We start from the raw sequence: 61,742 nt of genomic DNA, 5'->3' as shown, positions 1-61,742 counted from the left end.
AAATTTGTTTGAAGAATTAATACATCCATCTAGGAGGATTATTCACTAAAATTATTTATTCAGAAAATGTTTAACGTTGCAAAATTCTTCAAAAATACTAAACCTCCAAAGCTGACGGTTTCACAGCTATACCATATTGACCATAAAAACTTCGAGAATTTATTTTACTTTTCTTCGCTATTAATGTTCATAACTATTTTACATTTTAACGACATTCAATTAGCTAGAGATTACTGGATAGGGAAAGTTATGAAAATTAGAGCCATGGTACTCAAGTGAGAGCAAGGATGAGAAGTAAACACATCGGAAAACTAGAAGTGACAGAGTCATTAGAACAGGCTTAATATCGTACGGGCTTAATCTTTGACTTCTGCTAATGAGGGTCGAGCTTAGGCAGCATAACTACGAATCACCCGAGTACACTAGCATGTGTCCTGGTATCGATAGACGTGTCCATCTTTACCGTCTTGACCAAAAGCTATAAATTTACAACAACCATTACAAGATAGCTTGGAGAACTTATCAATTTGGGCTTTAAACAGGGATACCAGGTATATTTTTCAAATGTCTTCATATTTCATAAAAAATGTCTTCATTTGTCTTCAACAGCCAGGGGTGGTATTGCGCATCTCGAAACGAAAGGTTTATTGTATGCAAGGTTGTATGAAAAAGTCGATTCGAAATGGTTCCATAATGTCGCCCCAGGATTCTGAATCGATTATTGATTTTGAGCCAGAATACTGCCAGAACTCAGTCAGACATCCGAAAAAAATTGTCTTCAAAGTGAAAAACACATCTTCACAACATTTCAAATGTCTTCAAAATGAAGGCAAATCTTCAAATCTGGCATCTCTGGTTTTAAAGCTGGGCTTCGATTTCTCTATGGAGAAAACAGAGTTGGTCGTTTTTTTTTCAAGGAAGCGGGATCCAGCTCAGCTTCAGCTTCAGTTTATTGGTAAAACGATAGCCCAAGTCCTGACTTTCAGATACCTTGGAATTTGGTTCGATTTTAAGGGAACATGGGGAGGCCAGATACCTAATAACGTAATGCCAACGAAGGATAAATTTTCTTCGAACAATAACTGGATCATGGTGGGGTTCTCATCCAAGTGACCTGATAAGATTGTATCAAACAACAATACTTTCAGTAATGGAATATGGATGCTTCTGCTTCCGTTCAGCTGCGCACACTCACATTATTAAACTGGAACGGATACAGTATCGTTTTTTACGAATCGCCTTAGGTTGCATGCAGTCGACCCATACGATAAGTCTTGAAGTACTAGCGGGAGCTCTTCCTTTAAAAGACCGGTTCTGGGACTGGGATCTGTCCTCTCGTTTACTTATTAGATGTGAGATTATGAATTCACTGGTAATTGAAAATTTTGAAAGACTTGTCGAGCTTCAAGCCCAAACCAGATTCATGACAGTGTACTTCAATCACATGTCACAAGAAATAACTCCTTCTAATTATGTTCCGACATGTGCCAATATACTAGATACTCCCGATACCACTTTATTTTTCGACACGTCCATGCAAGAGGAGACTCGTGGAATCCTGGATCACCTGCGCTTACTGGAGATCCCTAAAATATTTATAAGTAAATACCGACGCATTGACTGCCATAAAATGATCTACACTGATGGGTCACGAATCAATGAGGCCACTGAATTCGGTATTTTCAGCAATATTTTTTCAATTTCTTTCAAACTTGCTGAACCCGCCTCTGTTTATATAGCGGACTTAGCAGCAGTACTTTGCAAGTAATTAATACATTACCCCCGAGCCATTACTTTATCCTCACTGATATTGTATCTCTACGTTCAAAGAGGGTTGATAATCACGATTCATTCTTTTTGGGCAAGATACGAGAATTTTTGAGTAACCTAACAAGAAAATGTTATCAATTTACCCTAGTGTGGGTCCCCGCCTATTGCTTTATTGCGGGCAATGAGAAAGCCGATAATTTAGCCAAGATTGGTGCACTAGATGGTTAAATATATGAAATATTCATTGTTTTCAATGAATTTTATAGCGCTTCTCGTCAGAGGACGCTTGCTAGTTGGCAAACATCTTGGGACAATGGAGATCTGGGACGATGGCTACACTCAATTATCCGTAAAGTATCAACGAAGGCATAGTTCAAAGGATTGAATGTAAGTCGGGACTTCATCCGTGTTATGTCTAGGCTCATGTCCAATCATTATACTTTAGATGCGCATCTCCGCCGTATTGGGCTCCCAGAGGGTAATCATTGTGCTTGTGGAGAGGGTTACCACGACATTGAGCATGTTGTTTGGTCGTGCACTGAATATCGTGAAGCCAGATCCCAATTAGTAGATTCTTTACAAGTCCAAGGAAAACTAATCCATGTTACTGTTAGAGACATCCTGGCTTACCGCGATCCTCATGGAACTTATCTATCATTTTCTAAAAACCACGTCTGTCAAAATTTAATTAGATTCATCTCCTCATCTCTCATTCATGACTTCACCAATTAAAGTGTCCTAGAATATTCAGTTTTGTTTTAACTTCAGACAATGCCAGAAAAATGTAAATAAATACATGCGAAAATACAAGATCATTATGAAATACAAGAAAAAGCAAACATTAAAGTGATTACAGTGTTAGTTTTAGACAAATTACTAGTATAGTTAAAATTTATCTTAAGGATTTTTGTAACATGCTATGTAAAAAAAGAAACTTTGACGAAAAAAGCTTTCGCAAAAGTTTAGTATGGAAAAACCTGTTTTAATCCACCTAGTGGTGCAATGGTGCCTTTCTCATTTATTCAATTATGATTTAATGCCTGGTCACGTTCAATATAACATTGTGGAAATGTTTATTACATTCTTATTACACTTGTTAAGCATATATAAATGCATGACTATCACGAATCTGACGAACATGTTGACGCTGACACACTTGAAACAAGCAAACATACAATATTTTATTAGCTTATTCAGCGTGAGTTCAATGTTGCGTTCCTGTTAATATATTTTGGTGGTGGAGAAGGGAAGGGGCATGATTAGTTGGAGGAAGAGGATGCGCTGGGAAACACTTAATACTTATTGCGGTATACGGGGTGGATGAAAGGAATGCAGGTGGAGGTTGGTCTGAGAGGGGGGGGGGGTGAAAGAGGGGGTGGGGTTGAGTGGAAGAAGGGGGAGAGGTAGGTAGGGAGATCTAACACCCAACTGCATATTATACCTTCCATTTGAGACTAGGATAGTCAAAATTGTTTCAGTTATCATCGAAGTGGCTTTAGTTCTGGAATATGTCCGGAAGGCGGGACTTCCGGAATTCGGACATCATAGGGTTACCGGTTTATATGAGGAATTGCTGTGATACCGCACTCTTCAACCCGTAACACCGGAACCGAAAGTCCGATCAACTAAAAATTCAATAGCGTTATACCTTTCAGATGAAACTAAGTTTGTACAAATCGGTTCAGCCATCTCTGAGAAAATGGAGTGAATTTATTTGACACACACATACATACACACATGCATACACACATACATGCACACATACATACACACACAGACATTTTGCGATCTCGACGAACTGAATCGAATGGTATATGTCACTCGGCCCTCCAGGCCTCGGTTAAGAAATCGCTTTTTGGAGTGATTGCATAGCCTTTCTTTTTATGAGAAAGGCAAAAGGCTAGCCCTATGTAGTTGACTAAAGAATTTTCAGTGGTAAAAGAGGACATAATCTTAATTGGCTGCAACAAACCAAACAGAATTTCCAGCAGTTATTCCAACGGAAACCGACTGAAGCGACATATGCGGACAGCCAAACAACTCGTTTTCAATTACTACGATTCCGGTAATTTGCAACACATAAGGCAAACAGGGGCAATCACAGAGGATAACCTGAGGTCGCAGTGAAAAAGTTTCACCTATCAGAGAAAAAATGAGAAAGACTGTCGGCACTAGTTCACCGGGAACGACTATTCTCCTTTCGTGGAGCATACATTGTCATTTCAACAACAATCAACCTTTCAACGGTTTCTCTCCTTATTCACTGGCCCAAGGGCAAGGACTTATCATGCCCTTAATGAACCATAAAGAAAAGCGCAGATAGGCAAAACAGAAATGTACATTTTAATAACACACCGCTTGTGCGTGCAGTCGCCCAGCGGAAGAGTTTTCAGCCCATTACAGGATTAAATAGATTTTTATTCCCTAGAAGGAATGTACATTAACAATCACATTTATCTTCAGGTTCCCCTCCTTCCCGTTCGATCCTAGTCTGGAGCACAAAAACGCATTCGAATGAAGCACATTTCGCGATAATAAACAATTCAATTTCCAGTCAAGTTCGGACTGCTTTCGGCAAAATTCGAGCAAGCCATATTAACTGAGAGAGAAACGGGAATTTGAATCCCGCCAACGGTGAGTCAAGATAAAGCATTATTCCAAAAATATGCTTCATTTCTGATATTCGCAGATAAATGTAAACTACTTTGGGATCCTTTTAACATCGAGTTCTGCACAGATAGTTGCTGCATGTTACCTAATCGAACAAATTCCAGCATCCATCTCAGTTTAAAGCCGACCACTTTGGACATCTCTCCATAGTTTTACCGCTCGCTTATTGTCCCGTGGCGAATGATGTTACTCCGGCACAACGAGTAATGACTGTTGGTAGGCAAATGCAATAGTGCGTGCGATGCACCGAATCCCGACCAATCCTCAATGACCAAACTGGGCCGAGCGGTTTGAATGATTCCCGAAGACCGATTCGCAACCATAACCCAAACCCAACCGGCGGTAAGCAAACTACAGTGCGAAACCGTTTCCCGAATGCAACGCGCGTGCATGCAAATGTAATGTAAATAAAACATGAGTTTAATCGTTTACCACTGCTGTGGCCCCGGAGCGCCAAGAGAGCCCCATAGTGCGGAATTGGTGCTGTCCGTTGCCCAGCTCAGGTCACCCACCGGAGACGGAGAGGAAACCTTTCGCCGGAATGGTATACGAATCGGCGGAACCGGTTTCGGTTGCTCTACTTGAGTCAAACTTAGCCACAGGATGATAACATTCAATCTGACGCACACACGAACCGCGTCGAGACTGCACCGATATCGAAGATCTGCTTGAAAACGGGGCACACTCCGACTTGAGTTAGATTATTGTTAAGCATATTTCATGTACATTATCACAGTTAGCCATGCAATTACTTTAAACGTTAGGCTCATGCGCACTGCCCGGGTGATTGCGGCAACTTACCGGGCCTTTTCGGGATATAAACATTCGCCGCCAAACCGGCCGGCCGGTCGGCCAGCCTCGTCGCGTTCAAGCGGTGCGATGCACATGCAGAGAGCACGTTCTTTATAGGAAAGCAGTGCGTTCCTAACCTATAAAGTAAAATATGCGCTCCGAAGGGCAAAACGGTGTACTTTTGTTTGCGTTTTTCTTTCACAGCGTGCCGATATCGGTTATATTTAATAATTTTAATGTGTTCTTATCATGCTGACCTTGCTGGTCTCCGGGTGGAAGATCAGGTTTTGAAACAGGAAGTTTTTACGTTGGCAAATGTTGAGTTGCTTGCAGCAGTTGGTAGTTTGAGCAGATTGCATCTAAATATTGGTACATTCTTTGATAATTAGGATTACTGAAAAAAAATATGATAAACCTCCTATTTTTTATTCCAGGCCCGCGTGCAGAAAATTCTCAAGGGGGGGTTTTGATTTTTTAACGTTTATTTTAAAAGAAACGTACAGAAACCCTCAAACCTTGAAGATTTTTTCAGAGGCCTGGACTTAGTCTTTTGTGAACCAAACGACTCAGTTCAACAAATTGGGCCAATGTTTGTTATCGAGAAGGAGTCAACAAAAGACACCGCTGCATAGTGATCGGAAACCCCAAAAACGCGAACTTAATTCACAATTCGAATATATTCACAGGGTATCTTTGCATGAATTGTTTATAAGAATATTCCCCACAACCTGATTAACTTTTTATTCTGACGAGGTAGAAAGTTAGTGTCTTCGACAAAGTTTTAGAAATGCTCGTAATAAAGAATTTAGTTGAACAACTTGAACTTAGAGGACTTAAAGTTATCGATTTATAAAGCGTTTTATCCACTGTGATTTTCATGCAAACCATGTTCCAAATAAATGTGGATGCATTAAACCCACATAATATTGTTGAAGATTGTAAGTAAAACCTGTTTCAATCCACCTAATGGTGTAATTGTGCCAATAGCAAGTTAAATTGAATATAATTTTGAGAATGTCTATTACATTCATATTACACTTTGCACATATTTGCAAGGGCACGACTGCCACGAACCTAATGAGCAACATGTTGACGATGGCGTCCTTGGAATAAAAAATATAATATTTAAATGGATAAATCAGCATGAGGTTAATGTTGTCTTCGCGTGAACATATGTTGGAATGCACTGGGAGGGGAAAGGGATTATAATTGTAAAAGAGGATATGAGAGAGGCCTAGTTGGTGAAAATGGGTTCAGTCATCACCGAATCCGATGTGACTTTAGTTCTGGAATATACCCGGTACATTGTTCCGGTTTAAATTCCTATGTAACCGTAGTAACTCCGGAATCAAAATGTAGATCCGAATGAAATTCAATTCAGTCAATGGGTGTATTGTATTTACCATTTGAAACCAAGTTTGTAAAAATCAGTCAAGAATTTGTTGAGAAATAGGTGTGACGTTATCTTACGAACTTTGCTAGTTCCCCGGGAGTATCAAGAACCGTCATATGATCAAAGCTACTTTGATTGGTCTGTAGTTAGGTCCGCTAATCTAAGTAATGTTAAATACGTTTCAATATGTATTGCATCATTTGGACATCTTCATGGTGCAAGTTTACATGGGAATTTGTTATGTAGCCGCAGTCTTCAACCCGTAATTCCGGAACCGGAAGCAGGATCAACAAAAATACAATAGCAGCTTGCGCCCGGTCAAACCATTCGGAATTTTATTTGGAATCCTGAATGGAGTCATTATGGATTCCAAATCAAATGCAACAACCGATTCTGAGTCGGAATCGGTTGTTGCATTTGATTTGGAATCCATAATGACTCCATTCAGAAATCCGAACCGGTTCCGGAATTAGTTTAACTGGGCGGGAGTGTTAGAACCGTTCATTTAAAACTAAGTTTATGCAAATCGGTTCAGCCATCTCTAAAATAATTGAGCGGCTTTTTTTGGCACACACATGCACCGACAGACATTTTGCGGACTCGACGAATTGAATCGAAAAGTATGTGACACTTGGCCCTCTAGGACTCGATAGGCAGATCAATTTTTGAAGTGATCTCCTAATATGAGAATAAGAGAGCCATAAATCAATTATATATTAAAGCGAAACTAATTTCCTATCGGTATTGCAGAGTAGATTTGCTTCGTAATGACGTATTTGATTAGTCGATATGAGATATCAACTAATGAAAGTAGTACTGTTTGTGAAATCCTTTGTAAATATTTTTTTCGTAATAGATGTTCAAGAACATGGTAAGCAAGGTGCTTTGAGTTATAAGGTGATTCGTCTTTGGTAGTAACTAGGTGAGGAGCGAGGTAAGCGTGCAGCATACTGCGGGGAAGAAAAATGGCAGCGAACAACTTTGTTTACCGCCTGAAATCTAAGCAAACCAGAGCTTGGAAAACGAATCAGCTGAAAAAGAACGAACACTCTTCATTCGTTCTTCGCTTCACGAACATACACCCTATTGAACCATTCACCACTGAGCTGCGGAGTTGACGGCTTTGGTTCACCACCACCGAGGCTGGTGAATCATTGCTGTTCTACAGTGTAGGTATATGAGCATAGCGTAATAGTACCCGTTACTCATTCTCTCTCCCATTCGAAGAGATATCAACCGCTGTGCATCATTCGTTCTTCATAGCAAGCTGTACATAGGCACCCAGATTCTCTTTGCTTGCTGGGTGCGAATGTAGGTACGAAAAATGATGCCACCCAGCTGCCCCGGAGAACAGCGCTCATAACGAGAATGTGTTTGTTGTCTTTTATTATTTTTATTCGAGACAGGTACCTACATGTTCTGTGCGCTTTTCATATGCAATATTTTTTAGTTTTGTCTTCAACCTATTGAATCTGTCGAATTGTGAAAATACAAATAGGGTTAAGGGGAACATGGGGAGACTTTACCAAGCACGAAATTCAACAATTATTAATAACGTGTTCCATTTGGTACTTAATTTTTTTATATTTGTTTCCATCCCATCAGCTAATTTTTCATCTTCTTCATTTCGTTTTTCATCTTGCTTCCTTACGCTTATATTTGAAACTTTAAACGCGATTATCACGATATTTGCCGAGTACCGAAAGAGTTTGCAACGGATTTCAAAACTTTATTGTTCGTAATTTAACTGCCGTTTCCTTGAACGATTCCATTTTTTCGTCAAAATTTTCATATTAATCTTATGGATTTGTTAATAATTTTTTTCAGGTGAAAATGGTGTTTTTTTTTTGGAAAAATCATTCCCGTTTCCAAAAAGAAGAGAAATTTTTTTCAATCAATCGTTCAAGGACACCACAGATAGATACACTAATGATTTTTATGGCTGATTTTGTGACACGTGAACCTGCAATGTAATCAGGACAGTTAATCCAAAAAAGCAATGCATTAAAAAAAATCAAAGCTCATGAAATACAATCGTTTTATATTTTTAACTAGTACTAAGAACCTCAACAATATGAGAAGAAAAGTTAACAGCATGTTATATGCCATTGGTTTTTGTTCTGATATTTTAAAATTCTTCTGGTCAAGCTCCCCAAGCCTTGGTCAAGGCTCCCGCGGTGGGTAGACTTGACCAGAAAAAACGATCACAGAAAAACTTTTGTAACTTTTGAAAAAGTAAATTATCAATTCTGAAAAAAATCATTAATACGCAGAATACTTTTTCATATTACATTTCAACGAGTTTTGGAAGACATCTAATTATTAAACCAAAAACAATTTGTCTTATGGAATACAATATATTTTTAAATATTCATAAGCCAGTCGTTGTTCAAGTTCAACTCAGGGGTTTTTAGTATTACACAGAACTAGAAAAATCGTAAAAAATTACGTGTTCTGCTCCTGACATATACGAGCATCAAAAATGTTTTAGATTTAATTTTAATTTCACATGACTATGAATTTCGTAAATCATGTTTGATTTAAATGTCAATGAATGGAATTTGTTAAATTGTATCAAGTTTTTATTAACCAGTTGACAAATTTTGAATGATAGGATAAAAATGTTGATGGAATAGGAAAAAAATATGGTGTGATTTTTTTCCATTTAAACAATATTTGAAAACATTTTTGGTTGCCTGGTTACAATAAAAATCTCGGGTAACTTAGAATAAAGGCATTAAAGTCAACTGTCAAGATTCCTTTGGAGGATATTCCGAATAAAACTTTATTCGCCAAGCTCGGAATAATTGCAGCGAACTAATCTGTTCAGATCACTAAAGCATTAAAGCGGGATACTAATTTCTTCCCAAAGATTAAAAGGCATGTGTAATTTTGCTATTCCTGCTCAACTTTAGACGAAGCTCGAAGTATTTTTTTGATTATTAAATATTCCACAATATGCCGTACATTTTAAACACTCCGTTAGTAGGTATCCAATTTAATCATGAGTCATAAATCTTGCTCATCGAATTTGTGGTTAATATTATATTTGTTAACATTTAACCTGTCTGTACAACATTTAGGAATAGAATGTAGTACATCATAGTTTGAAACATATATTGTCCTTGTTAAATGCGAATAACTTATAACCAAGCTTATAACCACTTCGTTTTAGTTCACGATTATAAAATTCCAAATATTCGTAAGCTAGAGATACAATGTTAGAAAAAAATGAACCTATATGTGTTGGGCTGAATCGTCTGAGGAACCAACATCCAAAAAACTGATAAATGCATATCGATGTTTGAATATCCACGATTTCCCTAAATTTATAATGCATCGTGAACACAAGTTCAATTTTTTTCCCCTCAAACCTCAGCAGAATCCAATAAGCGGTACCTGTTGCCTAATGTCCGCTCCACAAACCATATGTTCTTAACTGACGTAGCGAAAGACGCTGAAAACCGCTAATATGGCCAGAAGAATTTTATATTCAGATTCAGCATTACACAATGAATCTGAATGGTTCAACAGCTTGTATGTTCCTGAACCAATTTCACTAAATAATCAACCAAGCAAAGAGGAACCACTATTCAAGAGAGAAGAGAATACTGATATCCTCTCTCTCAATGATACTCACAACTGTTCATCATTATAATGATACGTGCTTATGCAAGCGTGTGTGGATATATTCGTTCCTGTTTCTGTTTCCTCGTGTTGTTGCTTCGGTATCCATAACGGCAATTCATTCGGTTGGGGTGAAGACAAGCGTTTTACTGAACTGTATTGTGGTTCGTTCGGATTGAATTTGAATGAATGGTGAAAGCTCTGAAGCAAACATATGGAGAGAAATAGTAAACAATGTTGTTAGCTGTCGTTTCTAAAACCAACATGGCTGATCGACGTTTTTGAGGATTATATCACCTGAGAATAAAAACTTCTTGATGGTAAGCATGTTTGGTTATATTCAAGATGATGCTGTTTCGAATCATACTTCTAACATTAATAGTATTATTTCAACAATAATTATTAGCTGATAATTAGCTAAAAAATATATTTTCGATATCTTGACGGATCTGATTTTTTCAGATTTGGACGAATCTGAAGGTGACAATTCCATACAAAAAAAAACAAATAGTGTTATCACTAGTGTATTAGATCAGAAAAGAATCGAAGATTTAAAATAACTCATTTGCTTCTTTTATAAACTGGCTGTCCAGAAATGGAAGCAAACAGAATAAAATCGAATGATTTTTAATTATTCGAGTTGTTTGAAATACACAAAGAACATCAATTTGAAGAAATAATGTGATCAAACGGTGGGACTAGTTCGCTATGGACGTGTGTGACAAAGATAGATCTGTTTTGCGGAGACTAATATCTGTTGACGACTTGAACAGTAAAGTGATATTTTTACGGAGCTGTCAGCAAATTGTTTAAAAAACTGCGGTAAAGTTTTCATTTTTTAGCAATTTTCAGTTCATTTTTTCGAATAATTTGTTGAAACCCGCAATATTTTGCACTGAATTTATCAGCACTTCTGTAATTTTCGGTACATAAACATTATCCAGTAATATACTGACTAATTGCTCAACAAAATTGTACCAACATTACCGAACCTCGTCAAAAATTTAAAAACAGGTAGAGCAAATCATCTGTCAAGTCACCATTTTCAGAGGAAGCTGCTGACTGACCAGTATTTTGTGACGTTTGGAGAGAACGGATTGCGGAGAGTTCGGTAACCGAAATGTTTTACTGAATTGATTACCGAACGGTTTGCTGTTCAAAGCCCCAGCAAAATTTTACTGTATTCAGTAATTCAAATTAAGTGTGTAGCGAATAAGTTGTGGAAAGGTGTCTTTTAATATTTGGCTAGATTATAAAAGATGCACTTTTTCTAAAGATAAGTGTTATATCCAAATCGAAAACACAGTTACGAAATCAACCGACTTGAGGCTAGCCTAAATACAATCGTTGATTAAAATCAACAAACGATACCGAGTTGATAGCTGAAAGTCATAGTAAGAATGTCGTTAGATTCTATCATTTGATATAAAATTTGTAGTAAAAATATGTTACAGTCGACTAAAGTACGTTGAAATCTAATCCGCAAGAACCCAATTGACGATAATGAAATAGGATAGTTCTCATTCGTATTTATCACCAACTATTGGCAAAACTTATATAATAAAATGCGTGACAAAATCAATTTATCACTATAAGATGAATTGATCCAATCTTTTCGATATCAAATTTGAACTCAGCTACTCCAAATTCACTTTTAATATATGGCTATAGGACAAAAGTCTCTAAAAATGTATATGGCGAATGAAGAGAATGTAGGTCAAAGGGAAGGGAAAGAGGGGGGGGGGGGGGTATGTAGGAAGAGATGGTGTGAGGGGTTATTGGAGTATGGAACACCCCAACCGCATATTAACCGCCCCTTTGAGATTTGGTTTATGAAATTCAGTTCAGCCATTACCGAGTAATTGATGAGACTAATTCTGGAAAATGTACAGACCCGAGAATTCCGGAACTGTCAATAGTGGACAATATATTCAAAGAATCTTTGATTGGCCATCAGTGATATATACTTGCAAATAGAAATGATGTGACCTAGACTTGCAAATAGAAATGGATTTTTAATCTTTGAAGTATTACGATTGTACCGGTTTATACGGGAAATTCCCACGTGGCCGCAATAACCATCCTGTAACTCAGGAACCAAATGTCAGATATGAATGAAATTCAATGACAGTCTATGGGAATATTGTATCTTTCATTTGAAACCAAGTTTATAAAAATCGGTCAAGACATTAACTAACGAACATGGAAAGTACCTGGGGGCATCAAGAACCGTCATAGGTGGCCAATGTGGTCAAAGCTGCTTAGAATGATCATTAGTGACCTATATCCACAAATCCGAGTTATGCTGCACCCTTTTTAATATGTATTACACCATTTGGACATAATGGTGATACCATTTTATATGGGAATTTGCTGGGTGACCGCACTCTTCAACCCGTAACTCCGGAACCAGAAGTCCGATCGACAAAAAATTCAATAGCAGCTTATGGGATACCTTTCATTTGAAATCAAGTTTGAGCGATTCGGTTCAGCCATCTCTGAGAAAAGTGAGTGAGTTTTGAAAACACACACATACAGACATTTGAGTTTTGAAAACACACACATACAGACATTTGTCAATTTCCACGAACTGAGTCGAATGGTATATGAGGCTCGGCCCTCCGGGCCTCGGTTAAAAAGTCGGTTTTCAGAGTGATTGCATATCCTTTCTATATGAGAAAGGCAAAAATACTGATTCGTTTCTATATGAGAAAAGCAAAAATACTCATTCGTTTCAAAGTTATTGATTTTGATTACAACATTTTTTACCAGCAATTACAAAATTTTACGAAAAAGAACCGAAAATTTTTTTTTCGTTTATTTTTATATGGAAAAAGTAAAAAACATTACAAAGTGAGTTACCCTATTCATAGGTTTCTAGTGTGCCACGCATCAACCCTTCTTACCTTTATTATACGTAGTCTGGACATTGAAAATAGTGCCTGCTTGTCCGCGGTACCAGCTGGGGTACGAGCAACCATAGGAAAGATCGGGTAACCAAGACCATGGTCGTATGCTGACAGGGAAGGGAGGCTCCTCTTTTCGTAGGATGAGTCCATCCGAGCGCCTGTTCCCCATGTTAGGGGCGGCTCAAAACAGCGTCTGTTCCCCATGTTAGGGGCGGCTGATGTATCGTCCACGTGGCAGCGTGGGACTCTAAACAGAGCTGACACGATGGTCCTCCGGCGAGACAGGGGGTTGGGGAAGGCCCAACAAGCCGCACTGGAAAACTAACCATTAAGAACAATGCAGAAGAAAATATAAGATTGGAAACTCGGAACATGGAACTGCAGGTCACTCTGCTTTCCAGCTTTCGACAGGATAATCTACGACGAACTCCAGCCACGCAACTTTGATGTCGTAGCACTGCAGGAACTTTGCTTGACAGGATAAAAGGTATGGAAAAGCGGGCATCGGTCGACTACTTTCTACCAGAGCTGTGGCACCACCAACGAACTGGGAACCGGGTTTGTAGTGCTGGGTAGGATGCGTAAACGCGTGATTGGATGGACTCCGATCAACGCAAGGATGTGTAAGTTGAGGATCAAAGGCCGTTTCTTCAACTAAAGCATCATCAACGTACACTGCCCACACGATGGGAGACCCGACGACGAAAAGGAAGCGTTCTACGCGAAGCTGGAGGAGGTGTACGACGGCTGTTCGCAACGGGACGTGAAAATCGTCATCGGTGATATGAACGCTCAGGTAGGACGGGAGGTAATGTTTAGACCAGTAATTGGGCCAAAAAGCTTGCACACCGTATCGAATGATAACGGCCAACGATGCGTGAACTTTGCAGTCTCGCGTGGCATGGTAGTTCGAAGTACCTTCTTCCCCCGCAAAGATATCATCAAAGCCACCTGGAGATCACCTGACCAACGCACCGAAAACCAAAACGATCACGTTCTAATCGGCGGGCGATTCTTCTCTGATATCATAAACGTTCGTACCTACAGCAGTGCGAATATAGATTCGGACCATTACCTAGTTGCAGTATGTATGCGCTCAAACCTCTCGACGGTGTACAACACTCGTCGTAGTCGGACGCCAAGGCCCAACATCGAGCAACTTCGCGACGCCGGGTTTGCCCAAGACTACGTACAGTGGCTGGAAGAACAGCTGGGCGCAGCTACTCTTGGAGAGGGCTGGAGGGAGATCCGTTACGCCATAGGAAGTACTGCTATAGCGGCACTAGGTAAAGCGATTCCGAATCGAGGAAACGACTGGTTCGATGAGGAATGTGAGCAGTTAATAGAGGAGAAGAATGCAACACAGGCGAGGATGCTGCAGCACGGAACGAGATAGAATGTGGAGCGATACAAACAAGTACGGAACAGGCAAACTTCGGTCCTCCGGAGAAAGAAGCGCCAACAGGAGGAACGAGATTGCGAAGCGATGAAACAACTGTACCGCGCAAACGACACACGGAAATTCTACGAGAAGCTGAACACTTCGCGCAAAGGCTACGTTCTGCAAGCCGATATGTGCGGTAACCTTCTTACGAACGAGTGTGAGGTGATTAAGAGGCGGAAGCAGTACTATGACGAGCATCTCAACGGTGAAGCAGCAGAGGACGAAGGCGGTATGGCAACGGATCATGGAGCAGAAAACAATAGGCTGCCGGCCCCTGATCTCCCAGATGTCAAAGAGGAGGTCGGTCGGCTGAAAAACAACAAAACTGCCGGTGTAGATCAACTACCCAGCGAGCTATTAAAATATGGTGATGAAACACTGGCTAGAGCGCTGCACTGGGTAATCACTAAAATTTGGGAGAAGAAGATTCTTCCTGAGGAGTGGATGGAGGGTGTCTTTTGACCAATCTATAAAAAGGGTGACAAGTTGGATTGCTACAACAACCGCACGTTCACACTACTTAGCACCGCCTACAAGGTCCTTTCCCGAATTCTTTAGCGCCGATTGTCACCATTTGCAAGTGAGTTCGTGGGGCACTACCAAGTGGGATTCATGGGTTCTCGCGCCATCACGGACCAAATATTCGCGATTCGGCAGGTTCTGCAGAAGTGTCGCGAATACAAGGTGCCCACACATCATTTGTTCATCGATTTCAAATCGGTGTATGACACAATCGATCGAGATCAGCTAGAGCAGATAATGCACGAGTACGGTTTTCCGGATAAGCTAACACGATTAGTCAAAGCGACGATGGATCGGGTGATGTGCGTTGTTTGAGTATCAGGGACACTCTCGAATCCCTTTGAATCTGGAAGAGAGTTACGGCAAGGTGATCGTCTATCGTACCTGCTGTTCAACGTTGCGTTAGAAGGTGTAATAAAGAGAGCGGGGATAGATACGAGTGGCACGATCTTCAGAAAATTCGTCCAGCTTCTTGGCTTCGCCGACGACATTGACATAATGGCACGGAACTTTGAGGCGATGTCGGAAACGTACATCAGACTGAAAGCTGAAGCCAGCAGGATTGGACTTGCCATCAACGTTTCGAAGACAAAATACATGAGAGGAAGAAGTTCTAGAGACGGCAATATGAACCTCCCATGCCGAGTTCGGATTGACGGTGACGAAATCGAGATGGTCGACGAGTTCGTGTATTTGTGCTCACTGGTAACCGCTGACAATGATACCAGAAGAGAAATTCAGATACGGATCTTGGCGGGAAATCGTGCCTACTTTGGACTCCGGAGGACGCTCCGATCGAACAAAATTCGCCGCCGCACGAAGTTGATTAGCTTCAAGACGCTGATGACACCGGTGGTCCTCTACGGCCACGAGACCTGGACTATGCTCGTGGAAGACCAACGAACGAACGAAAGGTGTTGCGTACCATCTATGGTGGCGTACAGATGGAAGACAGAACGTGGCGCAAGCGAATGAACCATGAGTTGCATCAGCTGCTGGAAGAACCATCCATCGCGCATGCCGCAAAAATAGGACGTTTGAGGTGGGCTGGACATGTCATAAGAAGGTCGGACGATGATCCGGTGAAGATGGTTCTTGAGAGTTACCCTACCGGAACAAGTAGCACGGTGGATCGACCAGATAGAGAACGACCTACGGACTCTTCGAAGACTGCGAGGCTGGCGACAAGCACCAATGGACCGAGTGGAGTGGAGACGGCTTCTGCATACGGCACGAGACAACAAGGCCCTAGCCTGAACGGATAGGATAGGATAGAAAGCCTGCTCGTCCATTTTGGTTTGCACTCTTATACGCAGTTGAAGTTAGTGTAAAAAATTTAAAATTCTTCAATAACTCTAAAACAAATGAGCATGTTTCAAGAGGTATGCGCCGCGCGGCCGATTTCAGGTAAAAATTTTACATGTCATCTCCAACAATATTTTTACACACAGTCTTCAACAATAATTTAGATTTTACATGCAGTCTTCAACAATATTATGTGATTTTAATACCTCAACGTTTGTCTGGGACATCGTTTGCATGAAAAATCACAGTGAAAAAAGTTATATTAAATCACTAAATTTAAGGCCCTTAGAAGACGCTTTATAAATCGATAACCTTAAGCCCTACAAGTTCAAGTTGTTCAACAAAATTCTTCACTATGAGCATTTCTAAAACTTTGTCGAAGACACCAATTTTCTACCTTGTCAGTATAAAAAGCTAATTTTTCTAGTTCAATCAGAGTAAGCCATGCCTCAATTTAATTTTTATCAGATTGTGGGGTATATTCATATGAACAATTCCTCCAAAGACGTCCTGTGAATATATTCGACGCTTTGGCCTCTAGTGAATTAAGTTCATGTTTTTGGCATTTCCGACCACTGTGCTCTGCCTGCTGGCTCGTGGTGGATTCGGATTGGTTTGTAGTAGTTGTTAAGCCAACCGATCAACCTAAACCTCTTGTATCTCGCAATCCGCATCCATCCGGGGCAACCGTTAAGTACTGCTTTAGTAGGTATTGTGTTCTTGCTTATTTTGTTTTGCGTTAATCGGCATGTTTTTATCCATAGCTACTTTTCCTTACTTGCTGTCCAACCTTCGCGATATATCTGACCTGCTCTGGTCTGCTGCAAATATCGTCACCTGTAGCGACATGAACCGATCCGGAGGTATCGACCATAAGGATTTACATCTCTGTACAACCACCTTCGCCGGGCTTCTTATCCTTCTTGGTGCTAGACGAGCCTATTTATCTGCTAGCTGGTGCTGAGAACTTCTCGGCAGCGGTATTTCACTCTATACCAATGCCCATTTTCGCGATCCATTTCGCTGCCACTCCAACGGAATAATCATGAGCGGTAAAATTTCTCTATACAACGATATCCCGATTTTCTCCAATTTCGCGTTTGTCCTCCTTAGCTGCCGTTGCTAGCCCGCTGGCCGACATTTGCTGTCTACTCACTACTGTTGCTAATATCGAAGCTTGTCGAAACGTGAACTGATCCTTCATAGAAATCGTCCAACTTGACAGCCACCCTCGCAAAGTTTTGTTCTTGTTTTTTTTTTCATTGTCTTGTTTCTAGAGTGACCAAACTCAAATGACATTTCATGTGTCAAAAAGGTTTGCAGTATTTTTTTTTTCCTGAACAGGAAGTTAATAAACTTTTAGAAGTAATTCAAAACCCCCTTGCGCACGGGCCTGTTTTATTCAGTTCATTTATTTTAGAAATTTAATTTCTTATGGTTGTTAATGCCAATTTTAGACGCTTAAAATTATTGCATATACAAGCCGCGATCAATTTCTTATTAAACCGCATATTTGAAATTGTTGACCATATGGATTACCGGAAATCCACATCCACGCAAAATCCAAAACCACTCCCACCAGCCCGATCCACGAAGCAACCAAGATCGATCTCATTGACATTAGGACAGATTTCAAGCTTCCGAGCATCCAACATATGTCACTTCAAAGAAAAATGCAGTTATGATGGTAGGCAGCGAGCATGTCATCCATTGCCGGAGAAGGCGCGTGCCTTTGGTAAATGATCATCATTCCTATGCAATTAGGGATGGGATATATGAATAAATTCCCAATCGATGCTAGAAACCGATGGGGAAGTCACTACTGCACCCGATCACCGATTACGACAGCAACGGGCACGGTGGCCAACCGGCATATTTTACCAGTTAGATCACTACGTGTTCGCGAAGTAACTCTTCCTACTGCAACATCAGATCAGAGTCTGGAGATATTTAGGAGCGTGTTATCATACAAATCGCTGCCTAATAGAGGATATTATCATTAAATAAAAACAAAATGTTTGATCCAATGGCCAATCATTCATAAATGTAATATGATCCCCTGGCTTGTTTTCGCACCTCTTTCTGTGGTTCGGTGTGACTGGAAGAACTTTCTCATTTTTGAACATAGGCTTGATTCACCCCTTCGGTACACACGTGAATGGCTCTTCAAAATGTGCAGCCGATGGTGCTCAAAAAAGATTTCGTTAGAGTTTCTGAATTTGTAGAAAGTACATTTGTAATGACACCGCTCATTCTTGGATTCAGACTGTCGCCGATTCTGACTAACAAATGGACCGCCATCGGGGGTAATATTACGCACAATTTTGGTTTAGCTTCCATTATCGAGATTCAACGATATTTAATTTCAATCGATAATTATATCCACAAAATCAGTGGCGTAGTAGCGGGGGGGGGAGGGTTAAGGTTAATTTTAATCGATAATTATATCCACAAAATCAGTGGCGTGGTAGGGGGGGGGGGGTTAAGGATAAGGACTAAGCCCCCCTCTCGAAATATTTTGAAGAAATTTGAGAATATTTCCTTGTATTGATAATTGGCAGCAGAACTCGACACCTACCTGTCGGCTCGATGTGGAGGCAGGTCAACCGCCGCGGACCGAGTAGATCGCGGCGAAGGGAGGAGCTAAATGGTTCCTGGTATCGTGACAAAACTGGGAGCTTATTGGTTCACGAAACGGATGTCGGTACCGACCGAAATTGCACCGCATTCTGTAGTCCTTGACTGACGGCGAACATGGACTGGAGAGTGTGCGATAAGTATCCCCATAGCGACCACCAGGCGATTCGCTACCGTATCGGCCAATGGAACCCTGCTGCAGCACGGAGAAGGACGACTGGCAAGCTAAAGTGGAAGACGAAAGTCTTTAACAAAAGTCTCTTTGTTGAGTCACTTCGGCGAACAGTTGATGCGGCTGATCTAACAAGAAGGATTGTGACGTTACAATGCCACGAAAACTAGAGCCAGTACACGATGTGCAGCTTACTGATTAAATGAGTAGCTAAGTACGCTACACTCTGCTTGTCTTAGGATCCTTACAGAGTGGCGGAGAAGAAGCTGAGCTGGGGTTGGTGCTGACAGTAGGATGCGAGAAACCTGCTTGCAGCATATCAAATGGAACCAGTCAGAGTAAAAGCAGGCAGTCAGCGCAGATCCGCTCGGATTTCACTCTGACATTACCAGCCCCAGCTCAGCTTCTGGCCGCCACTCTGACAGCGGCCTTAGAGCCAGAAGGTGGGCTCAGAGAGCAAAATCGAAGAGTGAGAAAGGAGCGCAAACGACTTTCCGAGAAGGTAGGGACGCTTTAAAACGGAAGATCAAACTCAGCAAGCCAGTTTGTCATAAGTAGCTGTGCTGAGAAGTAGACGCCAATCCCTGGGGGGCACGACTGAATCGTCATGACGAAGATGAGGGCCCATCGACATCAGTTGAAATATGCCCGGATAAGCTAAAGATAACCGTTGAGAGTCTCTTCCCGAAGCACGATTCAACTACCTGGTCACCGACACCGTACACCGAAGAAAAAGGAGCTAACACAGCCGAGTGGCAAGCGACTAACGACGAGCTCAAAGAAGCGTCGATGTGACTAAAATCAAAGAAAACCCCCGGTCCGAATGGAATACCAACCGTGGCGCTGAAAGCTGCGATCTTGGCACATCCGGGCATGTTCAGGATGCTACTGGTGAAGTCTTTAGATGATGGCAATTTCCCCGAAATGAGCAAGGTACAGAAGCTGATGTTGCTGCCAAAGTCAGGGGAGTCACCGGGCCATCCAACCTCGTATAGGCAAATGCCACAGCGCTGCACAGAAGAATGAGCCACATCCTGAAGAGCTACTTCCAGAGTAGATTACTGCTGTACGAGACGAACAAAGGGCTGAAGGCGATACGTTCCTCAGGGCTCCATTCTCTGTCCAACTCTTTGGTTTCGTGGACGACGTGTCACTAACGGTGATGAGTGACACTTGAAGAAATGGAGGTGTCGGTGACGAAGAGAATAGATACGATCAAGAGCTGGATGAATGGGGTAAAGCTGCAAATAGCTCACCAACAGACGGATGTGTTGTTGGTCAGCAACTACAAAGCGGTTCAGCGGATACAGATCACCGTCGAAGGGTTTGTGATTGCATCAAAGCGTACACTGAAACAATTGGGAGTGACAATCGACGGCTGGTTGAGCTTTAACAACCACGTTGATTACACCTGCGAACGATCGGTCTAATATCTAGTGTTTCGTCTACGATGCGGAACCGCGAAAAGCTGAACAAGACGTTCCGGTTGGTCTACGAGTTGCGATTGCGTACCGGAGGCAGTATGCGTTATCGCTGAGATGATCCCCATCTGCATCACCCTGGCGGAGGATATCAAGTGCTACAATCAATGAAAAGCCAGACACGTGAGGAAGATGATGAGAATCGATTCGATGGTGACGTGGCAGCAGGAATGGGACACATGAAACAGCTCCTACCGAGCCACGGATGCTTCAAGAAGTATCTTCATCGGTTCGGGTACGCAACGTCACCATTGTGCCCGGAGTGTGAGAACGTCGAGGAGACACTGGAGCATGTAGTCTTTGAATGTCCGAGGTTTGAAACGACGTGCAGGGAGCTACTTAAAACAGCAGGACCGTACACCAACCCGGATCATGTAAACGTGGAACGCAGTAAACAGAGTTATGATATAATGATATAGATCATGACCATCTTACAACGGAATCGGTGTGATGAACATCGAGCAACGGTTTCGGGAGAGCAATCACCGCCAGGGAACTCTCCGCAGGAATAAACTAGATCCGCACCGAGGACTAGTCGAGTAGACTGCAACAGAGCATCGAGTATGAGTCGTCGAAACGCCAGCGAACCGGACACCACGCTTCACCCGGAATCGCCAGACCGACCACGGCACCCCACCGGTTGTTCCGATAGAAATATAGCGAAAACCAAGAAGAATCGATATTGGGAGAACTTTTTACGCCAGGGAATTCTCCGTCAGCGTAAGCTAGATTTACCGCAGGTGACTGGACTGAGTAGACCGCGACGAGACACCACCAGTCGCAACGGGGCTCCAGCAAACCGGACGCATTACTCTACCGGAATCACCGAACTGACCTCAGCACCTGGTTGGTTGACTCGCTTTCGAACCAGGTTAGATCCATCGTCGGGTATGTAAACTAATGGCGTTTTCGTTTTTTCTTGTTGCTACACCGGTGTAGTGCAAAGAAAGAGATAGACTGATTACACCCAAGTTTGAATGGGTGTAACACCGACTACACCGGTGTAGTGCACTGTCAAAAACGAATATGCCATAAGTAGACTGAGGGACAGTTCTCTTCAATCAATAACACGCGTATGTTTTGATGGTGTACACTAAACTGAGAACGATCGCCCAGCAACCGTCTGTAATATATTTATTTACTTCATCGTATCCTCACGCATACTTGCGTACACTGTGGTACTCGCTTATTACTGGGTCATTCGACAATACATAACAATCCTTACCCCTTTTATGTTTATAAATTCATTTTAATTTTCAATGGTTATTTCATTTTTTTTTTTACAATTATTTACAAAATATAATAAAAATCAATAGCAATAGAATTTAATACAATAAAATAGTTCACCGCTTAGCATAGATAAAATTCTTTTCCGTATTCGCTCTTCTCAATCTGTTCGACCTCCTTAGAGTAGGAGTTTGAATTTTTCTTCGTTTATCACTCGATGACTCGAAAAGTCTTCTACGTTTGATGATCCTCTCCGGAAATCCTCGGAAAACATCCCATCCTCGTCGCCACTGTAAACTAAGTAGACTGAGGGACAGTTCTCTTCAATCAATAACACGCGTATGTTTTGATGGTGTACACTAAACTGAGAACGATCGCCCAGCAACCGTCTGTAATATATTTATTTACTTCATCGTATCCTCACGCATACTTGCGTACACTGTGGTACTCGCTTATTACTGGGTCATTCGACAATACATAACAGGGTACTAGACCGAATAGTTCGTGAGCAAGTCGGAAGCTCAACGAGGAAGTGGTACTAAATGGCACACGGGAACCGAAAGGCTCAGTAAATTTGACAGTCTGAAGTTTGCCGCCTAGATTGTCCTTGTAGAGGAATAGCACTGATTCAAGACCCACAGCTAGCTTTCCTACTACCATACAGAAATCGCCACGTTGTGTGGATGGTCGAAAAATGGTAGAGGTTTTGTACATTTTTTTCCTGTTCAGATTGTTTTTGAACATTTTCCTGTTCAGATTGTTTTTGCACATTTTGTCATATATATACAAAACATATTCATATAGCCACCCCCCTCCCCTCAAAATTTTCTTTCTACGCACTGCACAAAATTAATACGATTTTTTATAACTAAAATACATTTTTGGAATGACTTAATGGATGAAGTAAATAGTAAATAGGAGCCATGTGATAACTGAGTTGCCTATATTCAGTCAGTGCCCTTACTAGAATCCTTTTATCGTGCTTGGAAAAATGTAACAAATTCTTTGTCATTTTCTGATTCTTATCCGTAAGAAAAGTTTTTGTTTGGACGCAAGCTTGTCAGGTACACTATTGGTTGACATGTTCGAATGCTGCTCAAGAGCGAACCTTGTGTTTCATTCAACTTATCGACAGTGGAAAAACTTCAGCGAATTCGTGAGGATGAATCGTAGTAGCCATACGCGTCGGTGTGGATTTTTTTACGCTCCCGTCAATTTTTCTAAAATTACTAGTTTTATATTTCTATACTTATTTCATCTAATTGCTGTGTAGTTTATTGAGTGACACTCACTCTAAAGGATTATTAAGTCGAGCGAAACCAGTTCCAAATGTTGCGAGAAGACTATACAGTAATGGCAAATTATAGTTTTCGAGGTATTTCCTGCGGGGTACTAGATAATGATTAGTATCACTATTGGCATCATGAGTCATCTGCCAACACATGTGATATTCGGGACAGGGGTTAACAGAATCGATTTTTTGGCTGGAGCTTTACAGTTGTTGCCAAATGGATGGATGAGTAAACAGAAAACAATGTGACAAAGCAACACGGAAATTCCGGTGAGACTGTTCCTTTTGTACAAAATTATTCAATTGTGACAACGGATTATATGTATAACAATATTTTATTATTAATATTTCTAAATGTTGCCTAACTGCAGTCATCATTTGTGGGTAGGATCATCTTACATACAGCAAGTATTGTCTCAAGCGACCGGAGCTCATGAAGATTCGCCTATGTTCATCCTTAAGCAGCAAAAGTTTTCAAGACACAATTTCACATTTTGGATACCGGCTAGATCGTTTCTAATATTTTCTTTGCGTTTTTTGACGTAGGACTACGTCTTTGTTTTCGATATGGGGGTGCACTTTGCAAATTCAACAAAAATGGTATGTAACGAAAAGTGGTCCAATTTTAAACGCTTATAATTCAGCCATCTTTCGGTAAATTTTCAATTTTTTTGCGCATATCGCTCAGAAATACTTCTAAGAATAGATTCCAATAGATAATCCCAAAGATTTTTGATATCATGGCATTAAAATTTCAAATAATGTTCAACATAGTTAAAATACCACGCATTTGCACACAAAAGGCTGCGCTTCCCTAGTCTGGCACGACAGATTTATGTACCTAACGCGCAACGCTTCTATTAATGACGTCATCATCGACTATTTAAAGAGCACATTTGGTTGGGCAAACTCAGTTGCCTCTTGGACAGCAGGCAGAGCAGAGCACTGCGCTGCATGCTCCCACAGCCAGTGTAGCAGATCAGAGGCTAGCGTCGTGGTACTAGTTGTCTTTTTCGCACCACCCATCATCATCAGCGTTGACTCATTTTGCTTGGTGCGTATCTCCAATTCGTGTGCGGACACGATGTACTGGCACAGCTTTTTGATTCAAGCACGGTACACCGTTTGCTTGGGTTTATTGTTTGAGGCGAATGTGTAGGTACATCCAAGTGTTGCGTGTATGATAGAAATGTGAGCTTTCGTTGCGCGAAGCGAAAGCTTTCGGTTTTTCTTTGCGTTGTCGTCTCCATGTCAGGCTAAGGAGACGAAAACTTTCTTAGCAACAAATTCACGCGAATGGATAGAAGAAAGTGCAACGAAGGTTTATTATTTACGTTTCATCAATTTATTGATTCCACGAGATTCATTTTCACTCAACCTATCTCACTTTGATTCTACCAATACATAGGTACTACAAAGCCTATTTATGAAAGGATGCACTGTTATTCAAAAAATCGCTGCAAAAAATGCATCTAAGTCCATCCATAAAACTATTTTCGATTCTTGTATATGTTTTGCTTCGAAATATGATTAAGACCACTACATTCGCTACATTTATGTGTACTTTAGGAAAATTACAATAGCGGCAAAATAAAACTATAAAGCTTGTCCTATACAAGAACTGTGACTGTATTGTCTAAAACATGATTTTTAAGCATCGGTCTGGTTGTTTACCGCACTCAATAGAAAACTTTTTAAAAATTTAAAGCAGTTCCAGATATTAGTTCGGTTTTCCATCGCAGTTTTCTGTCTGCTTTCTTTAATCGGATTCGATCGCTCATTGTAAATAAAATGACCTGAAGAGCAAGACGGTTTGATTCATGAAGTGAACTGTAGAAAGAAATGTTTGATTATTAATCCAAATGTAATAAGAAATTATATATTTCACGTGTTGCAGTCCTACGTCTGCAATTCGTACAACCCCATAGGGCTGTCCCTTGTAGTATTTTTTTTGAAAAACGCTACTAAATATATGCAGAAATATATATACCCCAGTTCATATTTGTTTCGCCTTTTGATATCTTCGTCATCTATGCAAACTGTTTCGGTTCCGAGCGTTTTCCGTAAGTAGATGATAGGACTATTAGGAAATAAAAACGCTTGTAAGGACGTGGTCAGGTGTGTGAAGTTGAGCGGGTCTACGTCATTGTAGATCGGAGCGAAATCTGGTATGACAATAGACATGCTCAATTCTGCAACTCCATCTACGATTTGTGCAGGTATTCGTTCTATGCTATGGAAAAACTTTAACAGTAATACCAGAATGACTGCGTACCCATAGAAAGCAGATAGCATTTGAAATGCTAAGTTCTTCGATTTGAGTTCGACATGCGATTACTAATTTCGATCTCAAGCCTGCCGAACTAATTGCTTTAAGGGAAGCATGACTGTCAGAGCAAAATAAATTCGTTTACTGTCAATTCCCTGCTGAAGCAATGATTGCATACAAAACTGCGAATATTTCGGCTTGTAATATGGTATAGTATCTGTCAAATGAATGGGACTGGTCTTATCTCATTTCACAATATCATGAACATAAATCACATTACTCGTGATTGAAATATCAAAAATCGTGACCAAGATCCCGCAATCATAAAGATAAATCGCATTACTCATGACTAAAATATCACAATAGCGTGAATAGAAATTACGAAATTGCGACTAAGATCCTAAAATCATGAACTTATTTTCGAATTTGTTGAATCATGTTCATGATATCAGCAGTTTTATCATGGTATTCGTAATTTCTCTTCGCCTAATTTTTTGATTACTATCGATTTTTTACTCGGAGTAGCGTGGCAATATGAACTGCGTTGCGTTTCGGCTTCGCCTCATCAGAAACCGACACTAACTTATTGTCGGAATAGATTAGCGCCGGCTTGACGCAAATCCTGATGAGGCGAAGCCGAAACGCAACATAGTATGAAATAAGGATTTGTGCCCTCCTGTACAAAGACTGGTTTTTACCAACAAATTGTCACCCTAGTGAGAAATTTTGGTTTTTACCAAATTTTCCTCCTTAGGGTGAAATATAGCATAAATATGAACTGGATCATAAAAGTGTGATTGAATCGCGGTATCTTGTTCTGTGAACTATTTAACTAACACGATTTGTGTGGGTCAGCACAGTTTTCGTTTCCAGACATCACGCTGAACCTTATCAAATGAATAACGATGCTCGAGGTCCTAATAGTTTTCTTATATCTACTGCTCGTACCTATTACTGGTCTTTAGCAGCTGGACATCTCATAAAAAGTGCATGGAATGGATGATTCCGCGAATAATACTTCAAATTTTGTGAAGTTCATGTGTATATTTCAGTTTACGATTTATTTTAAGGGCCCGCATAGTCAGTCGAAAACTAGAAACCATAAAACAGTTCACGAATACATGAATAATACTTTATGATTTCGTGAACTATTTCAGGAGCACAAATGGTAAGTCGTGACTTATACTAGGAATCATGAAACAGTTCACGAATACATGAATAAAATTCTATGATTTCGTGAACTATTCATGATCAAAATTCCGTTTGGAGTTTCGTGAAATAGTTCACGAAAAAATATCCACAATGTGTTTCTTTTGTGAACTAAGATTCCTAAGACTATGGATAACATCACCTTTGGTTTTATGTATAATGGTCGTAAAGTTGTGAATGTACAGAAAATCTATTTGGTAATGACATCACGGACAGCGTGATTGAAGTTCGCAAGCCAAAAACAAATATGTCCACTAATAAAAGCGTTTTGCGATCGAAATCTCTATCCAGCTTTTTACGTGCCAGAATGGCAGTCTAAATCGTTCAGTTCGTAATACGTTTAATGGCCCTTTTTGACAATAATCGTTTACGTCAACCGCCCAGTGAGATTAAGTCATCCTACGTCAGTCTAATGTGTTGGATGTTTATTCAATGAACGCCAGACATCTTTAGCTGGGCATTGCTGTCAAGCTGGCGTAAAAGATTATTGTCAAAAAGAAGCAGTTAAACGTATTACGAACTAAACAATTTAGACCACCATTATGGCACATAAAAAGCTGTATATATAAAAATGATATGGTTTCCGTGTGACATCTCATATCTCAAGAACGACATGACGGATTTATTTGATTTTTGCGTTATTTTCTGCGAAAGGTTGCAGGAACACAAAACATTAACATTTTATTAATCCTCCTATTTGTGCAATTGGGACATTTTTAGTTGAGTTTAGCTTAGTTTAGTTCCAATTTTTCCGCGACGGTATTTTTTTTTGTAAAAATTCCTATTTTGTGACATACCTTACTTTCATGTATTTAAAAGGAAGAGCGGTGAAGGAATCAGGAGCGGATCCAGAAAAAAATTTCGGAGGGGGTCCAAAATTTCAACTTTGAAATGTTCATTGTGCAATACGTAATATGAAATACCCTCATTTAATTAAAATCAGGTTTGGTAATCGAATCTAGTTTGGAATGATTTTGAACTTGGAATGAATTTAAAATAGAAACTATTTTAAAATTTCTCAAGAACTTAAAAATTTTCGGGGGGGGGGGGGGTCCGGACCCCCAAGACCCTCCCCCTGGATCCGCCACTGGAAGGAATATAACTTATGTGTGTGCATACACAGTTTATACAGTTGACACATAGAAGGTATATGTGCGCATGATAACAATAGCATTTCTTCTTCATATGAATTTGAAGCGATTTGAAGCAAATAGAATTAACGTTTGGATTTTTTTCTGTGTTCGCGATCACCCTGCAACATTTGGGAAATTAGGCAATCCATTAGACGTTTGTTTGACAATCCAGCGGTGGGTTCTGTCAACAAGTCTACTCCTGCGAACAGAAAAACTCGTCCAACAATCATCTTTCGTTAATCCGATTCGTTTGATGTTGGATCGAATCAACGATATTGTCGGACGTCGCACCCCTCGGAGTAACGTCAGAAGAAGTAAAAAAGAAATAATCAGCTGATCAGAAACGTCTCATGGATTGCCTAATTCGTTAGCAGCAGAAAACGATCTGGTAGTACTCCCACTGACGTTTTCCTTGGAAATGCAAGCGCGCAATCTCCAGCTGATACCGTAAATATGTTTGCTGATTTCTTTCGCGGAGTGTTTAGAAGCCACTATACCGTCCCTTCGGAAGAGTATTTGGAAACATTACCATCGTACAACATAAATCTCCCCCGTCCCATTGTAAGTCGAGCTGACGTCTTGAAGGCTCTTACTGCTGTTGATTCGTCGAAAGGGCCTGGCCCCGATCATCTCTCGCCCCAATTTATAAAAAGCTGCGCCCACGTGCTGTCTCTTCCAGTGTGCATCATTTTCAATCGCTCTCTCGCTGAAGGCATTTTTCCTATCGCCTGGAAAGAAGCTGCTATCGTTCCCATCCATAAGGCTGGAAATATCCACATACGGCGAAGGAATTGATGAGCAACGTGTATGAAGGCACTACTCATGAAGGATAGTGTGAATGCAGCGATACTTTGTTTCCACGAATTCCCATGATTCAAACGGATTTAAATTCCGATTCGACCTTGAAAATGAAAATAAATCATTGAAAAGCTTCGGAATAAATTCGAAGTACCGTCGATTCTTCCATGGCCCTGTTCAGATATTGGTAAAGCATCAGCATAGTTACTGTTTACAAAGAGAGGTACAAATAAAAACATTGTTAATTATAACGTATATTATAGGACTTTTCATAAAATCTTTTACAATTTGAATTACCTCACTGGAATTAAAATTAATAGAAATTTGATCCACAAGCATTGCTATTGTTGCTTTCGTTGAAAATAAAACACATGATTTTTGTTTATGGTCCTGTTTGCGTAACGTAAAAACATGGTTCGCGTTATTCACGTTTTTTTCCGTGCAGATGAGCGTAGAGAACGTTACGAGGGCGAAAATCAAGAAGGGACGGGATCTTCGGGGGTCAATTTCAGGCTTGGGGATGGGCATAGCGTAGTTGGTAAATCGATTACCTTGTACGCAACCCATCTGGGTTCGAGTATCAGCCCCGTACATAGGGTTAGAGATTTTTGCAAAAGAGATTTCTCTAACCCGAAAAGAAGCGACTGACCCTTAGGTTTGAAAAACCAGGCTTGAGTAGCTTTGCTACAAATACTACTTACTGAAGCTTTCTGCGTTGTTCCAGTGTGTCGAGATCGATCAGGCGACATCGAGCACTATACAATGGAAGGTCAAGAGGATTCCGCCAGGGAAGGTCTCTAAGTACAAGCCGGACAAATCTGCACCCGTTCAATCCGTAAGTTCCATCCCAAGTAACATTTCTAGTTTTATAGCCCACTACAAGTGCATTCTGGGTTTTAAAAAGAACTCCAAGAGCTGATGGGGACTCCAAATTAAAGAAGTAGGCAAACCAGTAAATAATATATCTCCTTCATGCAATGCGGATCCTTGAAGTCCCGGCCGCCAACCCGCCAGCTTTGAAAATTATCATATTATCACACAAATCGACTATCGGCCTTATTCTACGCGGCGTGTGACGTGAGGTGACTAAACTCACATCACTTTACGTGGCTTTTTTCACTCGATTCTTAGAGTCGACTCGAGTGAGGTGCGATTCTCCATTGCGGTTAAATGGGCGTCTCACGTCACCCGAAGTGACTCTTCAAAATTGGGTGAGAAAAGTCACGTAGAGTGAGGTGAGATTAGTCGTCTCACGTCACATGCCGCGCAGAATAGGGCCGTATTTCTCAATTGATTTACCATAAGAGATTGAACGATGAGAAGGTGGCACCTTAAAAACACTATTTGGCGTTTGTTATTTTTTACGTTGATACATCGTAAATACTTTGTTCGCGACAATTTTAGAACTTCAAATGGCGCATATTTTCGCGGAAGCAACAAAGTTATTATCTCGTCTATTTGAAAAGTTATGAACGACATTTGTTAAAAAATATACCAATTCAAAAATTAATTTTTTTTAAATGACGCTGTAAACTAAACTAATAAAGCTTCGATCTTTCAAATGAAATTGACTGATTGAAAATTTATTTGCAATCTTCAAAGATGTATATCGATTAAAAATATTACATCGTACAGACTAAATAACTATAATCTAACTATACACTATTTTTAATTTGAATGATTCTTTGCTTATACTAAATTCAAAGAGATGATAAACGTTGTTGAAGAGCTGGCAGCAAACATCCTGGGTGCATCCTCTCTAGCGACCGTCTTATTATACCCTCGTAGTTTCGAAAACAACCCCAGCTACGTATACTGGTCGACACTAGATGCAGAGATTATTGAATGCGTGCGAGTGTGTTTACATTGTGCTGCAGTTGCCAAGTCACCAGTGCTTGTCCTTCGGTACCCTGGCTGAAATCATCATGGCCGTAGCAGCGTGTGCATGTCGACTATGCCGGATCACAGCACAGCAATGATCAGCATTCTTCGTACTTTGTTCGCAGACCTTGAAATGCCGGAGAAGCCGATATCCAACAATGGTATCCAATTCAACAGTGTGAATTTGAAGCAATTTTGTGCCTAAAGCGGTATCGACCCGTCACCATGGCACCGTTCCACCCATAAACAAATGGTCAAGCGGAACACTTTGTCAATACTTTCAAACGTGCATTCAATGAAATTCGAGAGGACAGTGGATTGATGAACATTGCACTGGATACTTTTCTTCTGCCATTGGAAGTAAACTAGTCAGCAGCAACAAGAATTTCTGGAGTTGGCTTTCGGGTATCATCATTGCGAAAGTTGGTCGAGTGATGTACAGGTGAAGGTCAACGTCTTATTCGGTTGTACCTCAATCAGCTCAGAAGCTGACTACCATTCAACTCACACCTAACATCTACAGTGAGCCAACCGGCTAAGTAGGGACAGCTCCCGTTGGGTGTTCTGCTCGACGCCTGGGAACTACCCACCACAGCAAGCCCATCACGAACCACGTTAACACCGAATGCAGTGGCTTTGAGCGACTTTCGAAGTCCGTTTTTTGTCACCGCCGCATCCTGTGCTTTTCGCCAATCCGGTCTAGATCCCGGATATATTATCTTCGTCCTCGACCTCAATCACATCTTCCAATTTCGAATGTGTAGCAAACCTTACAACCCACAAAAGAACACAAATTTACACTTATACACCTTGTACAAATTATAACAAAGTATTACTTTAAGAACACGACGCGCATTGCTAGTTCCTTTGATGGTTGTAGATGGAAAGAACTCGATCAATCTATTGGTCAAGCTATATTTGCTTCAATATACTAAACGATTGGATCGGATATCGGTTTCGACCGAACTTTGACAGGTCGCTTTATTTTATTGGCAACCCTACTACTAGCCGCAACACCAATGAACTGAATGTTGCGCGACATTGTTCGCTCAAACCATTGCGACCGGTATCCCTAGCGTGTACCTGTGGGCATTAATGCGTGGGTAGGATTTAGGATGGGTGAACCTCACTGAGCAAATCGCGTGTAATATTTCATTGTGGCGAAGCCGACAATAAACGGTGTAACCAGCGGTTACAGCAGGGCCCTCGTGTTGCTTCAACAGAGGAAGCAGACACTCCTCGATGTAGATCTCCCCGTTTACAGTCCCGGTAATCACGAACTGCGTACGCCGTTTGCCACATGAGCAGATCGCTTGCCAGATCATGTATTTTTTGGTAAACTTTGAATGTTTCTGCTTACTTACTTCCTCCGGAACATTAATCTTGTGCTGCGCGGTGAAGAACAGTAACCCCGGAAGTCCGCCTTGACATCAGTCTCATCGTCCATGATGAGACAATGAGGATTCGTCAGCAGCTGGATGTACAGTATCCGGGCCCGTGGCTTTCCTATCGTATTTTGTCGTTTTGGAAACTTCCGATCCTTGGCTCTCTGAACGAAAGACTTGGTCAGATTCAACTCTTTAGCCACATCCCTGAACGAAGCATCGGGATTCCGCCGAAACGATTTCACTTGTGATCTTTACACAAAATCAATTCGCGACGTTAATTTTCGGGTGACGCCATTTTTTACATTTTCAAAAAACTGACGGCGATAAAACTACAGTGTAAACAATACACTCTAAACTACTTCTACCCAAATTTTCAAGAGAAAATACCCAAATAGGTTATTTTTTACAACGTTTTTTCCGTTATGCAACCATGGCGCTCTTCTGGCATTCGAAGACCACCTTTGCGGTTCAACCCGTTCCAACGCTACTCGGAGGGAGATATTGGGACATCTGAAACAGCGCTCCGGCAACACAGCTGTACTCAACCTAGAGCTTTACCCCAGGGCTCGTGACAAACATCCACGTGATATCCAGGCGCCAACATATTTCCCCACGAGAAGCGACATGACAGTTTACATTCAGTGTCTAATAGACCCCGAGTTGATTACAGACGAGATAAGCTCGAAACTCCAAATCCAACTTTCTATGTTAGCTTTTGGCTCAATTCAATTGATTCACCAATCGATGGAAGAATATTGAACGCGTTTCATTGCTAAAATTTCCAGAAAAATCAAAATTACTCGAATCTATAAATATACAATTCGTTCCAAGGTCGTGAATGATAGACGGAACAGACTTGACTTAGCATTTGACTTAGCGATCATTTGTCGTTTTGAGTGGTGGTGTTCGGCATATCAAATTTCTCATAAACCCATTTAAGTAGGAAATTCCTAAAGTTCAATATTAGGGGTGTCGTTTCAAAATTTTAAACAGAGAGTGGTCGATTTCTTATATATATATATATATATATATATATATATATATATATATATATATATATATATATATATATATATATATATATATATATATATATATATATATATATATATATATATATATATATATATATATATATATATATATATATATATATATATATATATATATATATATATATATATATATATATATATATATATATATATATATATATATATATATATATATATATATATATACTTTTGTGTACTGAATGGAATTACTAAATTTTTACACTGTCTGTCTAGCCGCAAATATGTACACAAATTTTGTAATAAATTTTGAATCAGCCGTTTTGCATTATTAACGATAAAAATTTATTCTATATTTTTTTCGAAAGCGGTTCCCATTTGTAATACATTCGTTACAATCTGTTTGAATGTGGAAAAAATCTGCTGCTCAAAGACCGATATTCTGAGCAAACAATATTTGGAGGTCAGACCAAACTGGATTGTTTGCTAATAAAGAAATTTATTCCGATTCGTGTCTATACCATATTTTAGCTGTAGTGTTAGAACAGTGCAATGCACATGTACTGTAAATTAAAGATTGTTCGCAATTTCAAATCTATCTGATTACCACAGTATACAAGAACGAAATTGGATAATGGAATGGTGACCTTGGAACATGATTTGGTCTGTACATCGAAATTCAAGTAATCCAACACTTAGTTAAACCCGTCATTTCCATGTGCTTAAATACGTGGAAACCTTTTTTTTTGCTGTCAGTTGATAAAAACACACGGACGAAAAATAACCAAACCATCTATAAAAACCAATTTGAATATTCATAATTTATTATGTACAAATACAAGGTAGCAAAAACAAATTCGAAACTTTAGCCTAATCACAAGTATAACAACTGCTTCCGTCAGTACAGAACCAAAACAGCACGAATTTATTTAAGTGGGTATCATGTCATAGAAAACTGTGCGAAATCACTCTGTACTTTAGTATTTTCATCCAATTGTTCCATCATTTGGTACGGCTCTATCACTTCCTCTGTACAAAACTGATCCTCGAACCAAATCAATTTCCCGTCCGTTCGGAGTCTAGTTGTATCGACGGTTCCGATTCCGACCGCTTGTGCGTTCGATGGTGCATTCCCTGGTATGACGAGAAACTATCTCCTTCGACGAGGGACGAATCAACAACTCCTGTTGACGACTCTTGCTGTAAATCCGGAACACTCCGTGCCATTTCTTCCTCTTTGCGGCCCTGATCTTCCCCATCGACGGTTTTATTGAGAACTTTATCGTTGAGTTTGACGTCGTCCAAGTCGACATCACTGTTGGAGAACAATGCAGTTGCTCCCAATGTCGATGTTTCGCGTATAATGCTATCCTTCATCTGATCGGAGACTTTAACCGTAGGGATGGTATGAGGTACGGAATCCACGGTTTGTGAACGATGAAGTGAGTTGTTTGGGTGATGAATTGGCGATGTTGCAATATCGGTGGTAAGCTTGGAAACATTACGAGAATGTTGTATGGGTGTGGAGGTTGCTAGGCCGCCGCTCTGTTGGTTGTATTGATTCTTTTCGTCCTGATGCTTCTTCATGAGATCACAAGCTTTACCTAGAGTGCAAACAGTATTCAAAACTCGACAAGATAACAGCACGATGTAAGCAATTATGAATAGCACAATAGAAGCGGCGTTTTCGAACGAAACAGCATGATAAAGAGCTTTCACTAGCACTACACCCAAAGGAAATGGGATGAAGCCCATTCGTCTAGCCACGAGATCAGAATGGTCAGAAAACGCATGCTTCTGGCGGGTTTGTGTCATGTCATATGCTAAACTAGTAGTATATTCCCGATAAACGTCAACTGGAATTTCGTTAAACCTCGTAATAAAAGCATGTTTGATCCAATCGACTAGCAGCTCAGTCAGCATCACGTACATACAATCCGGTATCATTACGAAAAACTGTTCTGATTTCCAACTAAACTCTTTCATGGTCTGTATCAACACAATAAGCATCAGGATCGTAAGATGAAACCGCTCTCTGACATCACTGCAGCTCAACTGGAACAGATTGTTCTTGTCAAATTTTTTGAACACACTGCCTTTCAGTTCGACGAAGTTGTTGGACATCATTATAGTCAAAAGTCCCTTGTTATTTGAATTAATTGCCACATTTAGCGATGTAGCTTGGAACATCACCAAGGCACTGTGGATCGTCACATAAATAATCGCAAACAAAAAGTGCGGGATCGTTCCAAGGTGTTGCTTCTTGCTGTCCTTTGGTTCGGTAGCAGTCCAAAACAGTGCATCGATCGTATCCTGCCCAAACGCTGAAAGCAATCGATCTCCAACCTCCAGCATGTTGTAGAATATGTACAGTTTTATGATCGACTGACTTTTTATTAGATGGTACAGCATATTCGTATCAACGTAAAACATCGCCCAACTGCAAATAATCCAGATGGTAGCCTTCAACAAATCACATATCTCTGCAGGAGCCAACAACCGTTGACCAGGACGACGCAATCCCAAACATCGTGCCACAGGACGGGTTATCAACGCCCACAGTGCTAGCAAGAACCGTATTGGAAGAAAGGTATAGATGTAGAGAAATGAATCTGCACACTGTAGTACTCCATAGGCCATGAAGCTCTCCAATTCTCGTGGAATTTTCATGAACGAATAAATTTTCTCTCGCCGTGCCGAATAACGCTCTTCGTCATGCTCCAATACGTATCCCCGAGTTAGTTCGATTCGAATAAAATCATACAAGCTGCTTTTGCTGCGGCGGTCTGAAATGAAGCGCGAGAAATTCTAATTCACCTATCTGATATAATTTTTAACAGAAAATATTTCTTTCGGCACACCGAGTCAGAAACCAAAACAAACGCAGAATCCACCTTCACCGTTCATGCATAAAACAACATTGCACCAAAGTTGGCCAATGAAAAAAAACTCACCTTTTGCGTCACCGGCCACGAAACCGCTAATTTCTCCATTTCGCGAACTTCCTAGGCTGCTACGGCGAAAATCCTCATCAGAAAATATATCCTCCACCCGGTTGGCTGATCCAGTGGAAGAAGAATTGGTTGCACCCCCAGCAGTCGTGGCTATTCCTTCCATTCCAGAAAATCCGTACTGCTGTGCCAAATCACCACGGAAGCGCAGCTTTTTCTGCTGATAAGAAGCTGACAAACTGTCCTCTCGAGATCCGTGAGCCATTTTTCGCTAATACCGTCGGTTGCATATTAGGTTTCGGACAGAAAGATCCCGTTTACGATGCACTTTTCTTAATACCGAATTTTTCTTCACTTTGGTGATCAGCAATGAAAATTTTCAAACAAGTATTATGACAGCTCCAGCAAACGTGTTTCACTTACTTCGAAAACATCAGCTGGAAATTTTTTGTCGATTGCAGCACCTCCTTTATGTCAGTTTTAAAAGCACCAATGTTTTCCAGTCGATCATACGCCTCAATCACTGAGAACTGACATACGATTATCAACAAACATATAATTACGGCTTAAAAGCCAACTATCAAAATTCTCTTTGAAAGAAAATTCCAGACAAACTTTACTCACCAATCACAGATGTTGGTAGTAAACAAAAGAGAAATGTTTTCTCTTTCATTAACTACTGTGCACTGTTCGGCCGGTAACGGTTTGTCCGGAATGTGCTTTCAAAGCCTTTAAGCCGTAATTATATGTTTGTCGAGAAGTAAAGTTAGACATTGAAAACTTTACTTCTCGTAAGAAATAAAACTGTCCTTTTGAAATGTCACCAGCAAGTAGCAACTTGGATATAATGGTGATTCAAGCATGCGAACCTATATGCGATGGTGATTTTTAGCGTATTACTTGTGGCACTAAAACTGGATTCTAAAAGCACTGCACACTTACCATTCTGCTATTAAATTCTTCTCATAGACTGGTTAGTTCGACTGGTCTTTCTATGAAAGTACCATCTCTATCACTTGAAATACACGTGTTTTGACAGCTCGCAGTTTTCAGTAGCAGTTTGGTCACTCGCACTATGAAAGTACGAAGTCCAGGCAATATTTTCATTTGAATGTTTACACAGGTTTAAGAGGAACTGAAACAGTCAATATTAACCCTACCATCAATAACAAATTGCTCCGTGCTTTGCGTTAAGGACATGCTGAATAGATTCACAAGGTGGCAGCTAAAATGGCTGCCGTCGTTTCTGCTTCTTCTTTTTATTTCATCGTCAAAATCAAAACATTGCATTGGCGCGCAAGACAAAATCGTTTGTAACTTAAATGTCTTATCTCAGATTGCTTAGAAATTGTATCACTGTATGTAGGCATGTAAGCACATGCAGATAAATAGATTCTCTTCGCGGAATTTTGATTCGTTTGGGAAATTTGTACCTTTTAATTTTTCAAAACAAAGGAAACACGTGGTGCAAAAATAAGTCAGCTGATTGCTGAACGATACGCTTGTGTGCGTGCCATCGGTATAGTACGTTCTAGCCGCACACAGATGCTGAACGTAACCCGAACATAGCCGAACATAATCGAACCTTTGTTGTGATTTTGGCATAGCTTCACCTTAACAGGGACAGATTAAGATCAAAGACATAAGAAGCCCCCATCACACAAGTCAAAAATGGTCCAGAACGACTTAGAGACAATCAACTGGAAGGTGCCACCTCATCCCGCTGGTCCCTTCCGATTATCATCTGTTTTCATCGATGAGTCAGGCGCCCGGAGAACAGCACATCGATTCGTAAGCCCGAAAATGCCAAAGGTAAGAAGATTGGCAGGTAAAAAAAAACAAAAAAAATGCCGAGAGATGGGAAAATGTATAGCTAACGAGGGCAAATACTTTGAATAAATTATTTTTTTGCGTTCTATATAAAAAATCCGTTTTTTGACAGACAAAAAAACAGCGGATTCAAGCTTATACACCTGGTAATGCATGTGAAAACCGAAATGAATTATCCAGTTTTTTACGTGCCATTATGGCGGTCAAAACTATTCAGTTCGTAATGCGTTTAATTGTCATTTTTGGCATTAATCGTTTACGCCAGTTTGACAGCATCGCCCAGTTGAAAATATCGGACGTTCATTAAATAAACATACAACTCATTGGACTAACGTAAGGTGAGTTTCCCACTGGGCAGTTGACGTAAACGATTATTGTCAAAAAAGGGCCATTAAACGTATTACGAACTGAACAATTTTGACCGCCATTATGGCACGTAAAAAGCTGGATAGTTTTAATGCATACATAATTCAAAATCGCTGGCAGAGACATCTACACGCAAATTCGACTAGTAATTCCTTAGTAAAGCAATTCGCGATCTAACGCGAGATGTCAACCGACAGACCAGAGTAGGATGAGCCTAAACTTGAATGAATTGATATGAAGGTCACGCGATATGTTCTTCAATACTTTTTTTGGTAGCTTATGTGACGGAGATAATTTGGCAAGATTTTGTGCTATTTGGATGAAAAATGATTTCACAGCTTTTAGAAGAGCATAACTCCAGTGTTTTTCACATAATTTGCTCTCAGAAACATTATCCGGTTATTTTAGTCTTTCGTAGAAATAGTTTTTTGTATGGCATTATTCGTTTGATTAAATTACATCGTAAAATTACCACAAATGAGTTACTAGTTTGTTTATTCATTGTGTAAATGGCTGTTTGTCGTGATAATTCACAAAGCACGAAATTCTAAAGCCGTAACAACTACGACGGCCGCGTTTACCCGATATCGCACTATACTCATTCGAAAGCTTTTAACTTTCTCTTTCGCATGTGCCCAGGGTAATTTTGCGAAAACTTGCGATAAGCAATAAAAATTTAAAAAAAAATAACAGCGACTGGAGACGCGTGGTAACTATTGAAATTGAATTTCAATAATTATTTTAAAGCTAGAATAATATTAAGAAATTATCCACGAGGTTTATACAAGTGCATAAATGAGGGGAGCTGAGTGGAAAAAGTAGTTATTTAGATGTTAATAGTATCCATTTTATGAAGTAGAAAATATCGGACGAGTCATCATTAGAATCGGACGGATATTAAAAGAAATTATGCTTAATTTTTTTAAATATGCGAACAAATATAAGAATTTTTATCAACATTAAATCAAACTGTATTTGTTTAAATTATCATTTCCTCAACCTATTATAGAAAAATCGATTCAGTATCCTAAGTAAAATAAAATCTGTTTGAATATGTGATGTGATGTGATATTAAGCCATAATCATTTCATTACTTTTCCAGTACATGCAGTTACACTTACGGTACCCGAATAGAAATTTACAGTAACAAAATCATGAGTTCCACTGTGACAGTACAGTAATTTTACAATAATTTACAGTAAGTCTTACTGTTATGCTACAATACAAAAACAATAAAATTATACGTTTCTACAGTACAATACAATGTAAAATCGACGTTTACAGTAAAAAAGGGGGTGGTCATAAGGGGCGTGATACAAGAAAAATGCACCTGACATCGTAATAGTTTACTCCATCCCGGGTGGTCATGTATCTTAACATTAAAAAAGCGATTTTTCTCCATAATTTTTTTTTCTCGAGAGCAATAATATTGAATGTGAATTTACTGTATCAGTTTTTTGCTGAACAGTAAAATTGATTGTTACATGAAATTTTATTGTAAATCTACTGCGAGAACTCTGCGTCGAACAATGCTGAAACAGTAATAACTATAATATGTACTGTTTTATGATTGTTTGTAGGGTAAATGCTATTGTAAAATTCTATTCGGGTTGCCCCAAAAAACTTTATCATAAAACATTTGCTCAATTCCTGTAGCTAAAAAAATCTGTTTGAAGTGGTCACATCGGCAAAAAATTCGACCCGTGACGAAAACAAAATTATGCGTGAACCAACTACTGATTAGTGAAGTTATTTTTGCTTGTTACGTCGAAAATAAATTCAATGTTCCAAAGTTAATCAAAATCATCCTATTTGAATCGTTAAGACATAATCATTTTAAACAATCCTTATGAGATGGAAATTAACTCTTTTGAATATCAAAATTAAAATAAAAAATTAAGAATCTTACCGACAAAATAATTATTTTTAGCCTCCCTAACGAGTGATTCAAACATTAATACTAAATAATATTAAATGCTACAACAAAATAATTATTTTGGAGCCACCCTAATGAGAGGATAATATGTTTTAATATCAAAAACAAATTATGCGCACGATCATTACAATTCAACAATTTTATGAATAAAAGCATCAAAATAATTATTTTTGAGCCACCCTAATGATTGGAAAATCCTTTTTTATGTTTTAGGGCTGATTTCTCGCTTAACTTTTAAACCGGTTCACCGGTACGTTTCAATCTGGCTTAAGCGTTAAGCGAGGGTGAAGAAATCGGCCCTTAATATCAAAATCGAATCTAGTGCACAACAGTGACTTTTAAAATAATTTATGAACCGCTTCGACAAAAAACTCCTTTTGAGCCACCCTAATTAACAGTAAATGGCTTGGTAAATGTTCATTTTTAATGTATTTTGATATCAAAAACGAACTAATACCAAAATTACATAAACCCGTCCTACTTGAACTGATAGGACAAAGTTTTGATTTTGCCCTAAGTCGAGCCACTGCATAAAATGCAAGAAAATATTTTCATCACTTGACCGGTACCAATAATGAAATCTAGCTGGCGCGTCGGCGGATAAGTTTCACGTTTGAGAACCATAAGGAAATGCAGCACGTGAAACGTTCCATTTGCTGCGTCAAACAGAAACGTCAAAACATATTTTCATTCCTGGCGTATTCAGATTTTGGTGTTTTCTTGATATGTGAAACGGAAAAAATCGAAAATCCAACATATTTCAGGTGCGAACCGCGTTGTCCCTGTATTTCTCTGGTGGGAAATTCTCCGGAACACGATTGCGTTCACTTTTTCCGTACGGTGCCTGCAAAAACGGGCCGAACTTTTGCACTATGGGCGATGAAAACGTGAAATCTTCAGTGCTAAATGAGAACTCACCCAGTCAACAGCAGCGGAAACAAAAATACAAAGTGCTTATCATCGGTGCGGGGATGGCCGGGCTTGCGTCCGCCAATCACCTAGTCAAAAATGGGTGCAAGGATTTTGTGATATTAGAAGCACGCAATCGGGTCGGTGGAAGAATCATCGGGATTGAGTTAGGATCTCAAAAGGTAATATGGGAGTACAGGAGGGGTTGCTTATTATGACGAGACAACATTATGGGTTTTCGAGGCCTTATGTAAGGAAAACTGCGCCTAGTAGAAGGTATCGATTATCGCGTAAATTTCATTGGTGACTGGTCCGAAATTTGTTCAAGCGATAAGATTAGGGGGTATAATTGATGCACTTTTACTGATTGATAAGAGTAGTAGTGAAGAAAAAGAAATAAAACATTCCAAAATCAGTCAAAATATGAAGTTCAAACAACAGGTGCAATCATGTTTGAGATAAATTGTCGATCATAAAAAATATATATGCATTGCACCTAATGCAGAATAAATATAGTGCCTGATATTAAAAGATTATTTCATTGTAGGTCGAGCTCGGCGCAAACTGGATCCATGGTGTGCTAGGTAATCCAATGTTCGAGCTAGCTATGCAACATGGACTCATAAGCATTATAAACATACCCAAGCCGCACAAAGTGGTCGCCGCGACCGAGGATGGGAAACAGGTGCCCTTTCAGACTCTGCAAGAGATATACGAAGCGTACGTTTGCTTCCTGCGGCGGTGCGAGGAATATTTTCTCTGTCAGTACCTTCCGCCACCGGATATCCATAGCGTCGGGGAACACATTAATCTGGAAGCAGAGCTGTATTTAAATAATATTCACGATCACAAAGAGAAGCATCTAAGAAAGCTAATCTTTGAATGTCTACTTAAACGTGAAACCTGCATCACCGGTTGCGACAACATGGATGAGATCGATTTATTAGAGTTGGGGAGCTACACTGAACTGCAAGGAGGGAACATTGTGTTACCTTCGGGTTACAGCTCCATCCTGAAGCCATTATGTGATACGCTACCAAATGACAGCATTGTCCTCTCATGTCCGGTAAAGACAATCCACTGGAAGCGGAAAGGCCGGGCACCAATAGGCAATAACCATACAGATACAATCCTCGAAGAGGATGAAGATGAGATTGACTCGGATGATTCCGATAAGACGGTTACGGAAGTGCCGACCGGTGACAACGCCAGTACTAGTGATACATGTGGAATTAGCTTAAAGCACTGCACGTCAAACGTTCAAATCGTGTGTGAAAATGGTACTATTTATGAAGCAGATCACGTTATCTGCACTATTCCATTGGGCGTGTTGAAAGAGCACAGTCAGACGATGTTCTCGCCTAGTCTACCACAGTACAAGCTAGAATCAATTGATTCTCTACTGTATGGAACCGTAGATAAAATTTTTCTAGAGTACGATAGGCCCTTTCTGAATGCTAAAATTAGCGAAATTATGTTCCTCTGGGAGCAAACCGATCCCGACCCGGACACAGACCAGGATGAGTACATTAAGACGAACTGGTACAAAAAGATATACTCCTTCTCCAAAGTTTCCGACACGTTGCTGCTGGGTTGGATCTCTGGCAAAGAAGCAGCCTACATGGAGAGTATTTCGCATGAAATTGTAGCAGAAAAGTGCACCGAAATTCTGCGAAGATTCCTCAAAGACCCATTCATTCCTAAACCAAAACGATGCGTGTGTACCAGCTGGAACAAGCAGCCATACAGTCGCGGTTCCTACACGGCTATTGCAGTCGGTGCGTCACAGGATGACATCGAAAACATCGCACAGCCGCTGTATACTAGTCCTCATCAGGCCAAGGTGAGTATTGTAATTCTGCCCTTCTCACGAATTTCGTCGGTTCTGCAAAATATTAAAATTTTAAAGGGAAGCGGGCCATATGGCACAATAGACATTTAAATAATACATTGAATTTTGGTACAATTTCATGTTGAAGGTTATTCGGCATTAATAGTTATATCTTCAAGGAAATGCCTTTTTGGCATAACGGATCTGTGACATAATTTTTAACGGTAGTATAAACGCCATTTTTTATAATATCTTGATTTTATCACAGTCACAACCCAGTTTTAAAAATCACGCTTCAAATCAAACTAAAACAGAACTGTTAGTGTGATTTGAAGCGTGATATTCAAACAAGTGTGGTGGTTGTGACAGAATTTCCAGACCGAAGCTGACTGTTTGGATCAGTATAAACTAGCGTTTTAGGGTAGAACTGTTTCTGGAGCAGCTCTGGTGTTATATGGACCAAGAGTCAAACCAATAGCAAATGTAGCCGAATGGGACCCAGCGGTTGCCAAGTCCTCGGCAACGGTTGGTTTTCTGTTTGAATATTATCAACACGTCCTTATGTGTGCCTCGAGAAAGGCACAGGAAGCGTGGTAAGGGTATCAAAAACACCACCAGAAAGCTAGCCTTAACCCTCTAGTTCCCAACACCGCCTGTAGGCGGTCTCTATAAAAATCTAAATAAAACTACTAAAACATGATTGTTGTCATCCGCACTAGCATTTCATCCCAACGCTCACACCTTTCATAAACACACAGGGTGTCGATTCCTGGAAAAACCTGGAATTTTCAGGGAATTCGCATTCAAATCAGGAAAAAAACCAACTTTTACAAATAAATTGGCAACAATCGATCACACATGTGTCCCCTACCGAAAAAACACTCCTTCAAAGTGTTCACACTCCGATTTGAAAATAGCGAAACAAATTAGTTGAATTTCAAAGGGAAACCAATCTCGTTGAAACCAATCTTTGGCATCAAAAAATTTCAAGTAATAACTCGGAAGTAACGTTTGCAAAACCTTCGGCGCCACTGAGACGAATCGTATTGTTGCTTAATTTCTGTTACCGACCTGCTAAAACAATATCAAATTCAACAGCTCACCAGTTTTAATCATAGGAATATCCCTCGAATGCTTTACCCAATTTTTTTATTCGTTGATTCTCAAAGCAGTTATTTGGCTTGGGTTTCTAAAATTTTCAAGCAACTCAGGTTTTTTAACAAAGCATTATTTAAAAATCCAAAACAGTCAACTGAGCACATTTGTTTATGAATTTATTTTTCATTTTAATGCCAGATGTACTGTTTTTCTCATAGACGTGATAAAATCGCTCAGAATTTATATTTGGCTAATCGAAGCCCGGAGAACCGAGCCTTTTTTAAAGCTATTGCTGCCAATTGCCTCTTCTATGCCAAGAAAACGCTTATATTCGAAAACTGCAGACTAGCGCACTTCTATATACAGACAATTTGTTTGCTAAAGGAAATATTGGAGCGAGTTATCATTATACCCAAGCAGAGAAAATGGTAAATAGCACACTACTACTATTTTGACAGTAAACGGCAAGTTACGGTGGGTAGGCTCCCAGTAACGTTCAACCGGAAATGAGCTGGAATTCTGGCTAGTAGTATTCCGGCTCCAGTGACCCAACCGATTCTAACTATAACCAGTAAGCATTCCGGCTCATTTTCCGATTAAACTTAACAGGACTAGAACAAAGTTTCAATAGCCCTTATATGTTTAATATTTTTGTCAACAATAGAGAGTATTGACAAAAGTATTGAACGTATAATGGAAAAAGGTTGGATTGACAATGTGCATTCAAATGTAATTGATGTAATGATGGGAATTTCGTCAATATGTCAATATATTGAACATGTATGGCAGCGATGCCAGATATGAAGACATTTGAAATGCTATGAAGACATTTTTTATATTTTGAAGACATTTTTTTTGTAAATCTCACGTATATGGCATCCCTATCCCGTTTATATTGAACTGACATGAGCCAACATCTCTGCGGGCACACAAATTATGGGCCCCACTGACAGTTCTGATTGCTCTGCTCGTTTTGCTGCAAGCTCGATCCACTCTAGATAAAAACGATACGGCATGACTCGATCTTTAGAGGTTTGTCATCGAGCTAAAATATTGGACAATAAATGGAAGAAAAGTGATGTTTTCGTTATGTTGATGTAAAACAAACACTTTACACCATGATACATCGATAATAAGATGAATTCGAGCATCAATAAGCCGTGTCGTATGGAATCGATTCCGTTGATTGTGGATCGACCTTAAAACGACGTTTTAGATCTTGGCTTGCAAAACATGGCGGCGTGGCAGATACCTGGTAAATCTTCTTGATTAGTTTCAAATATTTTTCATTAGTATGTGTGACGATTGACAGCAGAAAAAACAATATGTCAAATAAGTGACAACAATAACAAAATCAAAGATACAATATTTAGAACAGATGGCCAAATCATCGCATTGGGAACACCGTGTTCTAGAAGTATTTTTGACAGATCCAAATTATTCGACGGCTTGTCATTTTGAAACTGATTTACAACACCACAGCATTGCTAGTTATCCTCTAGGGAGAGATATGCGAAGACGCCATCTTGAGCCAGCTTACTGTCAACATTTTGAGCCAGTCGATCATTATTTGATTGCATTGGTGCAATATTTTTGGATAGTAATGTTATTTTTTTATTTTTGTTGATAAACATTAGACAACAAATTATAAATAGGCGCTATTGTAAGTTGAACTTTTCTGACAAGAATAATGCTGTTCAATTAGGGTAACCAACCTATATCCAAAGGTAGGATTCCCGGCGGAATCGTCGGTAATACCTTCTATCTGATTTTTTCCAGATGGTTGCGTTGCTGGCAGTGTTGCTTTTGATTGATCTGAAGAGATGATTTTTTGTCCGAAAGCTACCGCATGGTATATTTTATGCATCTAATCTATCTTCTTGCTTACGTTGTTCGATAGGGTCAAGAATGGTTTTCTGCGGGAAATAGATCCATCATCAAAAGTTTGCTTTTTTGTTTTTCTTAAGCTCCTATAACTGCGTAACGTGCGAATACACAGGAACGGAGTTTTTCTTTGCAGTATTCTCTTCTTATTATATACATATTTACTGATTTTTGTTTGAATAATACTTGCGCTACATAGCCGCAAAGAATCCAGCAACGGGAACGCCGGAACTCGAAAAATTCAACCCATTTATCGCGTAATGCAGCATCCTTCGGGTACCGAAAAAAAACTTATTTCAGCTATTAGAGCGTAATTACAAGGCCGATTCGCACAAAATTTTCCAATGCACTTCATTTCTTATTTTTAAAATAAACGTTATGATAATAAAGTCACGCAAAACTTGGTTCGCAATAAGTGATGCTAGTTTTTTATCGCGATATTTACCGTTGCTAGTTTGTCTTTTTTTTCCTCCGCATATCTCTCCCTAGAGGATAACTAAGCATTGCGAACAGTTTAAGAACGGTTGGTTTCAAAATCATCCAATGAAGGACGTTCATTGGATCAACGTTCAACGATGTCCAAATAACCGTTCAACAGAAGTCCATCGTTGGACTCGTGTTGAACGATTTTGAAATAATTTTTTGAGTTTCTCAGTGTGTAGCAGGGATACCAGGTATATTTTTCAAATGTCTTCACATTTAACAAAAAACTGTCTTCATTTGTCTTAGCCGGCCAGGATTTCGAATCGATTGATAATTTTGAGCCAGAAATCTACCAGATTCCCGTAAAAATTTGTCTTTAATATGTAAAATCACATTTGGCATAGCTGGGTGGTAGACTTCCACTTATACAGAGTCGAGAAAAGAGATTCACTATTGTCTTCTCTTCTCTTAGGCCTTACCGATGTTAAATTGCCAATAATCATGCAGGTGGACGAAAAATCAATTGGTTCTCAAACGTGAAACTCATCCACTTGATGCGCCAAGTAAATTTCATTATTGGTATTATTTATTGTTTTGAAAGTTGGATTTTTGATGCACTTCGCTATCACACTTTTTCACGGTTGCCAAATGAAATTATATCGGGTGAATGACCAATAAACAAAACAAACAAAAGAAAACAAACATGATTTCAAACTTTCTCGATTTTCAATGTCAAAAATCTGCCAGGTCGAAGGAGTTGCACTTTTGATCACTCTTTTGATCCATCACACTTCCGTACTATGCAGTTCGATTTGGTGTGAACTGTGCAATACCAGCCGAATGATGACGAAAGTATTTTCTTGCGTTGATTATGTAGGATGGTTGTCCTATTTCAATTATTTTAGTATAAACGTAACAGTTTTACAAAAACTTGAAGTACAGGCGATAAGAAAACATTCGTTTTTTCGTTTGATACCAAAAGACGCAATAGAAATCGATATTTTGTTGCGAATAATCGAAATCCGGAGTTATTTTTGTATTTTTAAAGTTGAGTAGGTTATTTTAGATTCGGAAAAGGTTCAGTGATTTTCGCCCACTATCGTGTTTTCCATCCTGATTTCAATCTCCGAATTTCATTTTAGTATAAACTGAAACTGGAAGAACGAATTCTCAGTGATGTACAAGAAATTTACATTATATATATTTTTCAGCGGTAAAAAATATATTTTTTTCATCAAAATTACTTTTCATTAGAAGAAATAACATTTAATTTGAATATTGATTGAGCACCAAAAAAATAAAATTTTACGTTTTGACGACGCGTTTTGACAGATGAAAATAAATACAGCATCATTGCACTCTCGTGCCATCTGACAGTCAACCTCCAGCGTTAGATCGCGAATATTTGCTTCATTCTCGACGTGACTTGATTTTATAGACTTTCTTACAGAATATAGTTTTTCAGTCGCGATCGCGGTACGTCCTCCATTTTTATCTTTCAAATTGAATATTTTCAAAATGTTTCGTAAATTTGTTTCATTTCCGCCCGGTACTAAACGCTGAGGATTTAAACTGATTCTGATATGCTGCACGACGTGTGGATTTATAAATAAGTTTGATGTAAGGCAATTTAAATAGGATTCGACAGTCTCTGTTAAATGTAAAAATGCCTCGCAAAATGGTTTGTTATCCTTTTTTGATCTGCAGAATTGTTTCTCCTGCATCACTGGTGATTCGAACAGTACCGAGAAGCTGGTTGTACGACGTGTCACTAACATAGGAACCGTTTTGAGAATCAAGTAGTGCTAAAGGTAATTCTGCTGGTTCTGTTTCTGTTATGGCCAAACAATTGGAAAATAACATTTAAATTTGTTTGTATACTCTTTGTCGACCTAGATTGTGTGATGACGACTTTTCAGGATGTGTGGCTCACTGAATCGGATTTCTAGTCATGGTTAAAGCGCATCGACAAAAAGCCAGGCTACGCTCATTGCACGATTTGCAGTTGTGATTTTGCCTTGAGCAACATGGGGAAGCAGTCGCTTAGAAGCCATATGAAAGCTAAAAAACATACTCAGCGAGCTGCATCGATTTTTAACTCTATGGCTCGATATATGACTGCTGAACCCAAAAAAAGTTTGGCATTTGCAGAGCAACATACTGTGGCTCAGTCAGCTTCTATAGTCGAAACGAACCCACAAGCAAAAATTGTAGAACCTTCCATCAGTTCAACGTCATCTTCTCGTGCTATTTATAAATATACGATTAAAAGCGATATTACCAGAGCCGAAATTCTGTGGTGCATAGAGACAATAATGAGTCATAAGTCATTACGTGCAGCGGAAAAAGATGTTACGGTGATGAAAAGTATGTTTCCTGATAGTACTATTGCAAGCAAAATGCAACTCGGGCGGGACAAAATGAGCTACGTGCTGATGTTTGCTATTGCCCCATATTTCAGCATGCTTCTGGAAGAATCGATTAACAAAGCCGAATTTGTTTTGGTTGGTTTTGACGAATCGCTGAATAAAATTACAAAAAAACAGCAGATGGACATAAATATTCGTTATTGGGACACTGAGAGTAACGAGATAACAACCAGATATATGGCATCAAAGTTTCTAGAGTGGTCGAAAGCCTCGGATCTGCTCCGCTCCTTTAAGGACGGTCTCGGAACTATTCCACTCAAAAAAGTACTTCAGGTATCAATGGATGGCCCCAATGTTAATTGGGCTTTTCTCAGAGAGCTCGAAATGGACTTTAAAGAAGGAGAGGAAATGTTATTAGATACTGGGAGCTGCGGAATCCACATTTTGCACGGCGCCTTTAAGGATGGGGTTCGAGCCAGCGGTTGGGAGGTAGTTACTTATCTTCGTGGTATCTACAACATGTTTAAAGATGTCCCGACCCGTAGAGCATTATATACTCAGTACTCAGGATGTTCACTCTTTTCTCTTAAGTATTGCGGTCACAGATGGCTGGAAAACTTGCATGTAGCCCAGAGAGCGATTGAAATAACCCCTCACATACGAAAATTTGTAGAAGGTGTTCAGTCGGACAAGAAGGAACCTAAGTGCAAATCATACCTGTATATTGTCAACTGCCTCAAAGATCCGCTACTGGTTTCGAAATTGGCATTTTTTAAATCGGTTGCCTCAGAAGTTGAACCGTTTTTGCGTGAATATCAGAGCGACGATCCTTTGGTGTCTTTCATTTATACATCGTTGTGTCAAATGATTCGAAACCTTGTCGAAAGGCTTATGAAAGCTGAGTCCTACAAAAACGTTTCCCAAATTAAACTGAATGATGTAAAGGAGGAGAAAAATCATTTAACGCTGAAAGATGTTGTATTAGGCTTTGATACCAAAAAAGTTCTGAAAATGACTCATAATGTCAAAGAAAAAGATTTGCTTCAGTTCCGATCAGGATGTAAGGAGATGCTTAAAGCGTTGGTGTGCAAAATGATGAGTCGTTCTCCACTAACATACCCTTTAACAAAAGCGACATCTAGTTTGGATCCAGCTGTCATAACTGCCGATTCCAGCATAGCTAAGAGTAGGTTTGACAAGCTATTAACTATTTTAACGGATGCTGGGCGAATTAGTGGCGCATCTGCAGATTACTACGATCGAAAAGAAACCCGTCTTGATCACTTCTGGAGAGAGTTACTGCCACAACATGACAGTAGAGAGTTGCTTGCTGTGATTAAAATGACATGTTGTCTATCACATGGCAATGCCAATGTCGAGCGTGGGTTTTCCGTTAACTCCGAATGTTTACAAGAAAACATGCGGAAAAAGTCAGTAGTGGCACGTCGACAGGTGTACGATGCGGTTCTACATATGGGAAGCGTGGACCGAATGGAAATACCCAATGCGCTTCTCCATTGAGCCAGAAGCGCACATGCTCTGTTCATAGAAGATCGGGATCGCCGTAAGAAAGCTGCTGAAGAGGCAAGTATCATGACATCGATGAAACGACAACGTGAAGCTGATGCAAGGGAGCTGGAAGCTAAAAAAAGAAAAGTGTTGGAGGATGCTAATAGAGAAGCAAATATGTTAGAAGAGAAGATAATTTTATTGAAACAGGTCTAATTGAACCTCTTTGTCATCTGTTTCAATTGTCGCTAACAACCGGAGTATTTCCCGAACTCTGGAAATCCTCCTTCATGTTTCCAGTTCACAAAAAAAGTGATAAAAAGGTAGTTGACAATTACCGTGGTATTACAACGCTAAGCGCAGTTCCTAAGCTGTTTGAAATGGCTGTGTTGGAACCCATCTCCAGCCACTGTAAACAGTATATCTCCGAGACTCAGCATGGATTTATGCCGAAACGTTCAACATCTACGAATCTTCTGTCGTTCACAACATATGTTACAGATGCCATGTCGGACGTCCTTCAAACTGACGTTATCTACACGGACCTTTCAGCTGCCTTTGATAAGATTAATCACGCTATTGCAGTGGCAAAGTTGGATAGACTTGGCTTTGGTACTAACAATCTCCGTTGGATGCAATCGTATCTCAGTGATCGTCGTCTAGCAGTCAAAATAGGTGATTGTGTATCCGAAGAGTTCTTTGCTTCAGCTGATATTCCACAAGGCAGCCATCTCGGTCCATTGATTTTTCTTCTGTATTTCAACGACGTCAACTTTTGTTTAGAAGGACCACGGTTGTCTTTCGCCGACGACCTCAAGTTATACCATAGAATCCGGAATACTGATGATGCAGATTTCCTTCAACGCCAACTGGTAACCTTTGCGGAATGGTGCGAGTTCAACCGAATGATCCTAAACCCCAAGAAATGTACGGTCATTACGTTCTCGAGGAAAAAAACGCCAATTCGATTCGATTACTGTCTAGCTGAATCAACAATTGACAGAGCGAATTGCGTCAAAGATCTCGGAGTTTTTCTCGATGAGCAACTGACGTTTAAACAGCATATCAGCTATATTGTCGCAAAGGCATCACGCTGTTTGGGGTTCATAATGAGAATATCTAAGCACTTTTCAGATATTTACTGCTTGAAATCTCTCTACTGCTCATTCGTTCGATCAACTCTGGAATATTGTTCAGTTGTGTGGAACCCTCATTATCTCAACGGTGTCCATCGAATTGAGACAGTACAGCGCAGATTTGTTCGGTTTGCCCTTCGTCGATTGCCTTGGAGCAACCCTCACCAGCTGCCAAGTTATGAAAGCCGGGGTTTGCTTATTGGACTCGATACATTGCAAGTGCGACGGGATCTATTCCGTGCTATGACGATTTCGGATATTTTGCAAGATCGAATTGACTGCCCCGAGCTTCTCAGTGCGATAAACATGAACGTTCGCCCTCGCGCCCTTCGCAATAATTTATTTTTCCGATTATCTCTTCGCCGGACTAACTATGGAGTAAACGGTGCCATCATTGGTTTGCAGCGGACCTTCAACAGAGTGTCATCCCAGTTTGATCTTCACATTCCACGTAGCAGATTACAATTTGACTTTTTAAATAGATTAAGAAATTATCATTAGGACCACACTGTGTCTGTTGATATTAATTAATTATAAATTAATAAACCGTTATTAATAACCGAACAAAGAAGGAGATGTACTTTGCAATAGAAGTTGAATTAAAATATGTTAAAAATAAAAATTTGCCCGCAAATGTTTTCTGGAAAAATTATTAAAAAACCTGGAAAAACCTGGAAAATCAGGGAATTTTATTTTCAGATATGAGTCGACACCCTGGACACACATTATTTGAATATTCGTAGCTTTCTGTCAAAGGCAATTTAAGCTCAAAGTTGAAAATTCGAAGAAAACGTGGAAAAAAAACTATTTTGTGTGTAGTGGTAATCTTCATTAAACAAATTTTAACTATTTTTGGAAATTTCAATAACTAAAAAAAAATATTTTTGAGTAGCCTGTTACTAGCATTTCAATGTAGATGTGAATTGGTTTAGTGGAATAATTTGGAAGTTTAGGTTTTTTGGTAAAATACTTTGCCCGCCTAAAGGCGGTGTTGGGCACCGAAACTAACATTATGTGCAATTTCAGCTGAAAAGAAGTATGTTTTTAAAACTTTAGGTGAATGTTGTTGTTAGAATATGGATATTCTTATCATTTAATAATAATTAGGGGAGTCTGGGGTTAGTTTTTTTCTCCTTTTGTATTAGACATATAGCACTGTCTCTAGTTCTGCACTTCAAGTACTGTTTTATCCATTCTCCAATGTGTTTATGTTGCATTAAATTCTGTTTCGTACACGTTGTAAGTGATTGTAAGCGATATTCGAGCGTATTAGAGTGAAGAGCCTACTTTTGTCGAATTAGGAAGGGTGCCTCACCATTTCATTAATTACTCGGAATACAATTGATGCAATGCGTATGAATTGGCACCAATATCTTTGCTTTCTTCTTATGAACCATTATGATATCAAAAATTGCAATTTGAACCAATCCCTCCTCCCCAAGGTTTAGGGGTTTGACGGTATTGCAAACATCATGAAGCATATTGCGTGCTTCAGTCCTACAGAACCTATGACAGACAATTGCTTTAGTATGGTTATTGCATTACGCCTCGATAGTGGTGCATCGAGGAGACCGAGAGGGCTTATGCGCCTTTTTTATGTTATATGTTTCTTCATACTCTGCACCTGCGCATACCAATGCTAAACCACTGGTCTATGCGCGGTGGCGTGGCCGACTGGTGGATCGACGTGGATTGACTTTTGCTGTGTGCCGTGTTTGCAAATCTTGTTCTATTGGTGGTATTCGTGGACGGAGTTCACGGAGGGAGTCATCGTGTGTCCATTTATCGGTTGACTTCGTCATCGTGCATATACTAATTAAATCAATTTAATAATTAAATTATTTTTTTTTATTTTTATTTTTCATATCTTCTCGGTGTTTCACTCCCGGAGGCCAAGTAGAATTTTTCATTGCTACCGATTTCCATTTCTCGCTTACGACGACTTTGAATGATGCAAAGTCAAGAGTTTCGCAGTTCTTCCATTTAGGTACTAACTTTTTAACTTGCACCTCATCGACCTCAGTAAGGCTTAGCGACTCAGATACCATACAGCTAACATCACTTTCAGTTGCACCCATCAATGTTCGTAAGGAATAGAGCGAACTTATTTCCTTCCTGCAGCGAGTCGGTCAGATCTGGAACAACAGATCGGCGAAGATTGCTTACTTTCGATTCCATTGCTTTCCGCGTAGTCGAAATTGGCGTAGAACTACGTTCTGCCTGGGAGTGTGGCTGTTCATTCAGCGAGAGTGCGTTGTATATTAGCGTAATTTTATCGTTCATGCATTTTATTTGCTCCTCCATCTGCTTTGGTGGACCGGAGGGCTCATCAACATACCGCGTCTTGTGGAAAGAACACAGACATTAGTCACAAAGCCATATTAAATTCTTGTTGAGGCTGTAAATATTCATCTCACCAAGTCCAACACACTTTGCGTGAAAACCTTGCTTACATCGGCCCTCGCACATCGCGTACAGCTCACCACCAACAATAGGTAAAGAACACTTGTGGCAGTTCATCGCAATACGTATTCGTTGGTATACAACAACACAAAGCTGGACAGCAATTAGTAATAGATGCAGTCTATTTTCAGTTCACTTTTTGAATTATAATTGCGGACGTTTTCGCTAGGATCATTCCAAACTAACTGGTGCCTCGTATGATCTGGATGTCAGCAACGAAATATTTCGCGGGTTCGAAAACAACAAAGTAGTTTATCACCTCAGAAAAGGCAAAAAATCAGAGCGTCGATGTGCTTCCCGAAACAACAACAGAACGACAGAATTAATTTAATAAAGTAGAATAAGTAGAAACCTATTAGTTGTAGCTTTGTGATAATCGTAGTTTTTCGTACTAGTGTACAACTGTTATGTGCTAGTCGTATGTCTATCTATGTATGTATTCGTCTGAGTATTTGCGACAGTTGGGTCAGGGAATGGATGCAGAACTGACGTATATGATAGAATAGTGTCTGATACTTCTACCTCAATCTGAGCATTTGGTTCTATTCATTCGGGAAAGTCGGGTTGGATAAATTAGGGTACAATGAATTTACCGACGCACGTGAGTCATCCATTCCCAGCCAGCATAGCATGATGAAAGTCTAACAGCATGCAATTGTCGTTAATGATAAATCTGGATGAATTTGAACGGCTGTCTCAGTCAACAAAAAAGCAAAACGAATGTTTTTTTTTACTGCCCGACGTTTCGGCCTTTGGTGTTGGCCTTTTTCAAGGGAAATAGCTAGTGACGGTTAACATTGTGAACAAAAACTTACTACGGTCTCTCGTTTTTTGTTAAGTTGTCGCTGTCCGACTTTGCGGTGTCTGATTGATTTTCTTCATGCGTATCTACTTGTATGGAAATTAAAAATAATTAAAATCGAGGTTGCATGGGGAAAATTTTTCGATGTCACTACTGCACTATAAAAATAACGATTGATTTGAAAAGCTAAACCTAGACATTGGGAAAGCTCATGTGGTCTATCGTGGCCCAAAAAAATGACATTACGGAGCTTTTGATGGAACAGTATCAGTGTTAGTAGAGAAACTTTTTCGTCTGTTTCTGCTACTACAACTGATGGATTTGGTAGCGTGCAAAATACCAGCGTAGGTTGTGTTGAGGCCCTGTACATCGGTGCGGTGGTTGACTGTGTTAGATGTGTTTGCAATGTGACATATCTCTAGCAGTGGTCATGCCGAAGTCCGAAGTGTACGATCGATGATCTTCGTGTTCGCCAGATCAAAGCTGTGCCCCTGACATGATGTGTTGCATGAGTGCTGTTTTTTCGCTTAGCTGGGCTATTTCTTCTTTTTGGTTTTGGGGTGGGTGGTCAATTAGATTGGTATATTTGTTTATATTCGATCGGTGTCCGCTGAGTCTCGTTTTTAGCTGGTTTCTGGTCATACCAATATATGTCATTGGGCATTCATAGCAGGGGATACTGTAAATAACGTTGGATTGCAGTTGTGGGGGTACTGGATCTTTGATCTGTTTGAGTAGGCACTTGGTTGTTTTGATTGGTCTGTACGCGAATTTCAATGTTGGAAAATCTGGCCGGAGAGTTGATGTGATAATTTTGCTTAGGACTGGGATGAAAGGAATCGATCTGTATGTTATTGAAGATGGAATGCTGGTGGTGCATGGTGATGTTGTATTTTTCGATGTTGGTTCTTCGACTGGAACAGGTGTGGAAGGCTGGTTGCTGAATTTTTGAGCTGAGTTATGCCTAAAGCTGTTTGGTGGTGAACTGTGATGTTGGGATATAGAATCATGGTGCTGAATGGAGAATTTGCTAATATTTCTGTTGATGAGTCGGTTGATCAGTGAAGATGGATAATCATTTTGCCGCAGATGTTGGAAGATGATGTGTTTTAGTTGATTGATTGGTTTGTTGGTAGATAGCATCACCACTCGTTTAATAAAGTTGGTTGCTACGTTGACTTTGATAGATGTTGGGTGTAGCGAGTCAAAATTTAGAAGTCTGCCTGAGGCAATTGGCTTGGCATACCATTGCGTGGATATAGTTTGATCGTTGCTGCGTATGATTAATGTGTCGAGAAATGGCAAGGTGTTGTTTAATTCCTCTTCTATTGTGAATTGTAGGTGCTCATTGTAGTCGTTGAAAGTGTCCAATGTATACTGTATTTGACTTTTAGGCAGTGCCAAGAGTAGATCGTCAACATACTTCCGTAAAACTGGAATTTCAAAGGGAAGACGCCCTGTCGCGGTGTTTAGGAGGTTTTCCATTACCAAATCGGCTAATATTGGCGACAAAGGGCTACATATTGCCGTTCCAAATGTTTGCAGATAGAATTTGTCTCGGAACTGAAAGTAGCTGTTGTTTAAGCAGAATTCTACGATCTCTATAAACAGATCTAAATTGATATTGGTTGTTGTTTTGATATCAGGCCAGTTCATTATGATATCGTGGATGACAAGATCTTTCGGTATATTGGTAAACAGAGATACTACGTCAAACGACACTAGTACATAGTCTTTAGGGAGCTTTATCGTGTTGATGTATGCGGCGAATTTGAAGGTGTCCACTATGTTGTATTTGCTATGGAAACTCTGTTTTAGAGCGGTTGCGATGAATTTTGACATGTTAATGATAAATATACAACATGTGCTGCATTTAGACGAGTTTGATTGCATGTTACATGTGTTTTTCTATTCTTCTTCATTAGTTTATTTCTTTTGTACATCTATTAGTTTGATTTCCATTATTTATGTATACCAAAATAATATTGTTCAATTCATACACTTCTAGTCAAGCTCTTTGTATCTTTTTTTCTTTATTCGGCATGTTATGATTTTTTTTATTACTATATCTCCACTGTAAGCTACCTATACTCATATAGGTACAAACGCTCGTGACCTTCGCGATAACACAAAATTGGCCACAAACGCGACCATGCAATTGCAATAATCCACACATACTTACGCCCGCGATTTCGCCCACATGAAAAAAACCCCGGTAGTTAAGTAAACGTAGCATCTTTAAACTTCCAAACGCGGTCTCAAACATTAACCCACCACTCGTGGGATCATGAAACGGTCACGTCCGGAAGTCTTGCCTCGGTTCTAGCAGTCTGAATTAATGTCTACAGTTGAAGCAATCAAAAAAGTGACGCTCATATTCACTAAACAACACGTTCCATGGTGACTTGACCTGGAACTCAAGTTTCCCCATAGGGAAACGGACTACCATCTGTACCATACACTAACAGTTAAGCATCAGATTCGCGGTCCGCGCGCGATTACATCATTATAAAATCAAAATTATACACGCGAAGTCACATACACGTGACAAACATGTTAATATACAAATGCTTGAGCCCTTCGCGACCATCCCCGACACCCTACATCCGCGATCTTGTAAACATGATAACATCCCGGTGATAAAGTAAATGCATCAGCTCCTATAAATTTTCAAACGCGGTCTCAAGCGTGAACCTAAAAACTCCCACACTCGCACGATCATGAATCGGTCACTTCCGGATGTTTCTATCCTTGATATCAGCAGACTAGGTCCATGCCTTCAATTGGATCAATTAAAAAAAGAAAGCTCTCATATCTTCTGGACACCACGTTACATGGCGACATGACCGAGGACTCTAGTGATATGGGTTAACTTACTCCCTGTCAGAATGTGAATTGTACACCAAAAACTAACTATCAGAATGAAGGTCCGCGTGACCATCCAAGAACGCACGCGTATATAGGAAATGCCACACGGTTACAAAATCCAGTCTTGTACACGCGAAGTCACATGAACGCGAGCACACGTGACAAACACGTTAACATACGAACGCTTAAGCCCTTTGCGATCAAAAATGCACACCTACGTTCGCGATCGCGCAAACTTAATAACACCCCGGTAATAAGGAGAACGTTTTAGCACTCACGAAGTTTCAAACGCTGTCTCAAACACGAGCCTACAAACGTCCACGCGCTCATGAATCGGTCAGGTTCGGAAACCATTACTCTCTGTCCTAGTAACTTAGGTCCATACATTCAGTAGGACCAATTAAAAAAAAAAGCACATATCCACTAGACAACAAGTTCCATGGCGACATCACCGGGCACTCTAGTGATGTGGAAGATCTCATCTTTTAGCATCTTAGCAGTACACCAAAAAATAAAGTATCAGATTCACGGTCCGCGCGCGATTATCCAAGAACACACGCGAATATGCGAAAGGCACACGGTTATAAAATAGAATTCATACACGCGAAGTTACATACACGTTAGCACACGCGACATACAAACGCACACGAGATCTAACACGTTAACGTACAAATGCTCGAGCTCTTCGCGATGATACACGCGATCGCGAGTCCTTACGCCCGCACATACCTGAACCGTACAACGAATATCACATTCAAAATCACGGCCCGCTTCAATTGGCCTAATGTAGTGTTTTAGTGGGCGACATTGCCTGTCTCGTCTGCACATTGTAGTATGTGATTCTGACGGGGAGCCCTTCCGAGAACCTAGCTCTACAGCTCCAGTAGGACAACTCTCGAAAAAAAAAATATCTTCCGCAGAACTCGTATGCAAGAAAGTTGGTAGTTTCCTGGAAAAATCGATTACATTGATAAATTTGTTAGAAATCTCTGATCTGGCAAGTGATTTGCAGAAGCGGATAAAATCCCAAATCCCATGTAGTTATTACAAGCAGGCTATGAGTGGGAATATGTACACCAGAGTGTTTTGTGAAGCTTTGAATAGCTGCTGCGATAACAGGTTATCATGTTCTATATAGCACATATGGGAATATAAATAATTTTTTTTTCTTAGAGATTACAATAAATATAGCTGGGGCACGCTTAACAATAATTTTAAATATCGCAGCATTTTTTCCATTAGGGACGAAACATGCGTCACTTCCTACTAAGAACTACAGAAAAAAAACATATTTTTACATTTTTGTCTTCTTTTCCGACAGCCATCGGTGCTATTTGCCGGCGAGCATACGCACTCCAACTTCTACTCGACAGTGCACGGCGCATACCTGAGCGGTCGAACGGCAGCCCAGATCTTGCTAACGCCGGACTCACCCCAGGAGATTGTGATGGAGTCGGACAGCAGTGACCTTAGTTCGTGGATCCAGGGTATCGCCTTAGAGTAGTAAGACCAGAACGCTTTTATTTCCTTGTTTTCTAATTTATTACAATTTTAGCACTTGTGTTGTGTTCAGGTTCCTATTCTTTGTTCCTCTCTGTTTTCTGTTTCTTTGCATTTGACATGTATTTTTTGTTACATTCTTATACATCACGGGACATGTTTTTTTTCTATTCGCACTCCGAAGTACGTCTTATAAGCTGCAGCGTTATTTTGCGTTTCCTTTTTTTAAAGGCATTGAAAATTGAGCTAGACTGAATTTATTATAACTAATATAAGAACCCATTAGGGGTGTTGACAAGAATGATGTTATGAATCACAAAACTAAGACACAGAGAACAAACATTCAAATAGAACCGTTCAGTTGAGTTGGAGCCACAAATAGGCTTAATCGGTGCGTTGCCTGCATTGTACTGTCAAAATTTTTCCCTCTGTGGCACAAACGATGATTTTGTGATCAGTAAAAAAGTGTTACTTGTTAAGCCAAACTTCGTTTAGTTTGGTTCAAAAAAGAGACACTATTTTAGCATTCCCGATATGTATTTGTATATTACCCGAATTCTTACTGTACAACATCGTGTTTAAATAGCGTGGAGAGTTATGTTCCTTCAATCGCAAATTGCTATTGTTCTTTGCTGAATGCTAAGTTCATGCCATGAATCGAACCAGGATAAACCACATCTTCGAAAGCTTCCTCGTAAACTTATAATTAGACACGGTCAAATGCGTATTTTTCTATCCAAGCTTTTAATTACGTAGAAGATAGAAACACCTGATTTGTCAAAAATGACCCTCTCCTTACTATATGGTCGGTGTTAATTCAGACCGGACTAAGTGACAAAATATTGATTTCGAGAAAAACGAGTTTAAAGTTTGAATCGTAGCATCCTTTACATTATAATTGAAAATTATTTTTTGTCATAATTCTTGATTATTGTTACATATTCCAAATCTGGCAAAAGCCGAATGTAGCTGACAAAATTTCTTATCCAGTAACATCACTATCTCATTTTTTTATGTTTTGCGACTTAGTCCGGTCTGACTTAACACCGACCATATATTTTGCAGTATTTGTTCAGACTTGTATGCCTGTTCTCTGTGACAGAAGTTACGGCCTACTGTGTATCTGCTATACAGATACAGCACGCCATGGATTGAATAACATTGGCAGACTGACCATCGAATTTTGATTTTGTTAAAGCCCGCAAGGCTTAGCTGAGGTAGCGCACATAACTTAACGATACTGGAAAATACAAACGATAACCACTACGCGTTGCAATATTTTTGTTTACCCGTTGTTTTGATCCCATCACTACGCCACAAGACTCTACGAAACGAGAAAATCTACTTTGCACCCTTATTACTATACTTATATACCAATGTGCTTCAAAGTTCAAACATATACACCCTTTTGAATTCCAAAACCAGCAATATTACAACATCCCTTAGTTTTATCTAGTCTACTTATGTTTGTGTAATACACAGTGTTGAACTTCTAGTTATTTAGTTTTATTGCTTTAACGATTTACAAATACAGTTAATGTGCATTTAGGTACAATACAGTACGTTTTGATTGACAAAACCTAGACCCAAGATAGAACCTAAGATTAATGAAAATATGTATTAGCATTGGTAGTGACCGAAATAACTGTTTTGGCATGTAACTCGCTGAGAACGATTCTTGTCACGCATCGTAATTCTGTTACTCAATTGGCTTCGGTACATGAAATACACAGGCAAACAGACAACACAGACAAAAGAGCTCTGCACGCATTGGTACAAATGCATTGCATAACCCATACTTGTCACTTGTCCCAAACGAACAGTCCATTGTGTCAGTTCTCCTGTGCTTTAGTTTGAACAGAATTAATTGTTCATAATCGATAATTGAAATTTTAACGGCGATGTATTTGCTTTGACAAGAAACAGTTTTCCGAGGGAGGCATGCCAAAATTTACATACAATCGAGCCACCCTAATCCCAATCACAACACATATACAAGTGAACCAGTATCCCAGCAATTGCAAATATTGTTTAGCACTAGTAGAAGTTACTTGGCAATTCGATGCCTGCATTGTAAAGATTTCTATAGAACAGCATTCGTTAAGACGGTTAGGTATTTGTTGGACCTATGAAGAGTTCAGGAATTGGCGAAGATTAATCGAAAAAGGATAAGAAAGTATTTTGCTAGGAACAAAACTTTGGAATATATTCAAATCTAAATCAAAGCTAATAAAAGTTTGTTACTGAATTGAATTTATGCCGAAAATACCCTCTGCGTGATGACAATGAGTGTAAGCGGACAACAGAGGAGATTGCAGCAATTCATCATAGTACTTTTTTATTGTAATACTATCATTAAATCTCACTAGCATTAAAGGAAAACGTCGTCAAAAACTGTATTATCGCGAAAAGCATGACCAATTTCACATTTTCTTACTCAACTTTAGTAGAAGAACACGGAGTACGAGAACAACGATGAGAAAAATAACCTATTTTGCAACGTATGTTGGATCGGCCACATGGGTGGTAAGGGCGATAAGAAGACGCCGGGTGCTAGCTCTAACTCTTCTGATGTTACAGCTAGCACGTCAGAGCAAATAGCGAAGAAGTAGCACAATTTCGATGACGCTAAATCCGTGCTATCTGAAAATTGGTTCAGTATCCTCAGCGAGGAAACTGCCAACAATACTAGTGACCTAAATGGGTTCGTAGACGCAGATGTAGGGATACACAAAGCCGCAGAACCCCGCCGACAAAAACTTCCATCAATTTTTGTTCAGTCAATTAGGGTATTTTATCGGGAGACCTCAGATCAATGAAAATCGATGCAGAGTTTAAGCTTACCAGAACAGGGATCAAGGTAATGAGTAATGACCAAATCGTGCGAGAGTAACGGCAGAATCAGAGGCTATCTCAACAAACGAAATGCGGAGTAC

At 39.8% G+C, this 61,742-nt stretch overlaps 2 protein-coding genes across 2 annotated transcripts; one reads left to right on the top strand and one right to left on the bottom strand.

The window, feature by feature from the left end:
* Nucleotides 1-33,737: 33,737 nt before the first annotated feature.
* On the bottom strand, nt 33,738-36,274 carry LOC131684285 (protein TAPT1 homolog). The gene is made up of 2 exons (XM_058967006.1): nt 35,886-36,274; nt 33,738-35,717 (listed from the first exon to the last, which is right to left on the bottom strand). Exons 1-2 carry the CDS (start codon nt 36,145-36,147, stop codon nt 33,988-33,990), a joined length of 1,992 nt encoding a protein of 663 aa, XP_058822989.1. The 5' UTR covers nt 36,148-36,274; the 3' UTR covers nt 33,738-33,987.
* A 4,415-nt stretch (nt 36,275-40,689) lies between these two features.
* Nucleotides 40,690-61,031, top strand: LOC131684284 (peroxisomal N(1)-acetyl-spermine/spermidine oxidase). Its single transcript, XM_058967005.1, has 3 exons — nt 40,690-41,105; nt 41,471-42,766; nt 58,628-61,031. The coding sequence occupies exons 1-3, from the start codon at nt 40,887-40,889 to the stop codon at nt 58,808-58,810; spliced, it is 1,698 nt and encodes a 565-aa protein (XP_058822988.1). The 5' UTR covers nt 40,690-40,886; the 3' UTR covers nt 58,811-61,031.
* Nucleotides 61,032-61,742: the final 711 nt, after the last annotated feature.

Source organism: Topomyia yanbarensis, chromosome 2, assembly GCF_030247195.1.
Source record: "Topomyia yanbarensis strain Yona2022 chromosome 2, ASM3024719v1, whole genome shotgun sequence".
NCBI classification, from domain to species: domain Eukaryota; kingdom Metazoa; phylum Arthropoda; class Insecta; order Diptera; family Culicidae; genus Topomyia; species Topomyia yanbarensis.
Note: the sequence above shows the minus strand (reverse complement) of the source record. Positions and strands in the feature narration are given on the sequence as shown.

What these genes read in the sequence shown, in the direction of transcription:
- LOC131684284 (XM_058967005.1), top strand. Translation starts at nt 40,887, where the DNA reads ATGGGCGATGAAAACGTGAAATCTTCAGTGCTAAATGAGAACTCACCC. An exon ending in TTGAGTTAGGATCTCAAAAG is followed by an intron (nt 41,106 to 41,470) that starts GTAATATGGGAG and finishes ATTTCATTGTAG; the next exon opens with GTCGAGCTCGGCGCAAACTG. An exon ending in CTAGTCCTCATCAGGCCAAG is followed by an intron (nt 42,767 to 58,627) that starts GTGAGTATTGTA and finishes CTTTTCCGACAG; the next exon opens with CCATCGGTGCTATTTGCCGG.
- LOC131684285 (XM_058967006.1), bottom strand. Translation starts at nt 36,147, where the DNA reads ATGGCTCACGGATCTCGAGAGGACAGTTTGTCAGCTTCTTATCAGCAG. An exon ending in CGTGGCCGGTGACGCAAAAG is followed by an intron (nt 35,718 to 35,885) that starts GTGAGTTTTTTT and finishes GCTTCATTTCAG; the next exon opens with ACCGCCGCAGCAAAAGCAGC.